Below are 72,089 nucleotides of genomic sequence, written 5' to 3'. Positions count from 1 at the left end.
GAACCACTTACTCTTACACTTCCCGGTAGCAATTACAACCTAGACCAGTCTTCTCAATCAACTCACCAACACCCTAACCCCCCACCCCCCCCCCCCCACCCCCCCCCCCACCCACCCACCCATCATCCCAAATACAATATCACCTCAAACAACCATCTCCCAAATCCTACAACAACAAGTCCCTCCCGTAGTCCCCTCTTTTTGTTATTTGTTTTGGTCACTCTGGTTGACTAGAAACGAATTTGTCTACCGTCAGAAACAAGCAACATCAAATGACATTTTATTTTCAACCCTAAAGCAACAACATGAGTACATATGGGCTCAAAATTCATTCCCCCTACTCTTCCAGGCGACTTACCGAATTTCGCTCCATTAAGAGGGAACAGAACGACGACAACAATATTGGTAGGCTGGTCCTATCCCGGTCCGGATTGGATAAAAATCAACACAGACGGAGCTGCCTGAGGACACCCCGGATTGGTGGGGGCAGGCTTCATCTGCAGAGACTCGGAAGCAAAAGTCATAATGGCTCTTGCACAACCTTTAGGAATTACTACTGCTTTAATAGCAGAAACCTGGTCGCTGCTCCTGTCCACAAGAATCGCGACAGATAGACGATGAATGAAAGTACTTTTCGAGACAGATTCTGAAACTCTTCTGCACTTTGTCACCTTCACTACAGCACCACCTTGGTATTTAAAGAGAATGATAAAGGAAATAAAGCACCATTTTAATCAGATACCACATAAAGCCATCCAGCACAACTACAGAGAAGGAAACCAAGCGGAGGATAGCCTTACTAATCACACAGCGAATGGAAGCCAATCGGGGAATCTTGGAACCAAAATTTGGGAATAACAATTCCAATTTTCATTAGTCAAATTGTACTCGGCGACTCCATGGGTACTAAATACCCTCTTGTAATTTCCTCCTAATTTTATTATTAAATACATGCTTCAATTTGAAAAAAAGAAAAAACAACGACATGCTGGATTTTGTCCCCAATTCAGGTGTATATACTTATTAATTATTTGGCTGTGTTTTCAGTGAAACTGCACCACTTTCCGCATATATCTTGATATCTGTTTTCATGATATCTTGCAGATCCCAATTTCATTCTTGGGATTCCTCCACAGGTACCATACATTTCTTAGTTCTCATTCTTGGGATGGTTATTATGGTCTAAGTTCTTATCATCAAAACATTAGTTATCGATATCTTTTTGGTTAGATAACATGTTTCGATTGCGACAGCTACGTTCGTCATGTTGTTTTCTTCATCCATGTCCCTCGTTGAATACTAACTTCTTAAACGTTTTCCAGTCCCTTATGGTGAGGAATTATCACAAATCTCAAATCAAAAGACTCAGTTAATTTTTTCATTTTGAATCTCTCTTTTATTTATTGATTTTTTTTTTTATTTACAGCTCTCTATTTCTTTGCCGTGACAACTGTATCTGCCTTAGCAGGACAACATGCTGTGAGAAAAATCATCTCAATATTAGGAAGAGCTTCTTTGATTATCTTCTGTTGGGAATATATTTTTAAAATATTTTATTCCAATATATATATTTTTTATTTACAAATTTAGTCTTTATTAAAAGTAATTAATTTTTTCTATAATTAATTTGACCGTTTCATATTTCTGCTTTTAATGGTGTTAACAACACACCATTATAACTTTAAGGGTTTCATATTGTGGAGTTAATGGTGTTAACTACACCATAATTATATTTGATTAAATTATGTTAAAACCTTTTAATATAAAAAAAGAGATTTTGGTTGGAAAAACAAATTGAGAGAGTTGAGTTCTTCTTTATGTTATTTGTTTTCAAAGGACATATTTTTGTGAAAGAAAACAATCTGTGAGCATCATTTGTTTTCTATGAGAGATTCTGAGCAAGAATGAAGTGTAGTAGTATCACATTCCTCACGGTGTAAGAGTGATTGTGAAAAAGATATTGATCTCGGCTGTTTTATCTTGGGGACGACGTGACAATGAAAAACTGTTTGCACAATCTTGCGCAGAGCTGCAAAACATCTTAACGAAAACGACCTAATCCGCGACTCAATCATAACAATTGTTTTGTGTTTGATTTTTATTTGTTGTGCAGGCATAATTCAGCAATTGTTCAAACATCTTCGTTCTGTCCATCACAATCTTTGTCAGTGCAATCTTTCTAGATGAGAATTAATGCAAAAGTCTTAAAAAATAATTCCGATATATTTGCTCATTATTTGTTTCATGTATTGATTTTATTTCAGGTGGGGATGGTGTAGCCAATTTGACTAGAAAAATTGAGCATAAACAATTCTTGGGTTTCGAGAAATTGTGCCAATGACAATATCTCTTTCTCTACCATCTTCAATCTTTTACATTTTGTCTTACTCTCTGGTCTGGTCTGGTCTGTAAGAATTATGACACTGACAAGTATGAGATTAAGTGGTAAGTATGAAAGCTCCAACAACTTTTTCTTCGCTAATTAGTAAAAGATACGCAAAATGGGTCATTTGTCCAAAAAAATTTAAATCATGGTTCAAATGGACGAGTAAAAATTAGTATGGGTGAAATGGACAAAAAAAAATAGCAAAGATGAAACTGGATTCATCGCGGCTTAAGTTTAAAAAATAGTAAGGATGAAACTGGATGCATCTTGATATAAATTAAAAATAAGAAAAAATATTTGAAAATGGGTAGGATGAAACTAGTTACATCCTGGCTATTTTTATATCTTTGTCCATTTGAACAGTATCTTTTTAATTTTTGTCCATTTAAACAATATCAAAATGTACAAATCTTTTTCACCCATAAATTATTGATTTTGATCTTTTTAACCAATTTTGTGTAAAAGATATACGTCAGTCTTCAAATTACCTGAGCATGTCCTTGGTACAAATAATTTCACTCATTTTCTCTATAATTAGTGAAACCACAATTGCGATGCACGTATGTTTGCATTGGACTCATTTAATGACACAAAATACGAAAACAACGAAATTTTTTACTCCCTTCGTCCTAGTTTACTTGTCTAAATGGAGCATTTTTTTTTGTCATAATTTAGTTGTTAAGTTTCATATTTTCCCCATTTTATCCTAATTTACCCCTATGTTGGAATCAGGTCATGGTATTGAGAATTGTGTAATTCTATTTCCCATACACATCTTAAATTCTCTTTTCTCTATATATCCTTTATTCCCATACACAATTTTTTTTTTGTTTTGAATTCTTAATTACTACAACAAAAAACTAGATGTATCTTAAATACTATTTTTGGGTAATTTTGGAAAAAAAATATTTCTCTCTCTACTTTCCTTGCAAAAACCATTTTAAGCAAGTAAACTACGACGGAGGGAGTACATAAAATAAAAATTTAATACTCTTATTTATACTGATTAAGTAGATAATTCAAAGACTTTTTCAAATTTATAAATCTTATGAAATTCGATGTGTATTTTATAAGATATTAAATTCTTAATTTCTTTTATCTATTTTTAAAACATGCCACTTTTATAAATATGTAAATTATTATTCAGTTTACGTTTTTACCTTCAAAAATATTAATTCATAGTGGTATCATATATTAACGGGTATGTTTGTAATATCATGGTTAGACTAGTTTATCTTTTTGTGACCAAGCAAAAATGCAATTATATATATATCTATATTATAAAAAGAAGTGGTGTGTGTAGCCTTACAAATCCGACCATCGATTTTGTCATTCCATGATGGAGATTGATCGGTTATATGTCCTATATAGACGTCCGTCCTATCCCTTGGCTTCCTAATAAAAATATGATTCTAAAGATTATTTAACGGCATCGGATCTTTGGATTTCTTAATTTGACTGTAGCGTCGGATTTCCTAACTTGACTAAGTTTCTGTTAAAATAGGCTAACACTAAGTAGATGTATTTATAGAACAAAAGAGCATCATTCTTTAACGGTTTCACCAACAGATGGTCTTCTATCTATAGTTCTTCCCCTCCATTAACGACTTCTAATTCTTAACTTTGTCTCTTTATATCATAATAATACTGAGTTATTAATACTAAGTTATTATTATGGATGATTTAAAGGATGGATACGGTGAAATAAAAGAAAACAAAGCTGATGATTTAAAAAAAAATGGTCTAAAGAGGAAAGGAGAAGAAAGGAAACCTAATAGAGGAAGAGGAGTGAATTGGGTAAGAGGTTTTATGTTTAATGCAACCAAATATCTCCTTACTAATACATCTTCACGGAAAACATATGGCTAAGGGTCTGTTTGGCTTATGTTTGGTGGATGACCCTCCATGAAGATTATTCGTATACACCAGATATACTCTGGTCCATCGAACGTTCAATCATCCAATAAGCATAATGATTTGTACCATAACTTTCTCAAGAAAATTTAAGTTAGCCTCAACTAATCTAAAAGCTATTTTTAAAAAACAAATAAAATAAAAAACATGGTAAAGATTTATGTGCGAGATTTAAGTGTCACAATCCCGACCAACAAAACATTAGGGATGTTTAAGGGCCACGGTCGGGGCTGTAAGTCCCGGCTAATTTGACCTGACCAACAAAATACAATAGTATTCTCAAGGGACCACGACCCCGGCTAATTTGACCCGATCAACAAAGTACTATGGTATCCTCAAGGGACCACGGCAGGGGCTGTAAGCCCCGACTAATTTGACACAACCATAAATACTAGGGATGCAAGTCCGAACTAACTTATAAGCTCGATGTTTGACCGTTATAATCTAATTAGTTTTGCGAATGACTAAAAAAGATTTTGGTAGAATACGGACCAGCCGACCAAACAACAAAACGAAAACGATAAAGGTTGAGCCCGGCCGTAGACCGGGGTGATACCTAGTATTAGGGGTGTAAATTCGGGCAGGCCGGACCGCCCGACCCAAAAACTAAGACAGGCCGGGCAGGCCAGGCTTAATATTAGTGAGCCCATAAACAAATTCAGACCGGACAGGCCGGGCACAAGTAGATAATTTGCTACCCAAAGACCGCCCAAAGCCCGCTTTTTATACGGGCAGGCCAGATCGGGCCGGACAGGCCACTATTTTGATTTTTTATTTTAAGTTTAAATTTTCAAATGAACGGTATTAAATACAATATCCTTTCCTTTCCAACATCGCATATCGTAAGTGATAGTATTATTTTATATTTAAATTACACTGACAAATTTTTAATGTTAGCCTACAATAAATAATTAATTAGAGTACAATAAACTTTCTAATAAGAAAATATATTACCATTAATGTTTTGAAAAAGTTAATTATAAGTAAAAACAATTATATATTTTATTTTTCTTGACATAAAATCGACAATTATAAAATTGTAACTTTTAAGTCTTTTTAAGAGGATATTAAATGATTAATGGCACATAGAAGGCTTTCAGGCCGGATACCAGGCCGGGCATCATAATTAATCTCAAAACCCGAGACCGCCCAATAAATTAATCCAGGCCAGGCCGGGTGGTCCATGACGGGCCATAACAGGCTTTGGACTACTTCGGGTACATGCGGGCTCGGGCGGATACAGGCGGGCCGAGTATTTTCGGGTATTATTTACACCCCTACCTAGTATATATATATATACTAGGGAATCACCCGTACCGTAACGGCACGGGCTATTTCACATCTTCCTAAGCTAGGGTATTATAAATTCTCTAAATGTATGAATAGGGATCTTTCAGTCATATGGCAGGAACATGCACGGGCTCGATTGTCCTAAGCTGGGGCATCTCGATAGGCTAATAATGTTGGTTCCCAAGGTTTACACCTTCTTTGGCCAGCGGATGGAGATCTTCATTTGAGTCGCACCAAATTCCTTCAGTCCTTAAATTGTAGCAAAGTAATAATGTTAATTCATTACGTTGCAATGCATGCCCTACTTGATTTTGGATCATGACTGTACTGTGTAGTCTTTAGATTGCAAGTATATTAGTACAACTTTATCACACTACACATAAGGTAGGCTTTTCCTTTCATGGCAACTAAGTGTACCTAACCGTTATGGAATTGATTGGGAATGCTTGTAAACCGGCATACCCCGTCAGTAAACAAACTCCAATTTGATCTATTAGTACTGTGAGATGTAACAATTACCAATAAGAACAAATTTGCTGACAGTAAGTATCCTCTTCCAACCCCAAATATTATGGATCCAACAGGCTCAACAATATCCAAACAAAAAAAACTAAACTGCTCATGTAACACTCGTTGTTTTTGCAATTAAAATCCAAAAAGGAAACCTAACAAAGAGGGCCTAAAAATATGGCATGCACTTATTCAGAGAAAATCAACTAAGAAGGAATAAAAAATGAGAAACCTGACAATCAAGCAGCTTGGAACCAATCTACAAATCATAAGAGAACCTGACAATTCTCATATACATCACCAAAACACGAAAAATTCAAACAACCCAAACAACAATATATGTAAGCTTTAACTGTTGACCAATCTACAAATCATAAGACAGCTTCAAATTACCTAAACAGTTGGACTAAAAAACAACAAAACAGATTACAACAATGATAGGTGATGTCATTCAATGCATCAGATTTAGGTTTTATCCAAATGCAGAGCTTTTTATTTGCTTTGTGCTCTCCTGATAACATCATGGGTTTAATGTTCGCCATCCTGCATAGATTTTTGACACTGAGACGACTCATAGTGGACTGCGGGTAATTCATCCTTGCTATGCTGTATATTTACACAATTTTATTCATATTGAAGCTGATAACCAATTTCGACCCCGGAAATAGTTAGTAATGCATTGCTTCATGTTTTCCTGAATTCATAAGAAAGGGCCCGATTAATTGTGTACCTATTTTTTGCTAATTTAGAACTGGGAGAATTTATTATACTTACAGTGCATAACAGTGACATGGTGAGTGTATCACAACATGTGATCTTACATCTCTCCACTAAAATTCACAAAGAGAGGTTTCTTAATTTGTATACATGCTTGCTTTGTACATAAGTTAATGTAGTACATGTGACTTTCAATAACCTTTAGAGAGGTTCTTAATTTGCAGTCCACAGAGATTTTGGAAGAAGTACTCAGTTGTGGATTCATTATGAATGGACCCCAGTTAGATGCTCTGCAAGCGTTAAGTCATTCGGAAGATCTACAAAATCATGTTTACTGAGATGCTAAAATTTATCACTCACTGCTGGGTCTCCATTGTTCTTTTGATCTCATAGAAATTTTATCTGCCACAAAGTCATGTGGTAAAACCTAGTGTTATCATTTGGCATACTGCAAAAAGATAGATAACGAAACTTACTTATGAAGTTAGATCCAAAACTTCTTAATATTCGCTCCACTTCAGCCTTCAGGTTATTCAAATGGCACCATTTATGAACAACATCACCGAGATTAGGTTTGATATAACACGAAAATGCAAGAGCCTCTTCCTATGGCTTGAACATTGTCTGCTAGGAAAAAAAAATATGGGTCAAAACTCTAGGATTCCAAATTCATCTAACCCTTAAAAGTGCATGAGACACCAAGAAACCAAAAACACGAATGGTAAATCTAAAACCATATAAGTTCAATTCGTCTTCCGAGGAAGAAGACCCAATCATTTCATATGGAAGGCAACACTAAAGAAACTCATTACTAAGATCCAATGTCCTGTGTGCAGAAGTTTACCTGGCGACTTCTTATATTTTCCGGCCTTTCAATCGCCCCATTCCGAGATAGTTACATTCTTTTCTAAAGCCAAAAATAATGTTTACGCAGTAACATTAGTCGTATCTATCACCGCAAAATAACAATCCAATCCTGCGAGTGAAAACTGTCAGCAAAGTATTTCTTCCACCTAAATTAGTGATAACACCAAAAGAATTATACAATTAAGAAAAATAAATAACAAAGGAATTACATCCTCCTGCATATAATTAGGAAATACGGGATTGACAAAAGAGTAGTTTCGCAATACCAAAGGTTAATTACTATGGCGTGAATCCCTCATCCCAACTTCTCAAGTTCCTTACAGCTTATCGAGCACATCTTTCCCCTCAGTGATTCCGTTAAGGCACATACAAACACAAAAAATGAAGGAAAAAAAAGAAGAAGAAGATAAACAAACGCGGCTAAATAATTGAACTAACTGAATTCCGCCGGAAAAGTATCTAGCACTTAATTATCACCCTACTAATATTAGTGATCATCATTCAAATACCTGTAAAGTAGACCTTCGAAACATCATCAGTGGATTTTTTTGGTTGGGTATGGCCTGCAAGGAAAATCATACATCATTAGCAAAAAATTACCAAAGCATTTCATTATTCAAATCCTGACCTGCATATTGGGAGCAAGCCATAAAAACTCTATATATCTTGACCAAATGCCCTATACTTTACTAACAACCTTGATAAATCAGGCTGAACTTCCAAAACCTGTTAACTATCAATCAACATCAGATTTTTGGTGGACTTGCTTATGCACGCAAACCATGGGAACAAAAAAACTACTGAAACTACCACGCAGCGCAAAGGGTCATATCTCAAGCCATTGTTGTACTTCTATGTTCATTTCCAGGTTGTACATTGTACAGATAAATCACATTTAATTCTAACTTTGTCCTTTTGCAATAATGAATAATCCAACATAACTTGATTATAGAATGAGATAACGCCAGATAAGACACCATATACTCTGAAGTGGTGTATGCACATAGTTGGATTGGACACTATAGAACCCACAACAGTGTTTTTTACATATATTGTTTTGTTTTTTGTACAGATAAAGAAAGTTTGTCCTGCCAGCAACACAAATATAAGAAACAGGTTTGATGATGATCAGTAAGCAATAATATATTCAGTACTTGTTTTATAAATGAAAAAAAGAAAAAATAATGAAACCCATGCATACAGAATGATGATTTTTGGGAGATTTGTGGCAGATGTACTAAATAAAACATAATCTAAAGATATCCAGCAAGCATTTTTTGAGACCTGTCATAGTGAAGACTTTATGGAACTATTCAACCACTCCAAGTTTGAATCCCTGATTTCACTCGTACATTTTTGCATATTTGTATGACCTTGTGTCTTGCAAAGCACCAAACTAATTCAAACAAAGGAGCAGCAGACACAATGCAGACCTAAAGAATGATTTTTTAAGAAATCGAAGTTGAGCAGAGAGATGCATGATTGACCAAATTAGGAAACTTCTAAGTTGATAGCAAGACACAAGACTGAAAATTATATTTGGCAAACTAGTCCCAATTCTGTAGAGCTTTCTAAGATGAAACTCTGAAGTAATAACATTCTCAGTGGACTTAAGACTCTATGCTTGCAATATTCTCATATGAACAGAAACCCCGAACCAATAAATTTATCAGAAATGTAATTCAAACACAGGAGTAGCAGACCCAACGCAGACCTAACTAATTTTATTTTTTTTAAATCTGGAAAAATAACACTCCGCCGTTACTTTTTAATAGGTCAGTTTTTTTTTTTTGAGAAAATTAAGAAAATTAAGAGAACTGATTATTGAAAGTGATCCTCTAGACACTTGTCAATAAAAGAAGTGAAGTGAAATGGTCTTCATGACACTTGTCAGTCAAAGAAATAAGTGAAATGGTCCACATAACACTTGTCATCAAATGAAGTTAAAAGAAAAGTGGTCCCAACATTTGACTTTTCCAATTAGGAAACTGGCCTATTTTTTAAAAATATTTATTTATAGAAACTGGCCTATTAAGTAAGGGAGGACTTAAAACATATATTTTGGAGGAATGACTTCCACACAACTTGTGGAGATGAAACACTTCTATTTATATTAGAGATAAGTACATTGAGATAACAAGATATTCTAAATACAGATAATTATCCCATGTTATTAGTCGGATCTTATTGTTGCTGACCAGACTTGGTTGTTGAGTCTTCAGATTTGTTACTTGACTGAGTTGATTGAGAGATTCCAGGGTACACCACACTACCTTCCTTAACACCCCCCTTCAAGTTGTACTGGAGTTTACGGATGTGCAACTTGTCTCTTATAAAGTGAAACCTTGTTGCAGACAAAAACTTTGTTAAAAATATCTGCTAGTTGATCTTTTGAACTTATGAAACGAACTTGTAACTGCCCCCCTCAAACTGTTGTATGAGAAAATTGGTGTTTCTCTTCAAATTCATAATGTGAGATAATCAAAATACCTCTTTAAATGGTTGTGTGAGATAGTCGAAATACCTATTCAATTGGTAGTATTATCTGTGTTGATTAACGGACATAGGTGGTTTTGATCTGTGTTGGTTAACAAACATAGGTGTTTTTGATATGTGTTGGTGAACAGACATAAGTTGTTGATCTGTGTTGGTTAACAAATATAAGTTGTATAGGTAATGATAATGTTGTTTAACTGATTTTAAAAGAGGGTGTTGATGGGAATAGGGGATTTGAGTGTTTGGAGTGGTTGTGATGGTGGTGGTCTACTGTTGGTTGTGGTAGAGGCGGCTGTTACAGCGGAAAGCGAGGGGATCGAACCCTCCTGATACCAACTTAGAACATATATTTTGGAGGAATGACTTCCACACAACTTGTGGAGATGAAACACTTCTATTTATATTAGAGATAAGTACATTGAGATAACAAGATATTCTAAATACAGATAATTATCCCATGTTATTAGTCGGATCTTATTGTTGCTGACCAGACTTGGTTGTTGAGTCTTCAGATTTGTTACTTGACTGAGTTGATTGAGAGATTCCAGGGTACACCACACTACCTTCCTTAACAGGAGGGAGTATTAAGAAGGGGGAACCCAAAATCACTACACAATATTCTCACATGATAAGAATCGTAAAGCTAAGCATTTTTTGGCTGAACGAAACTAAAAATAATCACCGGATAGAAAGCGAATGTAAAACGAAATTAGAAGCTAGGAAAGAAGACTTACTTGTTCGATTGGAACTAATGCTGATTTCGATTGGGATTAGCCATTTTATAGAGAGGATCCAATTAATGCTAGGATGAGGTTTTTTTTTTTTGGAGTAGCAGACAAAATTGAATATGAATCGACCATGCCTATACCGTTATGGAAGAGAGAACAGATAGGCATTAGGGTTTATGAATATGGAAGTTAAGATGAGATTTCAATATGAACCTGAAAGAAATTCCAACGTAAAGCATTTAGTTGGGCGTTACTTTCAATGAAAACCTTTGTTACGATTCGATTTTAAACAGGATGAATGCATATATCGTGGGACTGGAGTGACGGGAAGCCATTGGATCAACCAAATCCAGCACGTTTTTCTAGGAGGGGAGGGTAGATCACAGCCACCAGTTGGAAAATCCAATGTATCCTGGCCGTTGGGTGACTCACCAGACCCTCCTGTTGAATAAGCATTGATATATATTAGATAAATCTATCGTTGGTTCTTATTGAATGACTAGGAAAAATAAACTTATGCGTTAGAACTGCAATAGTTCTGTGTTTTTTCGCTTAGAAGGAAAAGGAAAACTACAAAGTTGAAATATCAGCTTGCAAGCAAGCAGCAATACTAGATGGAAGTTTGGAAGAAAACCACCACATGTTGGAGTGGTTGGATAAAGCGTATTTATCCAGGGCATGGCCACTATGTTCCCATCCCTTTTGTTAAAAACTATCTTGACTTCAGCTAGCTTCTTCAACATTGCTCTAATTTGAAGAATCAAATGATTCAGTCTCCAAGGTTTATAGACCTTCTCTTTTGTTAGCATTCTGACCACTTGTTCAGCAAATTTGGTTGCCAACAACACAGCTCTTGTTTCTGCTTCAACAGGACTCAAAACATCCCGAGACATAGTGCCACACCATGTAAAATTAACATCAGAGTTTCTAGACACCACTACCCATCCACCTTTATAATTATCAAAGGAAGCATCCATATTGAGATTTTTCCAATTAGTATAAGGTTGAATCCATCTATTAGTCGACTTCTTCGATTGTATGACTAGCGCATGATGTTCTTCCCCTGGTAGTAAAGGAACAGAATAATTAAACCAGTATATAGCTTCTCTGATTATGTTCTGAATAGACTGGTCTTTGTTATTAAACACCTTCTCATTCATATTCCTCCATAAAGCCACATTACACAATTACTCATCTTAAAGATGTCATAATTACCCTTATGAGCAAGCCAACCTGCTATAATTTGTTTGCTATTCTTACCGAGGTAATGCTCAGTTCTGCAGCCCAGAGGAGAGCGGAAAAATATAGTAACAACCATAGGAAAATGGAAAAATGTATGCTCAATATCTTCAATAGCTGACTGACGCAGTCTGCACTTTTTGTTAATACCACTAATATGATTCCCGGGAGTTTTGAGTATAGCTAGCCCATTCTTTGATACTCTTCATATAAAGATGTGAATTTTAGAAGCAAGATCTTTTATTTTCCAAAAAAATTTCCATGGGAAAGTGCCACTAGAATCAATAGATGAACTAGGTTGTTTCTCTTTAAGCTTTTTATTAAAAGATTTGCAAGAGAACATATCATTTGGGTGAGGTTTCCAGATTAATTTATCTTCAATAGCTTCACTAGCATTCGGAAGGTAGGTATTCAAAATTTGAGTTGCCGAATCGGGTTGAAACAACTGGTTGACGAGATTTGTATTCCATCTGGTGGGTTCTTGAAGAATGAGGTCTGAGACTTTGTTAATATTCTCCCTGGTGATGTTCTCCTTTAGCTCAGGTCTGCAGTTGCTATGGTTGTTGAGCCAGGGATCTTTAGTGATCTGAATACGTTTTCTGTTACCCACATTCCATATGCATCCCTCCTTTAAGTCCTTTTTACAATCCATAATATCTTAATTTCCAAGTTGACGAGCTTCTTGAGTTTGCAGCGGCTTCCTAGAAAGACTTGTCTCTAAAGTACTTAGCTTTCATGATTGGACCCCACACACAGTTCTCATCTTCAAGAATTTTCCAACCCAGTTTAGCAAATAAGAAAGACCAACTCACGTCCCCACTAATTACTTCAACAATTGGAACATGATATGGCTGATAAGGTAACATACATCTGTTAGATTGCCTACCAAAGGATGATTAAAGTTATGCTTTTCCCATCCAAACAAGTGGGTAAATAAGATAACAAATCAGAATGGAAATTAATTTAGACATGTGTTTGTTTCTTGTCCTTCGGCAGTATCTCTCTTCTTTTCTTTCTTGGCTTTCTTTGGAAAATCATAAAAATTAAGTTTAACTGGAAATCATAGAGCTTAGACGTGTTTGTTATAATATTTCTCTTAAGACTTCAGTGTTTCGACGTACGGTAACTGTAAAATTTCAGCAGAAAATTAAGGTATTTAAAAGATAAGAAAGATTTCTACTTGAATATTTCAGCCGCAAAAAATGTCGGTACTGAGCAGTTATGTATGGAAAATCATAAAAGATTGAAGAAAGGTTCTAAATAGGAATTTCTTAAAAAATACTCCCTACGTCTCAAATTAATTGAGCTATTTGGTTTTAAGTTTTGTTCCATAAATAATTGAGCTATTTCACTAATCAAGGGGATATCTCTAAAACTATCCTTTTAATTGATTATTGTTACTATAAGAAATATGTACAATTTGATAGTCATGTTTATATTCGTTACGTAGATGTTTTAAAATGCTTTTCAACATGTCAGTTTACAAGTGACCTGCATCAGTTATTAAAGTCTGTGAAAGAATAATTAGGAACTTTTTATGGACCGGTGATGGAGATATTAGAAAATTTAAAACAATATCTTGGAAGAGAGTGTGTACACCTTATGAAGAAGGAGGTCTTGGCATTAAAAGATTGGAAGTGATAAATAAATCGTTATTAATGAAGATGGTGTGGAGAATCATGACTACATATGAGGAATGGGCACTATTCTTTTTAGCCAAATTCAAAAACAAAAATGGTCAATGGTCTGAAAACTGGAAGCAATCTTCTGTTTGGAAAGGATTGAAATGGGCATGGAATGCACTGAAAGAAGATGTAAGATGGTGTGTGGCAGATGGAACAAAAATTTCCATCTGGTTTGATACATGGTGTGGTGAAAATCCCTTAATTGAAATAATTGGTTATTTTGAATATGTTAGTGATAGACACATTTTGTGTCTAATTTGTTCTCAATACTATATATTGTTGGCACTCGATTTTGTACTAATTTTGGTATTTTATGTGTTTGTAGGCATTTTTGGAGAAATACATTTGTGTGGAAAAAGTTGCTTAAAAAGTGCTATTTGGACCCCTAGAGAAAAGTATTAAAGGCACCCTCATATGGATAAGGGAACCCCAGGCTGTTAAAGGCGCCCGTGTTTTGGATCAAGGCACATCTTCTTCTTCATTTCAAATTGCAAATTTGGCGGTAGATAGTGCAGACGTAGACAGAATTAGGGTTTAAGTTTTAATCGTGTTCTAGGGAGATTCAAGGGCTGAAACTCATTGGGTTTGTCTATTTCGATCCAATAGAGCTTGTAATGGTCGTCGTTTGTACCCGAATTAGCTAGAACGGTGGATTTAAGGGTTGAATATATTCCCGGGTTTTCTTCCTGCTGAAACTCTGTTAAGATTTTGGTCACGTTGGAATGAGACTCGGGCATTGGATTTGGTTTCTTTGGGACTGTTTGGACCAAACAGGGATGGTATGGTCGATGTTTTCGGTTAGAATTGGTTGCATCGTGGTATTGAAGAAAACAGAGCTACACGTTCGTGGGAGAGTTTTTCACGGGATTTGCTATGAATTGTGTGTGCTGCTGGGACTCTAATTCGTGTACTGAACGTGTATGGAGGACTCTTAGTTGCAATAGACGCGTGAAGGAAGTAAAGAAGCATATAAAACCATAATTTTGGAAATAATATATTCCCGAGTAATGGCTTTGCTGTGAGAGAATTTGGAGACATTACTACGAGATATTTTGGTCATGTGGAGTATATATAGGGTGATGGGTACTCAAAGAGGGGGGATGAAGAGTAAGGGGTGAGAACAGAGTGTAGGAATTAGAGTTGGAGAGAGTTGTTGTTGCTGCCATGAGAGAAGAACACGAAGAACAATAGACTGCAAAAAGCAGTCGTTTTCTAGTGTCGAAAAAACCGTTACGTTTTCTTCCAGATAAGACTGTTGTTTTGCGACAGTTTTGAGCTATAGTTTTCTTGTAACAGCTACTTTGTAACAACTCATTTGTAACAGTATGTTTTGTAACAATTATAACTGTTACAAACACACTGCTTTATATTTTTTCTTCAATAAAACACCTTTTTGAGCGATGGAAAATTATTTTGAGTGTGTTTTGAGTATGAGGAGCTAGACCCTATCGCTGGGACGACGGAGGAAGCAACTTTTCATGATTGTGGTAAATGAATTAATTCTTTTATTGACTTTTTGCATAGATTTAATTGCTTTATGATTTCTACTAATTATTTGTTATTTTGTTAGATGCCGCATGCTTAGTTCTAAATACTTTAGATGCGTCATGCTTTTAACTTACAAATAATATTTTACGAAATCTATTTTTGGCAAAGAACTAGAGTCACAACTTCTTTTATTTGAGCTATATTGTCTAGAGTTAATGACTGAACCATAACAATATGAAAAATAGTGGAATCCCGCGTCTCAGCATCTCTTCATGTTGTGACAAATTGTGTATATATATTTTTTCCTTATTTTCATTATTAAGTCTTAAAACAAATTCTCAACAAATTTGAGTGAACGAATCATCTTACTACAACATCATTGAAAAATATCGTCAAATTTTGGCGCCGCCGACGCGCATTTGTTTATAGATTTGTTTTTAGGTTTCATTTTTATTATTTTTTTGTTCTTTTTTACGCCTTTTGGTATTTCTTGTTTGTTTTCAGATTTGGAGCCAAGCTAAAGAAAGAGAAGAAAGTGTTGAAAACAAAGCTAAGCCAAAGAAGGAAAGAAAAGGAGAATTCAAGAGGAGTGAAGAAGAAGATTTTTGTATATAAAGATTTTTTATTTTATTTTTTTAGAAACTGTAAATAGGTTTTTATTTTTGTAATTTTTATTTTATTTTTGGTCATTGGACATTTTTATTTTTTTTAAAAAACCCTACGGAAGGGTAATTTTAAATAAACTGTTTGCAGAGAAGGACGGTGATTACGATATCACCTCGGCCCCTCGGATTCGTACACAACATTGGAGTTGTGGCCCGAGTCGACTTCAACGGTTCATCCCCCGTCTGGAACGGGAGGTAAGAATTCTAAACACCCGCGAATCTCCTGTCAGCAGGTTTACTGGATGATTTTGTATGCATATATGTTGAGGAATCGAATACGGCTGTTTTAATTTCCTAGTAAAGGGAAAGGCCTGTCCATACAAGATAAGGGTTCGGATTTCATCATCGTTCTCTTCTTGCCCGCCTTAGGAAAACGAAACAAAAAGCGAACCTAAGCCTAAAATTTTGACTAGAACGAGACCGATAGGGTAACGAGCTTAATAGGAAAGTCATTCGAGAAATATTTGTTACTCTTTTAAGCATACTTCGAAGTTCATGATGGTTTCTGTGAGTTGAATGCGTGACTGCGCCGCCTTGTAATAGCGGTGAGGCCTTGGGTATCAAAGCTCCACTGAGCTTCCCTCGCCCCTATTCAACTTGCTTTGACTCGGATTGATTCCAGAGGGGTTTGCTTAAATTGTAACGAATTCCCTTTCGAAGGATTAGAAGCTGGTCTAGAAACAATCTAAGTGGAGCCATCATGCTTTTTGTTTGCTAGATAAAATAGGCTTGTTGTGGTCGAGTCAGCCTTCTTTGTGTTTGTTTAGAATTCCCTGCAGTTAGGATGTCGAACTGGTATTATAATAGCCAATACAATGAGTATCCGACTGAGCAGCTTGGACATTATCCTTTTTATGACCATAGTGTGAATAGTGATTGGGAACGCGAAATTTTGAAGGTTACGGGTCATACCATTGTGAGCCCATTTACTATCCACATGCGCACTGGTCATACGAGCAAGAAGACTATAGCACCAGTTCCTCGTCTTTGGAGGATGCAATGAAACTATTGAAAAGTAGTCCTTTTTATGATCCTTCTGATAATTCCTCTTTACTAGATTCAACACGTAAATTAGATGAGTCAAAACGTAAGTTAGCAGAAATGAATAACTTAGTTTTTGACGAAAGATAACTTTCTATAGAGGAATCCCTCAAGTTGATGGCTGAGACGAACGAAAGACTTGCTCGAAATAATCTTACTTTCCAATATAGTGTTTCCAATAATACCCTTAAAAATGAGGATAGTTATTTGCATAATCAAGATGACGAGGTTAGAATTGGTAACACTACTTGTTTTGATGAGGTTCGATCATTTTCATGTTATTATAATGATGATTATGATGAGGATAGTATCGATGGAGAACATGATATATGTAGGCATAGTGATCAGGAATTTGATACACCAATTGAGCTTTATAATGATAGTACTGTTTCTAGTACAAATCCAAATAATTTTACTAATTATTCACCTATTCAAAAGGACGAGGATTTGACTAGAGATACCCCCGTTTTAGATGATGTAGTATTTCCTGTCTACGAAGCCGATGATAGTTTTGAGGAACGAGTTTATTCGGAGAATATTGTTTTAGAGTCTAGAAATTTAGAAACATTAGACTTAGAAAAATAAAATGAACTCGTAGAAATGAGTGAGGATGAACCCGACTTAGAAGAATCAATTGACCATTTTCAGGAATCCGATGGCCTAGAAATTAGGGAAGTTGTGACTAGTCTTTCTAGAGACACAGAAAACTCTAAGTTTGGGGGTGATTATCAGTCTCCGTGTGCTTTAACTCTTAGAAAGTTCCCTCGTGTAGGACTTGACATTTGTGCCTCAACCATCTTACAAGATTATCTTCGTACTTTTTCCTGAACCTAATGATGTCCAGAGAGAAGCTCAGTTGTTAGAAACCCATCCTCTGGTTGATGTGGTTAACCCAGGCTATGATACCAAGATTGACTTTGTTTTCCCACCAAATACTTTTCTTCCAATTGTGGGAACATTTGATTTTAAGATGTGTCGGTTATTAAGTTTTGAGACTAAACCTAATTACTTTAGGAGAATAGGGTCGACACATTTGATTAAGGAAGACCAACTCTTTCATTGTGGTAAGTTTTGTGAGTCAAGTCTAATTGAATTTAAGGATCCGCAGTTGTTCAGGTTATTGTTATGTGTTTCTAAGTTCCTACTTGAGTATTTCCAGACTCTACAACCTGATCTTAAGAATCCTTCTTTTGAGGAAGTCCTGCCTATGAAAACATTTTATTTAGACCCTTTTATAGAGCCTGAACCTGATCCACAACTAGAGATAGTTGTCTTAAACAAAAAGTTAAATAAGGGTATGTTCGGTATCTTCTTGGTCTGTTGCAGTTTCCTCTTCTTGTGGTTAGCACTTTTTGATCCAGATGACCCACAATTATTCCGGCTACTTCTATATGATTCTATGAGGTGACTAATTCCTTCCGATGTCTGGCTGAAGACTTTAGACTTAGCACTTCTTGGGAGGTAACCCAATCTCATGCAACACGGTAATATCTTTCCTTAACTCTTTTGCTTCAAATGGTAACAGTTTCTCCTTGTTCATATGCTTTTAATTTTATCTTTAGAACATTGAGGACAATGTTAGATTTAAGTTTGGGGGTATGGGAGAAAATTTTTAGTTGCACTTTTGAAACTTCTAGCGTCACATGGTATCCGGTTAGCTAAGTTTACATACTGTTTCTCACCGAAAAGATAGAAATTGGAATGCTAGGGATAACAACTTATTGAGACATTAGAGAAAAAGACATTGAGATCTTTGAAATTTAGGAGAGAACTTGTTCCTTTTAGAGGGTAACCGTGATGGACCTAACCATCCATGATGGAAAGGCAAGTAGGTCAGAAAATGCCAGAAAGACAAAGCAACCTCACAATGTAATCATAGTTACTGGATTACGACTCTCTCTCAGTAGAATCTTATCAACAAGCGGAGCGACATCAAAATATATGAAGAAAGTTGAAGACGTTTTAGGTTTAGAAGGAACAATAGAAAAGAATAATTCAAAAATCAAAGTTGATGTTATAAGAGAAAATGATATAAGTTGTTAGAATCCATGATACCAAGACATCACAAGTTGCGGAGATCCAAGTTTTGAAAGTCCTTCTCTCATGGCCATGTAAATTGTTGTCTTGTAATTTTTGTTTCCAAAAAAAAAATGAAAAAAAAATGAAAAATGAAAAAAAAAAAGTCATCGTTACGTTTTGTTCAATAAGGCCATAGGGAAGAAGAAATTTATAAGTCAAGCAAGAAATCGAAGAGAAGAGTTAATTGTCAAGGTTCTATGAGGTTCGAGAGTTTATCATCAACAGTTGAAGACCGAAGAAGGCGTTGTTTCTACGGAGCACTGTGAGAGAGTCGAAGAAAGATGCATTTTGGTTGCTTTGTTAGTCTGCTTTCAATCTGGCACAAGATCTTTCTAGCACTGGTTTAACTCATCACACGTAATTAGTCCAGCTGTGTAGAAGATGTCCCTCTCATTGTTATCTCTCTCCTAATCTTATCCAGCTGTAAAGCGGATGCATCTTACAATGTTTATCTAGTTGTGTAGCGAATATCTCTTTATCTAACAGTGTTGCGGATGTGTCTCCCCTTTTCATTAGTCAGCTTTAGAGCTGGCACCTTTAATTTCTCTGGCATTTTAGTTACTTGGAGATAGGTTGAGAATATGTTTGTCCTCATAGATCTTTGGATACTTGTGACCAATTATAAGTCATGGTTTTGTAGGTACACCTCTGGTAAACCCTCCCGAGATTAACTCGGTTTTATTTTTTATTAGTTTTGCTCGAGGACTAGCAAATAATAAGTTTTGATAGACACATTTTGTGTCTAATTTGTTCTCAATACTATATATTGTTGGCACTCGATTTTGTACTAATTTTGGTATTTTATGTGTTTGTAGGCATTTTTGGATAAATACATTTGTGTGGAAAAAGTTGCTCAAAAAGTGTTATTTGGACCCCCGGAGAAAAGTATTAAAGGCACCCTCATTTTGGATAAGGGTACCCCAGGCTGTTAAAGGCGCCCGTGTTTTGGATCAGCGCACATCTTCTTCTTCATTTCAAATTGCAAATTTGGCGGGAGATAGTGCAGACACAGACATAATTAGGGTTGAAGTTTTGATCGTGTTCTAGGGAGATTCAAGGGATGAAACTCATTGGGTTTGTCTATTTTGATCCAATAGAACTGGTAATGGTCGTCTTTTGTACCAGAATTAGCTAGAACGGTATTTTTAAGGGTTGAATATTTCTCGGGTTTTCTTCCTGCGGAAACTCTGTTAAGATTTTGGTCACGTTGGAATGAGACTCGGGCACTGTATTTGGTTTCTTTGGGACTGTTTGGACCAAACAGGGATGGTATGGTCGATATTTTCGGTTAGAATTGGCTGCGTCGTGGGATTGAAGCAAACAGAGCTACACGTTCGTGGGATATTTTTTCACGGGATTTGCTATGAATTGTGTGCGCTGCTGGGACTCTAATTCGTGTACTGAACGTGTATGGAGGACTCTTAGTTGCAATATACGCGTGAAGGAAGTAAAGAAGGATATAAAACCATAATTTTGGAAATAATATATTCCCGAGTAATGGCTTTGCTGTGAGAGAATTTGGAGACATTACTGCGAGATATTTTGATCATGTGGAGTATATATAGGGTGATGGGGACTCAAAGAGGGGGGATGAAGAGTAAGGGGTGAGAACAGAGTGTAGATATTAGAGTTAGAGAGAGTTGATGTTGCTGCCATGAGAGAAGAACACGAAGAATAATAGACTGCAAAAAGCAGTCGTTTTCTAGTGTCGAAAAAACCGTTACGTTTTCTTCCAGATAAGACTGTTGTTTTGCGACAGTTTTGAGCTATATTTTTCTTGTAACAGCTACTTTGTAACAACTCATTTGTAACAGTAGGTTTTGTAACAATTATAATTGTTACAAACACACTGCTTTATATCTTTTCTTCAATAAAACACCTTTTTGAGCGTGTTTTGAGTACGAGGAGCTAGACCCCATCGCTGGGACGACGGATGAAGCAACTTTTCATGATTGTGGTAAATGAATTAATTCTTTTATTGACTTTTTGCATAGATTTAATTGCTTTATGATTTCTATTAATTATTTGTTATTTTGTTAGATGCCGCATGCTTAGTTCTAAATACTTTAGGTGCGCCATGCTTTTAACTTACAAATAATATTTTACGAAATCTATTTTTGGCAAAGAATTAGAGTCACAACTTCTTTTGTTTGAGCTATATTGTCTAGAGTTAATGACTGAACCATAACAATATGAAAAGTAGTGGAATCCCGCGTCTCAGCATCTCTTCATCTTGTGACAAATTGTTTATATATATTTTTTCCTTATTTTCTTTATTAAGTCTTAAAACAAATTCTCAACAAATCTGAGTGAACAAATCATCTTACTACAACATCATTTTAAAATATCATCAGTTAGAGACAACATGAGAATGTAAGTTCAGGATTTAATAAAGGATGGTAATTGGTGTGTTCCATTGGAATTACAACAATACATTCACACAGCTAATCTGCCAGCAATAAATGGTGGAAGTGATCAGATAGTATGGATTGGTGGAAGTAAGAATAAGTTCTCAACAGCGGATGCAGTTGAGAAAATAAGAGAAAAAGAAGTTATTCTGCAATGGCCAAAATACATTTGGAAAATTTTTCTTCATCCCAGCATTGCTAGCAATATCTGGAAGCTGCGGCAAAAAGTGTATGTTGATGATGAGATAATGAGAAATAGAGGATGTGAAATGGTATCAATTTGTTGTATTTGTGCTGCTGCACAGGATAGTATGAATCATACACTTTGGAAATGTCAGTTCAGTTCTGCTATATGGAGTTGGCTTAATTCTGTATTTGGTTTTGCAAATACAACATCATTTGAAGAGGTGTGTAAAGAAGCTAAAACTAAAAGTTCAATGATAAAACAAATATGGATGACAGCAGCCTGTGCAACCATGAAAGAATTGTGCTTTCAGAGAAATGCCAAATTATTTGAAGAGAAAACTTCCAATCTCAACGGGTTCAAATGCAGAATTATGCAACTAGTGTATGAAGGTGGGTACAAAATGAATGGAGTCAGATGGAAGAATGCATATGACAGTCAAATAGTGATTTTTTTCAAAATAAGTACAGGGGCTTGAATTTCTCATCTTCAAAAGATGGTAGTTCTCTTTGAAAATATTGAACTGTACTTGTCAGTTCATTAATCTTTCTTTTTTAGTTTCTTCTTATATTGTAAGTGTCAGTTCATTGTCTGTTTTTAGTTTCATTTATTGAGTCAGTCCTGTTCATTCAGTTGGCTTTTGCACTGTACGTGTTTTTAGTTTCATTTATTGTAAATGTGATTCGTTAAAAAAAAAATGATTTTCAACGATATATAAAGTTTACATGAAATGATATAGTTTAAGAAATAAATCATTTTTAAGTTTTACTAGTTATTAACATTATCCAAAAAGATATACTTGCAAAAAAATACTTAAATATCTTTATTAATTGGGATTAATTTAATCATGTTGAAAACGGAAATGCTATTCTCCACCCGTTCACCTCCCTACTGTCCTCCCAGATGACGTGGTTTTAGTACGTGGCAGTTCAAATCAGCCAAATCATAAAACACGTAGGTTTGACTTTTTATTTCTTTCTGTTCTTCTTTTTTCCATTTTCAGCTGAGAAAGAATGATGTTAACAATCTATCAGTAAGTTAACTAAAAGGAACCAATCATGATTGTTTGTTGGGTTCTTAATGTTAATCTAGAACAAGTATTTCAACATTCAATCATCTCATTATCAGTACTTAGCTAAATCAAGGAATTCGATCATGATTATTGGTAAAGAAAAAAGATTGAAGATCTTAGATCCACACAGTTTTTTTCATATTGAATTTGAAAAAAAGACACCATGATTTTAATCACATCATTACCATCATGGTCTATATCGTCTATCTTAAAACTCACAGACCACTACCATTACCGTCACATGTAATACAATGATATATCTACTGAATTAATCCCAATACAACCAACTCAAACTTAAACATCAGAATCAAATTATTGGTGCAATCACCCAGCACCCATTGTTTGAATAGCAGTATCATTATGAGCTGAAGAACCAAAATGGAATTCGGAATCTAATTCAGATCTTGATCATAAATCTTCACCACCATCTGAACTTGTATCATACTTGTGGTAATGTTACCTTGTTTATATCATTCAAATAGCAGATATATGATTTAAAATTTCAATTTACAGCAAAATCAGCGTGTATGATTTTCTATCACAAAGGATTGGAGATTTCCTGTTCGTTTTACCCAAGAGAAAAAATAACAAAAGATGAGAGAGAAAAGGGGGAAAAAAGTGAAAGAGATAGAACAAATCCACGTCATTACTATATGTGACGGGTGTTTTTTTTTATGGTGATAGTTTTGAACGCCACATGAGATGACAGGGAACGAGGGAGGAGAATAGCACTTCCTTGTTGATGAAATGTGTAAATGTAGATTTAATCACAAACTATTAATCTTAACCTTAGATTTTGTGTTTTGGGTACTCTTATATATCATTTTAATAATGAGTTTGTGGAAGAAAAAGGAATCAAACATGAGTTCTTTAGATATTTTCATTTCTTAAACCTTTAAAAGTGAAACGATGAGTCCCCCATGGCCATGAGTAAGAAGGGTATTAAGACCCACAAAAATAAAAGATTTTTACAATGCGCGGAGTCAAAGTAAGCCTAGTACTTTTCATGCTTCAATAGTATACTCGACAATCACCATATTGTAGCGATAAAAGAACAAGTCGTTGTGGTATAAGTTATCCAAGGCTACTGCATACCTTTCAAAATCAATTAAACAAAAGGTACGCGTACCTATGAATGGTTGGCTGAAAAAAAAAAGCATTTTCCATTTTCGGTAGATTAATTTAGATTCACTTTAGAGTGAAATTCGTCACATTATCTCTGTTTCGTCATCATCATTCTCATCCCCGGCATAATGATGATACTTCAGGGTTTCTAATTCTCTCTTTAGAAATTCATTTTCGTGCTCTTTATCCGAGTTAAGGGAAACTAAGCTCTTTAAATAAGTCTCCAAGTATACCGGTCTATATGATTTCAAAACATCTTCATCGAACTTCAGAACTCTACCCCTTTCGTCCTTCATGTCATACAAAATCAAAGCATTTTTACCACTTTTTTTAACAGCAACATACTTCTTGTGTTAAGGCATACAATACGTGTGTGTTGCCTAACACACGTATATCTTGTTAAGGAAGTTTTTTGTATTTTAGGAAACTATTCTAGGTTTGGAAGTCTTTTGTATTTTAGGAAATTGTTCTAGTTTTGGAATTCATCCTATCTCGGAGTTCAAGGAAGAGTTAGTATATATATATATGTATCTTGTAAAGATCAATTGTACACACAAGTTATATCAATAGAACGTCTTCTATTCAAGTTCGTGTTCTCCTCTTATAGTTGTGTTCTCTCCCAAACAATACGTGTTCTAGCTTGGTATCAGCTCATTGATCATATGTCTTCCGCTGCATCTACTTCTTCCTCTGTCCTTTCAACCATACTCAATTCCTCTCAATCAATGATGGCTTCCTCTATCTTTTCTCAACCTCATCACATCATCACTGTCAAACTTGATGACACCAATTACTCCCTCTGGCGTGCTCAGTTTCTCCCATATCTTCAAGGTTATGAACTCGATAGTTTTGTCACAGGTGACAATCCTTGTCCGTCTTTAACTCTTCCCAATAATGATACACCCAATACGGCATATGCTCCTTGGCTAAAGCAAGACTGTATTCTTCTTGGATGGATTTTTTCCTCGCTAACTCCTGCTGTTCTTCGACAAGTTCATCGTCTCCAAATTTCTCATGTTGTTTGGTCCTCTCTTGAATCTCTCTTTTCTTCAAAATCAGATGCTCATATCCATCACTTGCAATGTGAACTTCGGTCTTTACGCAAAGGATCTCTTTCTATGCGAGATTATATTGATCGAGCTCGAAATATCGTTGACAACCTTGCAGCTGCCGATACTGTTGTCACTGAGTCTGAATTACGTCACTGCATTCTTGCCGGCCTAGATACTGCATATGATGCCATTGTTACCTCTCTTACAACTTCCATGGGAGCCATGAAACTAGAGGATTTTATCACCTATCTTCTCACGTATGAACTTCGTATTGAGAACCAAGCAAAGTCACTGCATTCTCACCCTGTAGTTAACGTTGCAGCATCCGGCCCAACTCGTTCAGCTGCTTCCAGCTTCTCTCGTCCAGCTGCTTCCAATTTTTCACGTCCTCCTACTCGGTCAAATCCATCTTCGGCCCAGAAATTCTCCTCCCTGTCAAGCCCAGCTCGTCCAGCTGCTTCCAACACTTCGAATCATTCCTCTCTTCTCGGCCCAGCACATCCTTACAACTCACGCACAGATGTGCGTCTTCCCTGTCAACTATGTGGTCGCAAGAATCATGAAGCTAATGACTGTTGGAATCGTTTCGATCGCTCGTTTCGTCCTCCTCGACGTCAGCCACCTACCTCTGCTCCTCGTGCTTTTGCTGCTCAAACTGGTTTGTTATCTACACCTCCGTGGACTCCTGATAGTGGTGCTACAGATCATATAACCAATGATCTTTCTCGTCTCCAATTTTCTAATGAATATACTGGTCCGGATCAAATTCAAATGGGTAATGGCTCTTCTATTCCAATCTCTAATGTTGGATCCTCTGTTTTGGGAACTCCCAACCGTAAGTTGTGGCTTCGTAATGTTCTTCATGCACCAAAAATTTCTCATAATCTTCTGTCTATTTCTCGGTTTACTACTGACAATAATGTCTTATTTGAATTTCATCCAACTTTTTGTCTTGTGAAGGATCGATGTACCGGGAAGGTTCTTCTTCGTGGCAGTAGGAGGGGCGGTCTCTATCAACTTGATAATTCGTTTCAATCTTCTAAAGCCTACATAGGAGAGCGTGCTACCTTACAAGATTGGCACTATAGATTAGGACATCCAATGATACGCACAATGCGTAAGGTTGTTTCCCAGTTTTCTCTTCCGGTTTCTAGTCAGACTTTTAAGTTTTGCTCCTCTTGCCATGAACATCGGAGTCATCAACTCCCTTTTCCTTCTAGTAAAACTACTTATTTGCATCCATTATATTTAATTGTCTCTGATGTTTGGGGACCTTCTCATATTCTATCTAATGAAGGATATAAATACTATGTCATCTTTATTGATGCCTTTAGTCGCTTTACTTGGATGTTTCTTATGTCTCAGAAATATGATGTCTTTTCAATATTTTTTTTGTTTCAAAAGCATGTTGAAAATCTCTTCAATCGAAAAATCAAAATCTTCCAATCTGACAACGCACTGGAGTATCGAAAACTTACTCCGCATCTTCAACAACTGGGTATTTTTCATCGATTTTCATGTCCACATACTTCTGAACAAAATGGTTTAGTCGAACGACTTCATCGTCATATTCGTGAAACTGGTCTTACAATCCTAAACATGGCTTCTGTACCATCCTCATATTGGTACGACTCTTTTTACACCGCTTGTTTTCTAATGAATGGTGTTCCATCTACTTCCATTCATAACTCCTCTCCGTAAGAACTTCTTTTTGGTCTTTCACCAGATTACACTTTACTTCGGGTGTTTGGTTTCTTGTGCTATCCATACTTACGTCCATATAGATCTCATAAAATGGAGCCTCTTTCTTCTCCCTGTGTTTTTATTGGTTATAGTCCTTCTCAAAAAGGCTATAAGTGTCTTCATATTCCTACAGGTCGGATTTATGTTAGTCGTCATGTTTTTTTGATGAGACCACTTTTCCTTTTGCCGCCGCAGCACAACCTTCTCCTGCATCGACGACTTCACAGGTACCTTTTTCTACTCCCTTTTCTTCTCCCGTAAATCTTTCTCTGCCTTCTCTTCTGTCTACTTCTTCCGTGCCGTCTTCTTCCCAAAAGCAATCATCAACTGTCAGTAATCATCAACCGTCAGCAATCATTAATCGCCAGCAGTTCTCCGTCGTCAGCAATCATCAGCCACCTCCAGCAATCATTAGCCGACAGTAATGATGATCCTCGGCCGCCACAGCCGCCAGCACCAATGATTAGCCAACAAAACCAATCATCAGCTGTCAGGAATAATGTTTCTGAGCCGTCACAACCGCCGACAGTTCCCATTATTATGTCCGATTCAGCCGCCACATCCGCCACTGATTTTTCTTCCCCAGTTCTTCGCCTGCAGTCTCCTTCTTCTGTCTCTGACACTCATCCAATGGTGACAAGGTCTAAAGATGGTGTTTTTAAACCAAATTCCAAATATGCATTGGTATGTGTTTCTCTTCTCGAACCTACTTGTATTTCACAGGCTCATAAAGATCCCCGGTGGTGTATGTCTTTCGATGATGAGATTAATGCGCTACTTCGGAATGGTACGTGGTCGTTAGTACCATATAATTCTTCTATCAACGTTATTGGATGTAAATGGGTGTTTCGTATTAAACGCAATCCAGATGGTACGATTGCACGTCGAAAATCACGATTAGTTTCAAAAGGCTATAATCAGCAAGAGGGTATTGACTATCTGAAACATTTAGTCCGGTTGTTAAACCATGTACTATTCGTCTTATTCTTACATTGGCTTTGTCTTCCAATTGTCCAATTCATCAACTTGATGTGCAAAATGCCTTTTTACATGGAGAACTTCAAGAAGAGGTGTATATGAAATAGCCACCGGGCTACGTAGATTCTCGTTTTCCTACGGATGTCTGCAAGTTGCATCGTTCTCTTTATGGTCTCAAACAAGCTCCCCGTGCGTGGTATCACAGGCTTAGTACCTTTTTGTTTCAAATTGGTTTTGTCACTTCGAAGTGTGACCCGTCCTTATTTCTCTATAACGGCTCTCTTGGTACTATATGTGGATGATATTATTGTTACAGGTTCTAACTCTACAAGTATTAAGTCTATCATTGATCGTCTATAACAAGAATTCGCAATCAAAGATCTTGGCTTCTTGTCCTACTTTCTTGGCATTGAAGCAGTTCGTACATCCTCTGGTTTGTTTCTCTCTCAACAAAGGTATGCTCATGATCTCCTTATTCGTGCGAAAATGGATGGTGTTGAGCCTATTCACACTCCACTTAGTACTTCTGGAGACATGTCTTCTGATCACAGTACCTTGTTGATTGATGCTACTGAATATCGTAGTATTGTTGGAGCTTTACAATATTTGACTTTTGCTCGTCCGGATCTAGCATATGCTGTTAATAAGGTTTGTCAATTTATGCATGCACCCACTGAGTTTCACTGGGGCTTAGTAAAGCGTATACTTCGTTATCTTAAAGAAACATCTACGTTTGGTATTCTTCTTCGGTCGTCTTCTTCTCTACAGTTATCCTTTAGCGCATATACTGATTCCGATTGGGCTGGTTCTCTTGAAGATCGGCGTTCAACCAGTGGTTATTGTGTAATCTTGGGTGGTAATCTTATATCTTGGAGTGCTCGTAAACAGAAAACCGTGTCACGTTCTAATACTGAAGCAGAATATAGAGGTCTTTCTATTTCTATTGCTGAAATTATGTGGATTCAATCACTTCTATCCGAACTTCATGTTTCTACTCAATCACCTCCAATTCTATGGTGTGATAATCTTGGTGCCACATATCTTACTGTTAATCCTATATTTCATGCAAGGACGAAACACATTGAGATTGGTTACCATTTTGTGCGTGATCAGGTTGCTTTGAAACTTCTTGATGTTCGGTTTATATCTTCTAAAGATCAAATTGCCGACATTTTTACAAAAGGTTTGTCTAAAGATCGATTTTCTCTATTAAGGTTCAAGCTAACGGTTCAAGATCACCCGTTACACTTGCGGGAGGGTGTTAAGGCATACAATACGTGTGTGTTTCCTAACACACGTATATCTTGTTAAGGAAGTCTTTTGTATTTTTAGGAAACTATCCTAGGTTTGGAAGTCTTTTGTATTTTAGGAAATTGTTCTAGTTTTGGAATTCATCCTATCTTGGAGTTCAAGGAAGAGTTAGTATATATATATGTATCTTGTCTTGGAGTTCAAGGAAGAGTTAGTATATATATATGTATCTTGTAAAGATCAATTGTACACACAAGTTATATCAATAGAACGTCTTCTATTCAAGTTCGTGTTCTCCTCTTATAGTTGTGTTGTCTCCCAAACAATACATGTTCTAGCTTCTTGCCGTACTGAATCTCTAACAAACTGATCATTTTTCAGACACTTTATCCCGAAGCATTGAAATGATTTAACATCAAAGAATTTCGATGGAGAAATGTTATGCATTTTTACCAAGATTCCCTCACTCCATAATCCTTCATCATCCATACTTCAAAACCATCCGTTTTAGTACTGCCAAGCATACCAAGACAACCACCCAACACATCCACATATTTATCATCAACGTCCAGATTTTATGGTTGTGGGATTTCTCCGAAACCCCCTTTTCAACACAGAAAGCAATTAATACTCGTCTTTTTTTTATCTAAAATTGGTTTTTGCAAACCAATGAAAAGCTCCGTTATAAAACACTCCTGGTCTTGCATAAGAACAAAACTCATAGGGGATATACAGTTTTTGTGTTTTCCATTGATGTGATCTCAATGAATATACTTGGACTATTGATCCAGGGGTTGTAAAAGAACTCGTAATATCGACAAACTTGTAGTCATTCTTGTTTAAATCATAACCAGAGTCATGTGCAAAACCATCCTCGGATGTTGATTTTGGTATCACTTTATATTCTTCGTGTTAAATAGTACCACATCGCTTAGGGCATCATGCCACATAAAATATGATATAACGTTGGTCGCAGCATGCATCATGCCACATAAAATATGATATAACGTTGGTCGACTTACTACAATTATGATGCTTGCCTCAACGGGTATGCGTCATGCGTGTGTCATTAATTTCTTCCTGAAGATTTTTTTCCTTGGATGTTCATGTTGGGGTTGGAAATTTTGAAAATGTCAATATGTGAAGGCAATACGACTCCAGAAAAAACACCAATCGTTAGTTTGACTTTATCTTTTTCTGATACCAACTAAATGCATGCCGGCCGTCCCATAGAGACCAAAGTCTCACAGTTATACATTTAGGGAGATGTCTACTTGATGTCTTGGTCCTCGTTAGGAGCTTCGTGCAACAACTGCTTGAGAAGGACAGCGACATGCATCCTCTTGAATCATGACTTAACTTTAGGGTTGACAGGTGATGCCGTGAAGAAGTAAGCACGGATGTTGCACAACAAACAAACTTTGCAAAGATTATAATAATAAGAGAGCAAGTTTCGTGTTGTCTCATACTTGATTATTTTATTATTTTCTAATTAGTTTGTTTAAATGGAGAGTTACGGTTCGGGTTCAGAAACTAAGAAAAATTTCAGAATCGTTGTTCGCTCATTCAGAAATACAGCAGGGAAAAGGAAAAAAAAAACGAAGAAGAAGATTTAAAGTTTTACTTATAATGTCTACTACATTCGGATCATCAGTCAGATGGCATGTATTAAGTAGCAGTAGTGGTCTGGTAGTGTGCGTGTTATGCACATTTCTGCTCTCAGGATTTATGTTCGCATCAGCTGAGCCAAGTACGGAACTTGATATTACTTCGAATGAGGTGGAAAATGTTTATGTTTTACACGTTCGAAATATGTTACAGAAAGGAATATATGTTTACCGGCATGTTTGGCCTGTAAGTTTGCAGTTAACGAAATTGAATACTACAAGTTATTGCTAATTTGAATTGTTATAAATGATTTGAGTGTATTACAGGAAATGAAATTTGGCTGGAAAATCGTAGTTGGTACCATTATTGGATTCATTGGAGCAGCATGTGGGAGCGTAGGAGGAGTAGGAGGTGGTGGAATTTACGTTCCCATGCTTACTTTGATCATTGGATTTGACGCAAAGACTTCGGTACCAATATCGAAATGTATGATAACTGGGGCAGCTTTGTCAACAGTATATTACAACTTGAAGAGAAGACACCCAACACTTGATATGCCAGTCATTGACTACAACTTAACTCTACTCATTCAACCTATGCTCATGCTTGGTATTAGTATTGGTGTCATTCTTAGTGAAGTCTTTAATGACTGGATGGTGACTGTTCTCCTTATTGTTCTTTTCTTAGGTACTGACTTAAGATTGTCCAACCTCATATTATAATTGTACATATGTATGTTTCTCTCTAACTAAAACCCTAATTTAAATTAGTTACTTTCATGCAGCCACATCAACTATGTCGTTTTTCAAGGGTGTGGAAACTTGGAAAAAGGAATCCAGATTAAAGAAGGTAAATCTTATTCTACTCGATGCACTACTTACCTCACCATTGCAAAATTTTACAAGTTTTTCATTGCTTTCACTGGATTCAGGAGGTTAACTGCTTGGAGTCAAATGGTGAGGAAGATGTCTTAGAAGATAATCCTCTGGCAATTGAACCAAGTAATGGTACCAGTACTCAAAAACAGAAACGAGAAATGGTAGACCATATACTTAAATTAATTATTAACCTATCTAAATACATGAGTGTCTTTTGTCTGGGTCAGAATTTTCATTTGTGTTTTATTTCTAATTGAATGTAACCAGGTACCGATTCTTGAGAATGTCTACTGGAAAGAACTTGCTATTCTTGTCTCAGTTTGGGTTGCATATCTTGTTCTTCAGATTTTTAAGGTTTGCAAGACTCTCTACACTAGCTAACAATTTTTTATCATCCCATGAGCTATAACAAACGGAAAAACTTGGTTTTCATGATTTTCGCCAGCAGAACAAAATGGTTACCTGCTCAACAACGTACTGGATTTTGTCCTCAATTCAGGTACATATACTTATTTGCCTGTCTTTCAGTGGAAGTGTACCACTTTTGGCATATGAAAAACATGTAACTTTGTATCTTTCTGTTTTGATACCTGTTTTCATGATGTCTTGCAGATCCCAATTTCGGTGGGAGTGACAGCTTATACGTCAGTCGGACTGTACAAGGGAAAGAAAGTGATTGCATCTCCAGGAGAAAAAGGCACAAATTGGAAGGTTCACCAGCTGATTTTTTATTCTGCAGTTGGTGTTTTTGCAGGAGTGGTAGGTGGATTATTAGGTATGGGTGGTGGCTTCATTTTAGGTCCCCTTTTCCTACAGGTTGGGATTCCTCCACAGGTACAATAATACAATATGTACCTTCTTCTTTGGATATCTATTATGGTCTCCACTTCAGTTCTTGTCATCAAAAGATTAATTGTCAATATTTTTATGACAACATAACAGGTTTCAACCGCAACAGCTACATTCGCCATGTTGTTTTCATCGTCCATGTCCGTCGTTGAATACTATCTTCTTAAACGTTTTCCAGTCCCTTATGGTGAGGAATTATCTAAAAAAATTCTCATATAAAAAGACTCAGTTTAATTTTTCATTTTTAAATCTCTTTTTTTTTTACTGATTTTTTTTTTTTTTGGCTGTTAATTTCTTTTTACAGCTCTCTATTTTTTTGCTGTGGCAACTTTATCTGCCTTAGCAGGACAACATGTTGTGAGAAAAATCATCTCAATATTAGGAAGAGTTTCTCTCATTATCTTCATTTTATCCATCACAATCTTTGTCAGTGCAATCTTTCTAGGTAAGAATTAATGCAAATTTTTTACGAAATAGTTCTGATATATTTACTCATTTACTCTGTTTTGATGTATTGACTAATCTTTACGTTTATCTTTCAGGTGGGGATGGTGTAGCCAACATGACTAGAAAAATTGAGCATAAACAGTACTTGGGTTTCGAGAAATTGTGCCAATGATAATACCTCTTTCTCTACCATCTTTAATCTTTACATTTTGTTTTCCTGTCTGGGCTGGTCTGTAAGAATTATTACACTGACAAGTTTGAGATTAAGTTGTAAGTATGAACGCTCCAACACCTTTTCTATGACCCTAACGTTTTTTTTTTCTTTTTTTTTGTGATACCCTAGACTAGTGGTCCCTAAACTACGTCCAAACTCCTTATTAAATTGGAGTTGATTTTGGCAATTACAGGGTTGGAACCCCTACCTCCGCAGTGGGAGAGAGCATGCGAACCGTCAGACCGCTTGATGGTTCTCATGATCCCATGCGTTAGTCTTCCAATTACCCAAGGCATGTCGCTTGGTACAGATAATTTCATTCACTTTCTTTGGACTCATCCAATGCCACAAAATATAAAAACAATGAAAAAATTGGTGTAAAATAAAAATTTAATACTCTCATTTTGTACATGTTACGTAGATAATTCAAAGAGCTTTTTAAATATATAAATCTAATAAAATTTGATGTGTACTTACAAAGATATAAAGTTCTTAATTCATTTGATCTATTTTATTCAATGTACGTTTTTACCATCAAATATTCTATAGTTGTTATTTATATTAAAGGTCATGTTTGTAATATCAGGTTAGACTATTTTGACTTTTTATGACCAAGCAAAAGTACTCTTTTTCTTTATATTAGTTAGATTTATTATTGGTTCTTAATAATTGAATCTAATTTCTTGGTTATGATTTTAGTTTTGTCTATCGGTCTTGATTCATTGAAGGTATTTGAAGTTTCTACTTATAGAATAGAAGAAGAAAAAGTAAGTGAGTTTCTTTCAAACATTTACTAAAACAAAAATAATAGTTGTCTTTTTTCTTCTTTTTTTTTTAATTCTTTTTGTAACGGTTCACGGACTTGAGCCCAATTACATGACTAGAAGCCATTTTTGGTCATGTAATTGATGTTTTCTAATCTAGGCAAGATAGAACCACGACTTTTGTGACAATAACCTTTATCCTTGGAAAGGTTCTCATGTTATAGTGAATGAGCTTACGAATTCAACGAGCCAAGAGTCACTCAATTCTGAGTTATAACGATGAAGTTATGAGTGATTTATTAAAGTAGTGACAATTATTAGTGTTGCTGTAATTGTTACAGTTCGTTAGTAGGAAACAATCCATGAACTGTTTGTAACGGTTCACGAACTTGAGCCCAATTACGTGACTAGAAGCCACTTTTGGTCATGTAATTGATGTTTTCTTATCTAAGCAAGATAGTTATTACTCCAAACATATTTGATTACCATATTAAAGTGTTTGTGATTCCTTCCTAAGTTAAAATGTGATTTATTCACATAAATACAATATTTGTTAATTAATTATTTATTTAATTATTTTGGCAAGAGTTGTAATTAACTTAGGAAAGACTCCCAAAATTAGGAGAGTCTTAAAAAAAGGAAAATAGCTTTGTGTAACTTCCAAGTTATTGTTCATGAGTGCTACACGTTTTTATCCCCTTTGGAAAATTGGTGTAAGCTTCATAAGGTTGTTTTCCATGTTTTATGTTCTTCGTGAACAAGAATGAGATAAAAGTCTTTGTATTGGGGATCACAAAGCCGAGTTGGATCTAATCTCCGTGATTGATTATAAAACTTGTAATCTAGGTTTTTCACCTCTTGTCTATTCTAAGGTTTTCTCTTCTGATATAAAACCATTCAAGAGTTGTTGATCATAAACCCTAGGTTTTGATAGATTTCAGTTTTTGATCGTATACCAACACTTGTTAGTCGAAATCGGAAGCTAGAAAGAAAAACTTCGATTAAGGTATCTCGTAAAAATCCTTAAAAAGTCTTAAACAAGATATATCTAGATTTATTCTAGTTGTTCTTGTTGTAGAGTCATTAGGTTTCTCTTCCTATTTTTGAAGAGTATAATAAAATTTAATCTACAAGTTTGTTTTGATATTACTTTTACCTAGTAATTGTTTTTCTCAAAACAAACACAAGATTTCCAAAACCTTGATTCACATCTAAAGGGTAATCAAACTGGTGTTTTGTGCAAACAAAAGATTGAATCGTATCAATCGTGTTGTTGTATCTTCTAAAGAGGGCGTTTGGGTTTTGCTAGAAGATTTACGAGAAGAATTCCTAAAGACAATCGGTGTTGGGCTAGGAGTTCTATAAGTGCTTGAATACAGCTGAAGCAGGTATTACATCTAGTCCGAATAGGTAGTAGGAAATTTGTGTAACAGCTTTTAATGAGTGTGTGTTTATTCTGGACTAGGTCCCAGGGTTTTTCCGCATTTGCGGTTTCCTCGTTAACAAAATTTCTGGTGTCTGTGTTATTTTTTTTCCGCATTATATTGGTTTATATAATTGAAATATCACAGGATGTGCGTAAGTTCAATCAATTGTGAATCCGAACTTTGGGTTGTTGATTAAATTGGTTGACACTTGGATATTGGTTTTTGATACCGTCCAAGTTATTTCTTATATTTAATCGGGTTCACAAATTTCTATTTGTTTGATTGCGGATTGAATTGAGAAATTGAGATATAACTCTTTGATATACTTTTCTCAAGATTGAGTCTGACTGTCTAGTTGATTCTCTTGAAAGTATATTGGAGTTAGTTCATACAGATTGCCAAACGATTGGGTGTGGTTGTTAAACCCCCGCTTTTTCAGTAATAGATATGTATTTTATTGTATTGAAGAAGGAAAACTGATAATGCATCATTGATTCATACCGCATTGGATTTTCAGAGATTTGAAATCCATATAGTTCAAACTCTGTTAATGATATCAGTGTACTATTAAAGGGATAATTTTCCTCGTTTTGTAGAGGAAAATTAGTATTTTTCATTCAGAAAACAAAAACAATCTTCCATGTATAGAAATCCCCTCCAACTATGGATATCAACATCATGGATATACCAATAAGTTAAATTTGATAATCTAAAAGTGAAAACCTAACTCATTAATCTTACCTTTTTTGAGATCAGTAGATAATAACAGCTAACACACTTCCTCCATGGAATCGGGTTGAAGAGACAATGAATAACAAAAATTTAGATTTTATCAGAATCAACTCAACCATGATGAAGATGTACTTCAAAAGGACGAGAATAAAAGACGAGAGAGAAGATAATTATATTATGAAAATTTATGTTTAAATGGAAAATCTTTTATTAAAATATAAAATGCCAAAACTGGTTTTGCAACCGAAAACACCTCCAAAAGGGAGGGTCAGAATGTGCACCCAGGTCTTAGAGGGGTGCACAAATTTGGACTCCTTTTTTTTTTCTCGGCAAAGAAGAAGAATATATTAAAAGAACGAAATAATACAAAATCCTCTAGCCATGAAGGCTAGAAAGAAAGACTAAAACCCAACCGGTAAGGAAAGAACCCAAAAAAGAAATACAACCCAAACACTTTAACTTAGTGGGGATTTAGAAAGAAATTAGATCATCCCATAATTAAATTAATTGTATTAATACCCTTAAAACATTATAGGCCTTAAGACCAGTTAAAGGCGTCTATTTTTATATCTGTAATAACCTCATGAAGCTTGAAAGTATTTCCGGAAAAGGAATTTGCATTGCGAGCTTTCCAAAAACCCCAGGGGATGGCTGCCGGAACTCTTTTCCAAAGTTGTTTCCCTTGAGTCGATAGAGGAGAGTTCTTTCATCCCACTATAACCTCCTTTACAGTACGAAGCATTGAACTTCCACCACCAACGAAATTAGTGAAGTAGTTCCATACACTAAGAGTTGAATTACATTGTAGAAGGAGGTGGTCTTCAGTTTCTTCAGTAAGACCACAAACATAAATTTGGTGAATCTAAAGAAGTGTTCCTATGGTGCAGACTACTTATGGTTGGAAACCTATTCAAAAAAGCTTGCCATAAAAAGAACCCAACACGATGTGGCCATGCTCTGACCAAACCTTAGAACTACGGAAAGGAATGATAGGATCAATACCTCGAGAGTAAATGTTATTAGCCGTTTTAACTGAAAAGATACCCTTCTTGTCACCGAGCCAAATAAGCTGATCATCCATGTCAAGGACGAGCACAATGGATTCCAACAAAGGTATTGCAACAAAAAGTTCCACAATTTATGTATCATACAAACGTCTTTTGTGGTTAAGACCCAAATTCCATTTAAAACCATCAACTTCCTTTTGAAAAGCAACTATCAGAGAGATTCTTTTAGAACTAGACAAGCTATAAAGACTTGGACAAAAGGAAGAGAGAGGGCCCTGGATACACCACTTATCTTCCCAAAGTCTAACTCTATCCCCCTACCGATCTTGAATTGACAATGCTTAAAAAGATCTTCTGCAGTTGAATCAATGTTCCTCGAAAGACTAACTCCATACTTGCCCGTAGGCTGATTAGTTCTCCAACCAAGATCAACAATGTCATGCTTGTCCTTAACAACCCAAGACCATAGAGCTTTTGATTCAGTGCGAAGACTCCACTACCATTCTTGAAGAAGAGAACATTTCAAATTCTTTAAACTTCTAATACCCAACCCTCCCACCTTTAAAGATTTACAAATATTTTCCAACTTACCCAACGATGATTCTTAGAAGTAACAGATTCATCTCATAAAAAATCTCTAATTACCTTTTCGATAGCTTTTGTCACTTTAGTGGAGCCATAAAAAGAGATAAGTAGTAAATCAGGATGATTTGAAGAACACTTTTAATTAGGGAAAGCTTACCAGCTCATGAAAGAGTTTTGCGCTTCCATGAAGCCAATCTTGCCTTACAAATTCCCACAATCCTATCACGTTTAGACACGGAGTTTGATTCTTCTCCCAAAGGCTTGCCGAGATACTGAGTTGGGAAACAATCACAAGAACATCCTATAATTTCTTGTTTTGAAAAATTCTTCATATAGTAGATATAGATATATTTGTTTTGAAAAAATTTACCAGAACATCCCATAATTTCTTGTTTGAAAAATTCTTCATATAGTAGATATAGATATATTTGTTTTGAAAAAATTTACCTTCGGTTTCAGGATTAAGAAGGTGTTTAGATACCATTTTCGATTTTCATATTGATTTGGTAATTCCATTCAGATTGACTTCTAAAATAATAAGTTAACCTTCTGCGAAGCAAATTGTTTTTACTTCTAACTTCTGGAGTTAGAATTTTTATTCTGGAAAAGCAGAAGCACCTCTTACCTCTATCCAAAGTCCAAACACTCTTTGAGCATACACACAGGTGTAGTCCATGCCAAAGCCCTCCCCGGCCCAGGTGTTTAAAATAAATTTTCACTACAAAGCCTAGTTAGCAATTCGCTGAATCATTCGCGAATCATTCGCGAATTTTTACGAATCGGTCGTTACCGAATCAAACGGCCGTCCAATTGAAATACCTACCTAAGTAGGTGAACTTTTTGAGCTTTCCGAACTATACGCGGCTTTAACGAATCGAACTGGAATCGGCCGTACAGATTCGGCCCATTAACTCTGAGCAACAACTCTCTGGGCTTATTTTCCGATCAAGTTTTAAGGCCCAAATGCTCAGACTTCTCTTTTTCCGTGTTTTGCAAAAAATATGTTCACAGGAAGAGTCGACCCATAGACGTATAACTCCTTAACTTATGGTCCATTCCAATGAGCCAACGATTATTTGATTTCCTAAAGTTACATATACTTGATATATATACTTACAATTAACACACAAATCACGCTCCCACCATAATTTCCTAATATTCAATGTTCGCATCAAGCCAAATTTTGTATCCCGAATTCATATCTCTAAAACGAATTATACACGTACGTATGCCGTTCCGATTTACTGCCGACTCACGAACCGTTGACCGGATTTTTGACCGAACTTGATCTTTATGAATCCGAATAATACATGTACGTTTGCCGTTCCGTACGTATGCCGAACTACGAATTGCTAACTAGGCTACAAAGTGAACCTTCACCGTAAATTTCCCAACCAGAAAAACACCCGAAATTCCCTCCCCTAAGGATTTTTCTTGGGTTTTCAATTTCACTTCTTTATGAGTAAAATGGAAGGATCTACACTGAGATTAATAATAGAAAAAGGTCCAAAACAAGGAGAAACCACAGATTGCAAAGCAGGATCATCATCATCCTCAGATTGGAAGAGTTATGAGAGGTAATACTTTGGCAATTAGAGATACTGGTATTTCATCAAATCATTTATTAATTGAATTTAAGAATAGTATTTGGGTTATTTCTGATTTAGATTCATCTGTGGGACTCTTTTGAATGACAAACATATGATGCCCTTAACTGATTATGATTACTTCTTTTAAAGTTCAAATTATTCAAGAAATTAGGGTTTTAACAAAACCCCCAACTAGAAATAGTAGTAAAAATGTTCAAGTAATTGATATGAAAGAAAAAGAAGTAGAAGTGAGGAAGAAGCCTAGGCGAAATGCTGCTCTGAAGAATCATAGGGATTCTACTGTTGCAGCTGTTTCTTTTGTTGAAGCTGCCTCTGGCATTGTGGAGAGTAGGCCGAAGCGAGGGAGCCCTAAGAAAGCTGAAGAGATAATAGAGAGTAGGACGAAGCGAGGAAGACCTAAGAAAATAGAGTATGATGAATCTAAAGAGATAGTGAAAGTTCCCCAAGTACACCAGAACCAAAAGTTCTCCGAATATCAGAATTAGAGAAAGAGATTGGTGCAGTGGAACCAGAAAACGCGACTCTTGCAAGTACTTCTGATGGTGGTGTACAAGAATATTTGGTTCAAGAAAATAAAGTTGATTTTGAGAAGATGACGCTTGGGGAGTGGTTTGATTACATGGAAATTTATTTTCCGAAACAATTGCGTAAAACTACTGAAGAAATTGTTTCGAGTAAGAGAGAAAGATCTTGACAGTTCAGCGAATTCATGTCAGAACAGCTACAGCTGCAACAAAAACACTAAAAGATGGAAAAGGTGAACATTTCATTGTTTAGGATTAACTCTATATTAGGTGTAGTTTTACTTATTAACTGATCTACTCTGGCTTCCCAATATGCATTTCGTTATGACTTTCTATGTTATGTTTCCATGTTTGAGAAAATGGCGATATTCCCTAGTAGCAACATTTCCACTTATCTCAACTTTTGGCAAGACTAGTTATGGTGCATACACAACTTTAGGCGCTCTCTTACAAATTTGCTGGTTGACTAGGGCAACACGATAGATTTTGTCTAACTGACTTGCACGTTTAATCACCAGGAGTAGGTCTCAGAGCCAGTGCTTAACTGGAAATAGTTTTTCTCATGAGGCTGATTACATTCGCTAATAAGGAATACTTGATGCTCCAACCTTTTTTGCATATACTCCCTCCGTCCCTAATTAGACGACCTATACCATAAATAAGTGGAGTGATAGATTAGTATTATTATAAGAAATATGTAAAATTTGATAGTCATATTTATATTCATTAAATAGGTGTTTTAAAATGCTTTCGGATGATATAAAATTTACGAAAATCCGTTGTATAGTTTGAGAGATAAATCATTTCTAAATTTACTAGTAAATTTTAACTAGGTCATCTAATTAGGGACGGAGGTAGTATATATGATAAGTATGCATGCGGATAATACTCTGCTGGGTGATCTATTCTAAATAACCTACCCTGACCTATTTGGACCATTCACATGGTATGGTCACTCGTTTGGGCTTTAATGCTTTTTGTTTTATGTTGTGCATGGAATAAAATCATGTTTTTGGGCTCCCCTATGAAACCAAGGGGTAGGAGTATCACAAGAAATTAATTTTAGATGCAAGTCATTTAACAGTCTTTTATGGAGTAGGAGTGTCACTATTACTTCGTTTTTGACCCATCACTTCTTGTTAAATATCAATTTCTCATCTTTGTATGGTACTGATCGAACAAAATGTTTTTTAGAGACAAAACCAAAGAGGGAAAACAGAAGGTATAGTTGAGATGTTCGAGGAAACTGAAAGAAGAAGATTGGTAACACCGTCGGAAGCTAATGAAACTTGAACTTCATAACTTATACTATATTTTACTGTCAAGCAAGATTTCCGTCTTAATTCTTACCGTTTTTCCTAATTTGTTTTTTTTTTTGCCCCCTTAAAAAGATACAAAAGAAGGTAAATGGAGGGCTTACAACTGACTACTCCCTAAGCAAATTCGTTTGGCATATGGCGGTGTGTTTTGCTCACATCTCTCCTTATTTATGTGTTGAAGAAGGACCAGAACACATAGAATACCGGTTCTTATTTATGTGTTTGGCATATGGTCAGTCTTACTCTCTCTCTCCCCCTCTCTGCTTCTCTGTCACTCTATATATTTCTAGATGCATGACTAACTTCTTGTAACTTTACATGTATGTATATAGCGACGCTGCCGACTCTGCCGCAAAAGGAGGCCGCTTTCTTCTCCCGAAAATGCAAGTTCCACCATGTGGGCCCAGCAAGCAGCATAATTTTGTTCCGAGGCTGCATTTCATTTCAGCAACAGTAACATCTGGTTTAAAGCATCCATCCGGCGGGAATCCCCTCCATCATTAGTATGGTGGAGGTGTTATCTGTATTTGAACGAAGGGCTCACCTGAAGAGGATTTTAACGAGAGGATTTTTTTAGGGAATAATCAATGACAACCGCAGAATAACGAATCTTGAGATATTATGATGAATAATAAGTAGACCAAACACAAGCAACCATAATAATACGAGAAAGATAAATCAACTCACAAGACACAAGATTTATAGTGGTTCGACCAATACATACAACTTGTATATATTGTCTACTTCCACTTTGAGCCGAACCAACTCAAATCCACTATGAAGAAAAAACGATTACAACGTCGTGTGAACCCAGCAAATCCTTGGTTACACCGCAACAATTACCCGAGACGATAACCTTGTCTCTTGTTCCTCACCAATATGCTATCACAACGAAACCCTAGCTTTAGACCTAAAAGTTATACAAGAAATCTCTCACCGATCTCTTAATCGTTTTCTACACAATGCACAAATTCTACAAGGCCTAAATACTTATTTATATAGGTTACAAACTTGGCCACCAAGAATTCTAACCGGTTTAGGAAACCCCTTCCCTAAATAACCATGGCTAACTTTAGGAAATAATTAATTAGTCTTCATTAACTAACAATCTCCCACATTGAAGACTTATTGATTGTTTTCCATTCTTCAACTTTGGATTGACGGTGCTAAAACATCTTCCTTGTTAGTGCGGATCCCCTCCCAGATCCTCATTCTGAGTGACCAACTAAAGCCTTGCAGAGTTTTAGATTGTCTGATGTAACTCCATTGGTAAACATATCCGCCGGATTCTTCGAACCAAGAATCTTCTCGAGCTTCAACTCTCCTTCTTCTAAGAGATCTCGAATGAAATGATAACGGATATCTATATGCTTCGTCCTAGCATGATAGGCTGAGTTCTTGGCTAAATGTATATCACTTTGATTGTCACTAAACAGAACATTATCTCCTTGTTCCTTGCCCAACTCAGATAATAATCCTTGTAACCAAATCATCTCCTTGCTCGCTTCCGTCACCGCTACGTACTCCGCTTCCGTAGTAGACAATATCACCAACTTCTGTAACCTTGAGTTCCAACTCACTGCAGCTGACCCCATAGTATAAACATAACCGGTCATACTTCGCCTTTTATCTACATCACCTGCGAAGTCTGCATCCACATAACCCCTCAAGATAGAACCACCTTTTCCATAGCACAATGGTATGTTTGTGTTACCTCTCAAATACCTGAGAATCCACTTCACAGCTTCCCAATGTTGTTTTCCTGGGTTGCTTGCATATCTACTCACTACTCCCGCTGCATGTGCAATATCCGGTCTCGTGTATACCATAGCATACATTAGACTCCCAATCACCGAAGAATATGGTACGTTAGACATGTACTCCTTTTCATCATCTGTCTTCGCACACTGCATACTTGAAAGACGAATTTGACTTCCAAGTGGAGAACTAACTGGTTTAACATTCTCCATATTGAACCTTTTCAACACTCGTTCAATATATTCAGCCTGACTAAGCATAAGTACACCCTTAGCTTTGTCTCTTATGATCCTCATACCAAGAATCTGCTTTTCTTTACCAAGATCTTTCATAGCAAACTCACTTGCTAATTGTTTCTTCAAATTCTCAACTTCTTGTAGAGATGTTCCGGCAACCAACATATCATCCACATACAATAGTAATATGATGTAGTCAGAACCATTTCTTTTGAAGTAACAACATGATCTGCATTACACCGTGAGTAACCACTTCTATGCATGAAGTTATCAAACTTCTTATACCACTGTCTCGGGGCTTGTTTTAAACCATACAAACTCTTCTTTAGCTTGCACACCATCTCTTCCTTGCCTTTTACTACGAATCCTTCTGGTTGCTTCATGTAAATTTCTTCATCTAGGTCACCATGAAGAAAAGTTGTCTTTACATCCAACTGTTCAAGGTACAGATCTTCAGAAGCCACTAGACTTAACACTACTCGAACAGTAGTCATCTTCACAACTGGAGAAAATATCTCGTTGTAATCAACACCAGGTTTTTGCTGGAAACCTTTCACAACCAACCTCGCCTTGTAGCGAATTTCTCCATTTGCTTCAGATTTCATCCGATAAACCCACTTGTTATGCAACGCCTTCTTACCTCTTGGTAATTTTACTAACACCCAATTGCCATTCTCATCAAGTGAATTTATCTCATCCTCCATAGCAAGTTTTCACTTGCCTGAATCATCAGCCTAATATCTTCAGGTTCGCCTCCATCCGTAAGTAATAGATAATTCAAAGCATACCTTGGGTTTGGTTTAGGAGTTCTTGACGATCTTCGTACTTCTTGTGAAACTGTAGGAATAACTCGCACTGCAGTAGAAGTCTCTTCAACTTGTACTTTTCTGCCATCAGCAACATTCATGCTCTTCTTGTTCCGCACTTCTTCCAGAAACATCATCAATATCGATATACAACTCCTTATCGACGTTGCTTGACCTGACATCTTCAACTTGTGTTGTATTCCTATCCTTGTACAACTCATTCTCATTAAAAGTGACATCTCTACTTCTAATAACTTTGTGACCCTCATAGTCCCAAAGGTTATACCCAAAAGCGTCAATTCCATAACCAAGGAATATACACTTCTTTGCTTGAGCACCTATCTTAGACCTCTCACCGGGACTAAGATGAACATAACGAACACAACCAACAAAAACTTTCAAATAGGAAAGATTTACCTTTTTGCCAGTCCAAACCTCCTCTGATATCTTCATATCTAATGGACTACTAGGTGTCATGTTAATTAGATAAGCAGCCGTCTCTGTTGCATGTGCCCGGACACTAGTCCAGAAATGGTTGTTAATCACACTTTTAAATGATATATTAGTTGCGTGATTAGGATATCACAAATAATATCTGTCATATAACATGAAAATAGTTGGGCCCGCCATTTAACGTATAAAAAACGTTATTCTTAAATGTCTTAATTTTCTAGGTGTGTGATTTAACGATGAATTATTAAATCACATAATAAATCCGACAAATATTTTAAGTTTTTATACGCCCAACACTAGTTTTCTATCTTGCACCCACAAATTTATGTAAGTCTGAAAATGGTTAGTCACCGGCTAACTAGCCGTAAGTCTTTCACATAGTGGCTACAATGGTCTTATTCTCGCACCTTCTTTTCCTGCTCGGCTGGAGATGAGTACACCCATCCCACACCTCGTCCTTATCACCCGACGCTTCATTTGGCTCTGACTTTTTTAGGTTCTCTTTTATCCGAAACATTAAACACCCTAGACGTTTCTCTCAGAAAACTACAAACTGCAGAAAGATCTTTCCACCAACCAAGATCTGGCCTAATTCGAATGGAGAATAAGGGATTCTTCCCAATTTCAAAACTACTTTATCTTTTTTGTCCTTCACTTCACCAGAAATTTCTTGACATCATTCGATCTGAGAAGAGCATAGACAAACCCTAGTCATCTACTAAATCCCTGTAAACCAAATCAATAACCCTCCATCACCGCATCTCTCAATCTCTCTGATCAAACAACAAAAATAACGCCGAAGAAGTAGCAGAAGAAGAAGTAGATGAAGACGGAGAAATCATGAAGGTCTCGTTTTTCATTCTTCTGCTTAGGGTTGCTTTCTGATTTCAATTTTTCTTACAATCCTTAAAAGAATTCTGAAACATCTCTATTTTGCTTCATTTTTTAGGGTTTTCAGCAACAAAAGATGATGACTACAAGTATGGAGATGGAGATCTTGTGAAATAGTGAGATGGTAAGAACAATTATCAGTCTTCTATTTAGGTTATAATTGAGGTTCTAGAACTTGTTATCTCAATTGTATTTGATTTTGACAATCTGGGTCAATTTAATTTCAACAAAAATTAAGGGTAGTGGGTTTGTCTGTTATATTTGTTTACAGAAGTTTTGGTGACAATTTCCTAAGTCATGGCATAACCTGTAACCTGTTTTGCAACACCTTAGCGGTTCGACTCACAGTAACGAATTGTGAGCTTTTCTGGCAAGGTAATTGCTGATAAAATCTGTTGTATATCCTTGATTTAATTTGAAATTTGTTGCATGTGTAAGTGTATTAGTATTATACGGATCATATAGGCATCAAGTTTCTAGTGTTTGATTCTTATTGTATTGTAGGATGTATATACACGCACCAATGTGGATGCATTGGCTATAGAAGAGCTGACTGCTGAGTAATTGCAATTCAAAGAACATTTTACCACTAATAGTTCTGCCAGATGTTTGTATTTGCTAAATTTTCCTTTAAAATTGTAATTTTGTGGTGCATGACCAATAAGAACCTCATGCTTGAGCTGGACTTTGAGCCATTCAATGGTTTGTTTTCTTGCATCTCACTTCCGAAATCTATTGGTAATGGTGCGGACGATGCCATTGGTTTCCATGTGGCGACTAATTTCAGGATAGTTTGTATTCTAGTTCCACGACAAGTCATTTGAAGTCGTGCAACATTTTAAATTTTGTCCACATGTTTAATTGTAGGTAATGCGATGGTGATGGAGCTGAAAAGAAGTTTAAATTTGTCATTACTTATATATATATTTCTTATTTTTATTTCCTTTTGTCTAATCACTTGCCAGTGCGTTGATGGAAACTAATTTATAAATGACCTACAGAAGAGGTTCGCTATAACTCCTACTAAAGAAATGAACCGTGGAGGCATTTTCAAGAATCTTCCAAGGCTTTTGGAGTTCTTCAAAGACCCATCTTTTGCTGTCTTTATGCCCTTCACATCCTCCAGTTCATGGATGACTTGTACTTGGTGAAGGAAATGTGAGTTGTCTTACCAGCACATATCCTCGATTTATTTAGTCTTAATATAAACTGCTTTTTGTTGTGTAAGGTTTTAATATAAAGCAAATGTTACTATGTTGCTGACCGTGTCTATGCTTTATGCTTGAGCAGGGATCGATAATGTTTATATAATGACTGTGATTGGAGTACTTGGAAATCTCCAAATTGGATGAAGAAATGCCCAGTGGCGGTGTCTTTTGGTTTTGGAGGAGAAATTGTTTCATGTAAACATAGTCAGTTAGCTACCGATCCACCTACAGGAAGTTCCGAGGTATGGTATGACTTATTTGTTGCTTTGTTCAGCTTCTTTGGGTATATATAGTTTAATTTTTTCCTTCTCCAGGTTTACATGCATACTGATTTCAGTTTGGTGAGCCAATCCACTGAATACGAAGCTACCATTCAAGGTCGGAAAATGATTTTATCATTTCTCTTCTTTGGTATTATTTGGAAAGGCTTGAATTTTCAGCAAAGGCTTTGCAATTGCCTATGCTTGCCTCAGTTTAGTTCTAATTACAGTTGATTTGAATTATTATATTAACTAGATAGTGGTTACATAAAGTAGCGGCTTTAATTGCCATAATTCTACTAGGCAAATTACACAAAAGTTGGAAGTATTTTTCTTACTGGAACAACTGAATTCTCCTATGTGCCTATTCCCACGAAGGAAGAGTATAAGTTTGTCTCCCTTTCTAGCTCATACCTAGATTGTTTCCACATCTTCATTGTCTCTCCCAAAAAATGTTTCCTCCTGTTTTGGTTATGTACCTTTGCTGCTGTAACATTTTATAGCTTTGATGTTTGTTGATAGTGTTTCTAAACTAACTTGGCGTCTTCTTACACAGGATACTGGATTACTTGACCTTCCCTTACGTACTGCTTTTCGAGGAACTAAAGGGAGCTGTTGCAAGTGCTTGTGGTGATTTTACTAGGGCTTTTTAATAAAGTAACCACCTTTTTGAACCATATTTAAGAAACTGGCCGTTTTTTTGAATCTTTATATAAACTGGCCGATATTGACATTTTCCATCCCGTTTTTTTCAAAAAACGGATTTAGGTAGTTAACTGGCTACGTGGCAGTTAACCTGCTAGGTAAAAGACGACTTAACCCTCGTCTGAGTTCGTAACCAAACCAGTATCGAGTCAACTCGGTGACTCATTGCAACGGTCGGATTTGTAACGGTTGGATTTGTAACGGTCAGATTCAACTTCATTCATATAAATTAGGCCCTGCAGAGAAGAACCATAGTATTTGTCATACTCAACAGATCAAAAAAATAAAAATAAATAAGACATGAGCCATGAGCCAAAATGAAGTAAACTCTCCAGGCAGCAGTAGCAGCAGCAAGGTAAGATTAAGATTAAAACAACCCCTAATTTCATGTTCTATCTGTGCACAGGGAATTCATGATCCAAAGGTATGTCCTTGGATTTATTCCAGGTGCAAATATATACCATGTAATGGTATAAGGCAACTATTGTGTTCAAAAGCAAAAGAAACAAACGAAAAAATGTTTTTGAAGTGTTCAATTCCAACCTGTCAGTACTTTGAATGGTTTGACGATGCCATCGATCCTGTCAAATGCAAGATGGTGAAATTACCAGTAGAGAATGGTTGTTACGCTTGCGGAGAATCTGGTCATTGCTTCAAAAACTGCCCACTGCAAAATCAAACCTGCAACAAAGATCACTGCAAATCAAAGATGGAGATGAAATTTTGCAAGAATGAACACAACAAGAACATAGCATACCTCACTTGTACAGATTGTGACGGTTTTAAATGGGTCTCAGATGAAGTCTTCATTGCTGCAAAAAACAGAATTATGCATTCAAGTTTACAACTTAATGCTATATGTAAGGAACTCAACAATCTGAAAATGTAACCTGCAAATGTACTAATAAACAACCATCCACTTTTGATTCAGCATTAATTCAAGTCTACAAAAGAAAAAAATATTGTCTTCTTAAACACAAAAAATCAGAAAACGGATCTCAAATCATTTCTTCTTAGCCTTTCCATTTCCCCTTCCCTTTCCTTGTTTTATATTCTGAGATACAGATCCAATGCCAAAGAAGTTCTGATAAAGGTTATTTATTGTAGAGGGTGGAGTAGAAGATGGTGCTATAGATGGCAGACTCATAGGTGTTGTGGAAGCTGGAGTAGAAGATGGTGTTTCCAAAGGCTGACTGCCAGGCCCTGTAAAACATTCACCAACAAATGATGCCGTTCTCTTCTTCTTGTTTGACTTAGCTGCACCCCTAACTCCGGTGGTCTGACTTGGCTCTATGTTGCTGAAGGTGAAGCTTTGTGCATCACATTCAGTCCTTTGCCTCTTTGCAGTTGGATTAGATCCCACTTCACCACCAGCACATGTTCTTTTGTTGTGGTTAGTAACATTTCCACATTTCCCACACCTCCTTTTTGTCTTCTCAACACGAGGTTCATCATAACTTCTTACCCTTTTACTCTTGGGTCTTCCTGGTTTCCTACTGTGAGGAGGGTTCAAGATCTTCTTGTTCATGTTTGGCTGCAAGAACAAATGCACTTATATCAATGTAGTTGAGAATATAAATAGGGCATATAGTTACAAATTTAAGAAGAAAAAGTACCTGGACCCATTCACTTTTATCATCTAGTGGTGCAAAAGTTGGTGCATATGTGGCCTTATAGTTCTCCACTGAATAGTAATCACTGCAGTACCTGCTCAAGCAGAGTATGTAAAGGTTAGTGCTAGATACATTTAAGGCCTAGAAATTTCATAAATAAGTTCTGAGACAAAGCACATATTTAAAAAAAGAGAAATCTTACTTTCTCCATTGTGGCCTTATGCTATGCAATGCACTCACTGCATGCATACAGGGGAACCCCCTCAACTGCCACTGCAAACAAGAGCAAGTCTTGGCAAGTATGTTCACTGTGAACACAGAATTCTTTGGACTAGTCACCATATATAACTCTCCAGCCACACAAGGGTCAACACCATAGTCAGTCACAAATTCCAACATTTTCTTAATCAATGTAACAGCAGTAGGAACCAAATTACCATCTACCCATGATGCAGATTCAGTCCTCCTATTGTACCATGTACCCATGATGCAGATTCTTTCTCTTCTTGTTCTTCTTCATCTGACCCATACTCAATGTCTTCATCACTGTCATATACTGGAGGAGCTTCTGGATTCTCAATTGGGTGACATTCATCTTCTTTGGTGTTTTCCAGCTGAATATTGTCCACATCTTCAACAAACTTAACTTCATTTGTAGCTTTTGACTGACTGCAACCACTTCTACTAGCCTGAGAATGTTTGGACATGGGCACATCCATGAAACTCAGCTTTCTTGATGCACCTTCAACTGATTTATCCACACTATTTAGCCTCGGGGATCTTCTAGGGGTGGTTCCCTTACTAACTGTCTTCTTCTTTGGTGTAGTCTTTGGAGTCCCAAACACTGTGTCTTTCATCCCCATCCACAAACATATACATCCATCCTCATTTACAAAAGAATCCTCCCAAAAATTATCAAAATCATCATTGTTTAACAATGGCAGTGGCAGACATTCTTCCTTAAACCAATATAAATTAAACTTCTCTTTAACATCCATAGACAAACCCTTATACACCATATACTTAAGTGTCATCAAGTCTGTTTCATCTCTATGGCAATCAGGAAATACCAAAGTCTCATTCTTTGGCTCCGCATATACACTGATATTCCTAAATTTGAACTGACTGCAACACAAATGAAACAAAATCAGATATAAACCTATGAAAACCCAATGAAAACCTAATTAAGCAATATTACTTAAAATCAAACACCCAATCACGAAAATTAAACCCCAATTAAACAATAAAAATTTGGTTTCAAATAAACCCTAATTACAAAGGAAAAAAAACATAAACCCTAAAAATCAATCGATCTATTAAATTAATTAACTATCAATACAATTATTTTCATCATATATTAAGTCACGGGTTTCATTAATCTTACCTTGATTCAGACTGTTTCAATCCCGGTTTGTACCTCATCTTCACTGTATCACCACTATCTCTGAATCCCTAAATATGTAGAACTTTTCTTCCAAATACACTCTGGTCTTTCTGTTAACATCTATGTCTTCAGCAAAAACAACTTCAATAACATCAGTTTTCTTTTTCTTTTCAAACAGCTTCAATACCTAACCCTAGTTTCAGAACGAGGGAGAAGAGAACGAGGGAGAAAGAGAAAGTGTGGTGAGAGATTACACCACACGGGTCTTTAAATGGGCAAGGGCACAGTCGTAAATTCTCCTACCGAGTTTGACTTATTCAACGCAGCTGACCGATCTGGTGGGCCCAGGTGTCAACTCTAACAGAAAGGCCAGTTTCTAAAAGAATTTAAAAGCTTGGCCGGTTTATTAATTATATGGTTTGAAGCAGGACACTTTATTAATTTGCCCATTTTACTACGCCACCAGCAATACTGAATGTAACTGTCTCGTTAATGAAATAATGGATCCGATTTGGGTGTTATATGATGTATACGGGATACTTTGGAGATGTTTCACTAGGTCTTATGCTTAGGTGGCCAAAACTTCTGTATGAATGCAGAAGAAAATGCAGATTAAGTGGCAGTTTCAGTAGATTGAATGTTTCAGTTCAGTTTTTTCAGTGTGTTGAGTTGTAAATGCCGGATGAGTTTATCCTTTTTTTTTGGTTGTAGTGTGAACTGAATTCTTATTTTAAATGTAATATATTTCAGATTCAGCTCGTTAAGTTCCAAATTTAGCTTTAGCTGATTCAGTTTTAAATTCGAATTCAGCCAAAACAAAAAAAAAAAGAAATCAGAAATTTCTGGTAAATACAATTTATATCAAATATAAATATTTTAATTAAAAAAATCATAAATATGCTGCAAATTTAAATAATATTAGAACACATGACTTATGACAAAAAGGTATCGTCACTTTAAATAATATACAATTATTGTTATTCTTAATAACAAATTTTATTTGTCATTTTTATTGACAAACAAAATCCGTGATTTTATATAATAGTTTGTATTTGTCATTTATAAAGAGTCACACCAAATAAATAACGGTTCTAATAACAGATGAAAATCGTGGTAAATTATGTTTTATAACAAATTTCATTCGTCATTTATAGCCTTTTCTGGACTAGTGAGAAGGTTTCGGGCAAACCAGACTGCAATCTCATGCACCTTGCACGTGCATTCAACGTCCAATTCATACGTTCTGCGACTCCATTCTCCTATGGTGTCCTTGGAACTGTCCTCTCCAAACGAATTCCATTTGTAGCACATAACTGTAACAATTCTGTTTTGTCATACTCACCACCGTTGTCTGACAGTAGACACTTCAACTTCAGACCAGTTTCTGTTTCAACCAAGGTTTCCACTTCTTAAACACTTCATATACCTCAAACTTATTCTTCATGAAGTAAAGCCACACCTTCCTTGAGTGATCATCAATAAAGGTGACATAATACTGGAACCCGCTGTGAGATGCAACATCAATTGGTCCCCATACATCCGTGTGAACCAAATTAAGTTTTGGACTTCTCAAGTCTCTTCATTCTCTGCTGAAACTAACCCGTTTTTGTTTTACAAGAACACAGTCTTCACAAAAACTCATATCAACAGACTTCACCTTAGGTAGATATCCTCCCGAACATAGAATCTTCATGTTCTTCTCACTCATGTGCCCTAATCTTCTATGCCATAAGTTAGTGTCTTCATCACTACTAGCCACTGCTAAAGTAGTTCCATCTGAAGTCCGGTATAGAGTATTGACTCTAACTCCACGAGCTAATACCATAGCCCCTTTCTTTACTTTCCAATTGTGTTTCGTTAACACAACTTCACAGTCATCATCGCAAAGTTGTCCCACATACACCAAGTTCTTCTTCAAATTTGGAACGTGTCGTACATCCTTCAATTTCCATGTCGAACCATTGACTTTCAAGATCACATCACCCAAACCGATGATGTCGCATGCTTCACCGTCACCCAAGAATACTTGGCCATAATATCTTTCTTTATAAGAGATCATAATACTCTTATCACCCGTTGCATGGAAAGAAGCTAATCCAAGACTCATCTTGCTTGTCCTCAGAGAGTAGTAGAAAACCTTCCGTAATCATCTTCTTGTTATCAACAAGGACCTTCACTGGTTCCGCAGCTGCAACTACGTTGACCTCTTCTTGATTACCTTTGTTTCCACCATTATTAGCACCTTTGTTTTCCGGACAATCGCACTTGTAGTGTCCTACTCAACAACACCTCTAGGCCGGGATTGAGACCTCCCCTAGACTTTCCTCTAGACTTCCATCTAGTCTTGTTGTTGTTCCTATTTGAACTCCTGCCTCTATCTTCATCATGCATACTTAAGGCCGAGCTTGAAGATCTAGAAACATAACCTTGTTTTATTCTTCTCTCCTCTTCAGCGATCAACCTTTGCTGCACATCATCAAGCTTCAACTTCTCGCTCCCTGCAGAATTGCTAATGGTTGTCCTTGCAGTCTCCCAACTCTTTGGTAATGACGACAACAACCGTGAAGCTTGAACTTCATCATCAAAAGTAATACTAACTTTTGAAAGCTGAGAAATAATTGATTTAAACTTCCCAAGATGTGCTGAAATCGCTTCGCCTTCTTACATCTTCAGATTAAATAATTGTTCACACAACATAATCCTCCCCGAGGCTGATGACTTTTGATACAACTTTTCAAGTTTATCCATAAGATCCTTCGTGCTAGTTTCCTCTTGTACGTTATTGTAGACTTCCTCCACTAGACATCTACGGATCACGGCTACACACTTGTGATCAAGGTCTTTCTCATATAGGTAGTCTTCCATCTGAGACTTCCAAAACGCAAAGTTCTTCCTATTAAAAACTTTAACCCTAGCTACCGTATTTTCGTTATTATCATCCATAACTCCCACTCCAATCGTACTACGATAAACCCTAAAGCTCTAACCCGAGCTCTGATACCAGTTGTCAGGATTTTCTTAGGGAATAATCACTGAAAACCGCGGAATAATGGATCTTGAGATATTATGATGAATAATAAGTAAACCAAGCACAACCAACCATAATAATACGAGAAAGATAAATCAACTCACAAGACACAAGATTTATAGTGGTTCGACCAATACATACAACTTGTATATATTGTCTACGTCCACTTTGAGCCGCACCAACTCAAATCCAGTATGAAGAAAAAACGATTACAACGTCGTGTGAATCCCAGCAAACCCTTGGTTACACCGCAACAATTACCCGAGACGATAACCTTGTCTCTTGTTCCTCACCAATATGCTCTCACAACGAAACCCTAGCATTAGACCTAAAAGCTATACAAGAAATCTCTCACCGATCTCTTAATCGTTTTCTACACAATGCACAAATTCTACAAGGCCTAACTACCTATTTATATAGGTTACAAACCTGACCACCAAGAATTCTAACCGGTTTAGGAAACCCCTTCCCTAAATAACCGCGTCTAACTTTAGGAAATAATTAATTAGTCTTCAATAACTAACAGGTCAGCCTGTCTCAATTATATAACATGTATTTGGGCATGCATATATATATGCGTGCTGGTCCAAATTCTTGAAAATGTTTACTGGTCTACTGGAAGGAAGTAGTTGAATCATTTCTTTGCTTCTAGATTCTGTTATTAGTTCCTAACAGTATTCTGTTAGAATTAGGTTCTACTGATGGTTCCTTTGGTTTGTTATAACAATTAATTTTGGGGGTTTTCTGTTTTTATTTTTGCTGTATTAATTTTCATATATATAGCAATAAGCTATTCTTGTAAAATTCATCGAAGTTTCAGTCGACAAACATTTTCTTCTGTGTAAATTTTCTCAGTTTCAGATTGGGTGATTTGCTCATAATTTCAATGATAATGGATGTGTATTCCATGGGGTAGTAGTTTTCAAATTGATTACTCAACCAGAAGGGGAAAGGTAAACATGGTTGAATTCCGGAAAAAACGGGTATCACGTAGAAATAATTCAGTGCTAAAATCAGCACTGATCACATTCCTTTTCTTCGGGTTTTTGTTTGTTTTTTCTTCAGCAGAACCATCTAATTCGAAGCTTGAAACAAGGTCGTCAGCAAGCTCATACTATAAAAGAAATGTCCAAGATTATTATAAGGTTAATGGAACTGACTCTTTTGGGCATGTTGCGAGACAATTACTAGGAAAATCAGAACCATCCACTTATCAACATAAATGGCCGGTATGTGATCCAAATTTATGTTTACATATTGTTTTCCGATCATTTCAGCTGGATGGTTAAAAGATCAATGTTAACGGTAATATAAGAAAGAATCATATTCCTTGGTTACGTACATAGTGCTTGCGACTCCTTAAACTTAATTGGTATAAATGCAGGCGATGAAATTGGGATGGAGAATCATTGTAGGAACGATTGTAGGGTTCTTCGGAGCAGCATTTGGAAGCGTAGGTGGAGTCGGAGGAGGTGGTATTTACGTCCCGATGCTGACGTTAATTATCGGATTTGATCCAAAAACTTCAGTTCCAATATCTAAATGTAAGAACTAATCAGTGCTTATGCTGACATTAATCAAGGGCCATAGAGTTTTTGTTCCTGACACAAGCAATATCTTAAAAAATTCAACGCGGAAACTTGCAAAGAACAAGTGTGGCCGCAAAATCTCACAGCCTTGAATACATACTACTACTTGCAATTTTAGATGCTACAAGCTGTCAAAAGAAATTAAAAAGGAAAAACAGCGAATTTCAGTTATAAGGTAGGGGCAATCGCCCCCAAGGCCTTAGCCACCTTGTTTCTGTCTTTTTACCCACCCACGGGTGACGGGTAGAAAAAGTACTGTATTACGTAAAGCTGCGAAACTTCGCAGTAAAATTTGCCTAAACAAAAGGGTTCTTGCAAACAGCTCCAAATTAATGTCTGCGGCACATTATGGGCTTACAGAGCCATTTATAGTTTAGTGGGCGTCCATAGTATTAATCTTGTTTAAAGTTTTTCTCTTACATTTCCTAAAGATTTCCCGTTTGAAGTAATTTTTTTGATTGATTTATGTAAATGAAAGTGCTAATAGAAGTTAGATATTTTTCGCTAGGTATGATAACAGGAGCAGCTTTGTCAACAGTGTTTTACAACCTAAAAAGGAGACATCCAACACTTGATATGCCGCTCATCGACTATAACTTAACACTTCTCATGCAACCTATGCTCATGCTTGGTATTAGTATCGGTGTCATTCTCAGTGAAATCTTTAATGACTGGATGGTCACTGTTCTTCTTATCCTATTTTTCATAGGTAAGCATTGACAACTAAAAAAAAATCAAATTCTTAGACTTCTCTTCAATAGGCATTACTGATAAAGTTTCTTGCATAAAATGTGCACAGCTATGTCAACAATGTCATTTTGCAAAGGTGTGCAAACATGGAAGCAGGAAACCAAATTAAAGAAGGTAAATTTGTTTATACCAGTATGTGGCTACACGCGCTCGATAAAGGCCGTATACGTTCACAAATTTAGAAGCTAATGAAGCTTGAGGATCATATGTCTATAAAACTTCATACTATATGTTTTGTTTTTGCAAGCATGATTTCATTCTTACTAATTCTTTCCGTTTTTCCTCTTCTTATTTTAGGAGGTTCAGAAGGTAGACGCCGGTGAGTTTAACGGTCACTGAATTCTCCCCTAATGACAGATAGATATAGGGAGGGGTGTGGATAATACTGTGTTTCGCTAAGTTCTCCATTTATGTGTTAAATTGATTCATAATTATTTATTTGGTTAGATACTAGAACTGGAGAAGTACTAGAAGGCAATCCTTTACCAGTCGACGACCCTGGTGATAAAAGCACTGAAAAAGAGATGAAAATGATGGTCAGTCTTACACCTTCTCTCGGATTTTCTGACTCTCGAACTCTCTATATTCATGGCTAACTTCTTTCTTACCATATGCATGCAGGTCCCAATTCTTGAGAACGTCTACTGGAAAGAACTTGGTTTTCTTATTTTTGTTTGGATTGCATTCCTCGTAATACAAATTTTTAAGGTTTGCATGAAATCTTTTGTCTATTCCATATTGCAAACTGTATATGATTCATTTCTTAAAAGTATAAATCTTTCGAACTCATGAACTAATCACATGGAGATTCTTCTTCCATGTTTTGGGACACAGTTTAAGACGGCAACTTGTTCAACATCATACTGGGTTTTGTCTGCGGCACAGGTAATAAAAAGATGTTTCGATGTTCTCTTGTTATAGTTTCGTAGTTATCAAAACTACTTGAGAAAGCAAGTGCAACCCAGCTTGATAGTTCAGATACAAACAAGCTAGTTCTTTATTTATGTATATGTTCTATAGATCCCAGTTTCTGTTGGAGTGACGATGTACGAGGCAATTGGATTGTACAAGGGAAAGAAAGTGATTGCATCTCTGGGAGAAAAAGGTGTGAACTGGAAGGTCTATCAGCTATGTTTCTTTGCTGTAGTTGGGGTAATAGCCGGTACACTTGGTGGGCTGTTAGGTCTAGGTGGTGGCTTCATAATGGGTCCTCTCTTCTTAGAGCTGGGAATTCCTCCACAGGTAAGATTAACTAAACTGATGGCCTATATCAGCAAGCCCGCATCGTGTTTAGCGTTTGAATTCGACTAAAACTTTGCATATAAAATATATGCAGGTTTCTACTGCAACGGCAACTTTTGCCATGTTTTCTTCTTCGTCTATGTCCGTTGTTGAATACTATCTTCTCGAACGTTTTCCTGTCCCTTACGGTGAGTAAACTAACTTTACTTTTCAAGTTTTCAATTTTCTTAGCCGCTAATCATTTGTTTCTTGTACACAGCTCTTTATTTTTTTGCCGTGGCAACTCTAGCTGCACTAGTAGGCCAACATGTGGTGGGAAGGATTATCGCAATTTTAGGAAGAGCTTCTATCATAATCTTCATTCTCGTCTTCACAATGATTATTAGTACAATTTTACTTGGTGAGATTCAATTTATTTGACTGTTCAAAGAATTAATTCTACAATAAAATCTCAATCAATTAAAATGGTTCCAATGAAGGTTTAATCTGTTATCGGTGTATTGTGTAACAGGTGGTATAGGCATCGCAAACATGGCCGGAAAAATTGAGCATAAAGAGTACATGGGTTTTGAGAAGTTGTGCCATTGACAAGTGACCATCTCCTACCGTTAAAAGGAAATTTAATAGATGCAAATCATGCAATCACCATAATCCACGAATTTTTGATTCTCTAAAATCATAATGCAAACTCAGTTTATGGTAGTAAGATAATTACAATGAATACGCACCCCTTCAAGTTTGGCGTTAGCACATTCCAACTTTGTAATTTGATCATTCTTTTCTCGCTGCAAGACTCGGATCTGAAAATGAAGACACATGCATTACAATGACAACTATGGCACACTGGGAATTACACCAACACGAAGTAAAGTAGGCATGACATTACCTTCTTTTGAGCATCAACATACATGTTCTTATACTTGTTAGCTTTTGCCTCTAGCTTAATTTCTGCTGCACTTGATTCTTGAGATGGGAAGCTCTTCCCTGCAGCCTGCTGTCAGAAAATCAGATTAAATGACAAAATACAAACCCATAATCCATAGATGAGAAACAACGGTGTTATTGATGATGACCAAATTGTTTCTGGAACTGGCCAGTTCAACAATTCTTACTTGTTTTTCTTCGGCGAGTTTAGAAGGACGCTTTTCTCCTTGATCTCTTTCTCCTCTACATCAGGACTTCGAGTGCAGCTTTGTTCTGCTTTGTTGTTCATGCCTTCTGTGCCTTCCAAGACATCTACATGATCCAACTCATTTTCCATACCAATACCTTGGGTAGAAGATTTTGCATTATTCAGTCTCTGTGATCTCCTAGTATTACCATCCTTTGGCACAGACTACCAAAGAAACAAAATACAAAAATTTGAGTTAGTTGACGTTTTAGATTCCGATCAAAAAAAAAAAAATCCAATAAAAATCTTCCTATAGTGCAACAATTGTCTTACTCCTTAAAAAAAAGAATCACCCCATTTCCTCCAAAGTCTTTAACTCCTCAAAACCCCCATAAATCAATACCATCACAAGTCACAACAAAAAGCTAGCATTCAACAATGGCATCATCACATATAGCAGAACACTAGGATTAATGCAAATTTAACAAGAACCCGTTCCTATACTGCTTAAACAACCACAGCAAAACCATTACTGTCTTCACAAAAATTCAAAAAAAAAAAAAGAGGAAAACCAAAAAAAAAAATGCACAACACTGTATGATATGAAGGGTTCAAAGGAACCAAAGTAAAATCAGAAGTAAACAAAAATAACCTGATCTTTAAGAAGTGCATCATGATCATTCCCTACTTGAATCTCCTTCGCTACTCCTGGCTTCCTACCCATAATTTTTTCTTCGCCTATGCCTAGTTAAAAAAAATAAAAAAAATATATATATATATACCCTGCTCCCACTAAGTACAGACGCTTTGGTTTATGCCGCCGCGTGTCTGTGCATATTTCAAACTTCACATTTTAACTTTAACTTTTTACCTCTTGTCTTTTCCTCTTCTCGCTAGGAGTCTATGACTTATTTCTTTCACATCCTCCGACCAGTGCCCAGTGAGACGTCGTATCCCCTTTCAATTTACGATTTAGTAATTTTGTAATGCACGAGCTACTGAAACTGGTTAATACTTAATAGTAATAATAACTGCTTGGCTAATCTCATCAGGATTTTGAATTAAATATTTTAAACGAGTGCGTCGGTGTGCCCAACAATGAGTCAATGAGTGTGTCATTGTCATATTTGTTTTGCACCCCGTTTATACCACTTGAATACTATAGATAAAAAAATTCCCATCTTTATTTTCTTACACTCCACGCACACTACCTAAGTGTAATGTCATCAGTGCTCCCATTTCGCAGACTTGAAGAATGTAGCATCAACCAATAAGCAAAGAAGGTGCTATGAACAAAATCGATTTTTTTTTTTGGTATCGGTAAAAAAAAAGAAGAAGATTTATTGATCAAAAAAGGAGAGAATATAAAAGGCTTGTACCACCCTCAAGGAATATAAAAAAGGGGAAAAAGAAGAAAAAACTAAGAAAGTAACAAATTACTTCTTAGCTTTACATTACTCAAAATATAATTTTGGCCTATTTGTCATTTCATTTGTGAAACTAGGGGACTCAAAAATCTTTGAAAATCAAACACCAAGTGAAGATAGTATATTGGTTCTTATGTTGTATGGAAATCTTTGTATTCTCCTTGCTTGTAAAGACTCTGGAGTTTCTTTCCAACCAAATGCATCAAACAATGGCTACTGAGATCATGCTCCAACTCTGTGTTTGTTGATTAGTGTTTATAGAGACAGATTCCAAGAATATAACATAGTGAACAAATCACCACGCACAGTGAACTTCAAATTTAATTTTTCTTGAAAACGATCCCATATCTTCCTTGCAAATTTGACATATTCATTCTCATTACAGAAAACACAATTCTGAACCACTTCAACACCTCTACTTTTCAACATGTCTCTTGTATGCAAACTGTTATGAGCCAGAGTCCATATAAACAATCTAATCTTTGGTGGTATTTTTTGTTTCCAGGAATATTAAACTTATGATCAGAACAAAAAGAGTGTCAGTAAGAGAGTTATAAGTTAGTTGACTTGACAGAAAACTGACCTTTACTAACAAGTGTCTAGAGAATTTCATCATCAACGTCATTGTTGAGAGAGAAAGAACTCAGTTTTTATTTAACTTAGACAGTTCAGGCCTTCTACCATCATTTAACCTTCTTGGTACAACCAAATCCCAAGTGTTATCCTCCTCCTTGAACATCTCAGCAATCTTCTTCGTTTTACTTCTGGCCACAACAAATAAATTTGAAAACTTGGTTGATGAAGGAATTTCAAAAAGCCACGTGTCTATTCAAAAACTGACACTACTGCCAGAGTTTACTTTGAATTTAACATGTTTTTTGAAAATTGAATCACATTTCATTATTCCTTTCCATAAAGATCTGCCATGGGAAATTCTAGGAATCTTAGAAAACCAACCACAAATATTAGCTCCATATTTTTCTTCCATGATATCTCTCCATAAAGCTCCCTAATTTTATGTTGCAAATTCCCATTGCCATTTTGAAAATGCGTGGGTATAACAACCACACCAAACAATTCGTTTGGAAATCTGAGAGGACTTACTCCAATATACTCTTTAGAGAATCAACTAGACAATCAGACTCAATCTAGAGAAAAGTATATACAAGAGTTTATATCTCTAACTCTTAATTCATTTTGCAATCAGCAAATAGAAATTTGAGAGCCTAATTGAATATAAGAGAAGTAACTTGAATGGTACCAAAGACCAATGTTCAAGGATCAGTCAATTTCAATCAACAACCAAAGGTTGGATTTCCTAATTGATCGATACAACGCACAACCTATGATATTTCAATTATATAACAAAATATAATGCGGAAAATAAATAACACAGACACAAGAAATTTGTTACGAGAAAAACCGCAAATGCAAAAAAACCCCGGGACCTAGTCCAGCTTTGAACACCACACTGTATTAAGCCGCTACAGACACTAGCCTACTACCAATGAACTTCGGACTGGACTGTAGTTGAACCCTAATCAATATCACACTGATTCAAGGTACAGTTGCGTTCCTTACGTCTCTGATCCCACCAAGATACTACGCACTTGATTTCCTTAGCTGATCTCACCCACAATCAAGAGTTGCTACGACCCAAAGTCGAAGACTTGATAAACAAATTTGTCTCACACAGAAAAGTCTATTGGAATAGATAAATCTGTCTCCCACATAAATACCTATGAGTTTTGTTCCGTCTTTTGATAAATCAAGGTGAACATGAACCAATTGATAAACCGGTCTTATATTCCCGAAGAACAGCCTAGTATTATCAGTCACCTCACAATAATCTTAATCGACTAGAGAAACAAGATATTGTGGAATCACAAATGATGGGACAAAGGTTTTTGTCATTACTTTTATATCTTTCCTATCGGAGATATAAATCTCAAGTCAATCTTACGATTGTACTCAATCACGATAGAAACAGCAAGATCATATCACGCAACTACAGAGAAAATAGTTGGGTTTGGCTTCACAATCCCAATGAAGTCTTTAAGTCTGAAAAGACGAGGGTACCCAAATATACCTCAATCTAAAGCTTTTCCACCTATAAGTTCTTTTCTCCGAAAGTGATTGTCTATGGACTGAGTCGATACAATACAACTAATCGGTTCACACTTCGTGTGATCGTCTATGGATACGAGATCAAGACAGTACGACAACAAGATAACTTGCGTAATTGACTATGGATACAAGAGCGAGACAATACAACAACGAAGTATGATTACTTGATAATAGGTTCAGACTTAACCAAACACAATAAGATTGCTATCAAGTAAATAAGAATTAACGTTTGTGTATTTTACTTGTACTTATAATAAAAACAATTATAATTTTTCGGAAATAAAAGAGTAAAAGGCACAACAAGATTTTGTTAACGAGGAAACCGCAAATGCAAAAAAAAAAAAACCGGGACCTTGTCCAGAATTGAATACTCTCAGAATTAAGCCGTTATACAAAATCTAAACCAACTTCGTATAGTTGAGACCAAGCAACTAAACCTATAGTTCATCTAGTTCCCTCAGTATCCCTGCGCCTCCAACTTGCAATAAGTCACGCACTTGGAACAATTCCTTTGGTTCGTATTCCAAACAGTAAAGGAACAACAAATCTGTTCAGTGACAACTCTTTTCAAACAGCATGATATGAGTTCGACAAAAGGCTCTTCCGTTTATCCCAATAAACTCCTTTGTCAGGTTCTTAGATCAATCTATTTAACAACTACCAAAGTAATTTTTTAGACTATGCAATCAATATTATTAATCACAAAGAAATGTATTGATGCTGATCTACTTGACTAATCAATCAAGGTTATCACAAAGATAAACCGATTATATTTGGATCCCCGGCCGATCAAGTTTTGTGCACACCAAAGATTATGAACTCAAATAAGAAATCTTCTTTTTCTTCAAATCTTCTTAGATCTTCAATAAACACCTACACACAAACAACTTGAATCTCTTGTGACCAATCACACATTCTGTTAACGAATATCTTTGAGTGAATCTTATATCAGAAGAGAAGATTCTCAAGCATAAACAAACTAGGTGCAATCAAAGTTCAACAAACATTAGTCAATCAAATCAATCGAAAACTAATAATAAACAGCAATTATCTAGTTTCCCACCCACGGTACTCGTAGAGCGGTCATAAGAGATTTCGCCTGATTAGGGTACTTTCCTCTCCGAATAGATGTCTCCACCAGTAACAACACGACTAGGTAGTTTTGCTGGCTCTGAGAATTAGTTTGCTCAAAATGCAAACTTCAATATTTATAGACCAAGGAAGTTTGGACACCAAGAAATTTCCAAAACCGAATGTTCTCAAAGATATGCAATAAATCCAAAAACGGTTTTCATAATTCCTGGAAATGCACTGTCCAAATATTGACCAAAATCTCAGTAGAAAATCTCCAATTAGTAAATGCACATTAGCCAATTTTTATTTTCTAAAGATATGGATTTAATTACTGGAAATTAAAAGCATATAAAAACTAAACCTTAATTAAAATATTCTCAATTTATTTCAATCTGGGATTCTCCTTTAGTTATTAAGGAATATCTTTGAACAATAAAAGATAAGAATTACTGCACATGTTCAAAGTATGTCGACATCTTTACTTTGTGAATCCTTTTTCATATTTACAATCTTGGAACCGATTTTCCACACTTCCAAACGAGTTTAGAATTGGTTCATCTGACTTCCAAGAACTATGTGATTGATTATCCTATCAAATCACCATTAATGGGTTTCACGGTTCTACCAAAACACAAAGCTTCGATTCTACCTCCATGTGGGTACTAGGATCGGTCACACCAGCTTTCCAAAAATTGGTTGACTAGGTACTAGGTTCGGTTACCACAAAATTATGGTATTTTACTTGTGGTCGGTTGCACAAGTCATAGGATCGGTTACCAATTACTAAGACTTGTTGTACCTCTTACAAGGATCGATTTCACATACTTGTGATCGGTTGCACCTCTTAATAGGATCGGTTCCCCAATTTCTAGAGTTGGACATACCAATTACAGTATATCGATCATACCATCTCAGGTGATTACTTAAGGTCGGTTTCACTAATAAAAGTTATACCAACACAAAAGTCAGGCATTGTGAATAGTTTTTACCAAGATACATAAACAAGTTATGAGCGGTTATACTAAACACACATATTGGTAATCCAAATATTTGCAATGAATAAAAATACCAATAAGCCTAGCGATTTCCCTTTCGATTCACAAAACAAGTTTATGAATTGTACTTCCTTTAACGAATGTAAAACATTGTTTCCTAGGAAGAAATATTCACCCATACCCATACATAATCACAATATCATTCATACGATTATGTCGATGTATTATATACGAAGTTCAAAAGATAGACGTTATACTTCGTATTGTAATTCCTTAATACTATGTCTAACTAGAGTATAATCATTCACATCTTTGCAGTTATGTTTTCAATATGTACTACTTGAAAGATACGTTAGGAATGAAACAGTTCAAGTCAAATATTACTAACCTCAAGAAGAAGGATGATATCGTCGATGTAGCTCTTTACTTCTTCACATTCTTCAAGTCTTCATGTAATACTTGTAAGTCTCATATCCTAGTAACTTTCTAGCTAACCTATACGAAGGTGACTCTAGTAAATAATCAAGCGACTCTTTAAATGAGTTTTGATGCACTAAAATATGAAAACCAAACTTGACATACCAATGCTTGGTGGGTTTAACTGAGCTATGCTCTAACAAAGTCGTTAACCTACATGGTCTCGATAGAAACCTAAGGTTAAAGGAGAATCGACTCTAGCTTATGCAACAAGTAACACACAGAAGTGTGGGGATTAGGTTTCCCATTTGCTAAAGTTCTTCTTTATATAGTTTTCAAATCAGGTTTTGCAATCTAAGTTACCTTGGTAACAAAGCATTCAATATTCACCGTTAGATGAAAAATATGATTCAACCAAGCTAATATCTTTCAACTGTTAGATAGAACTTAGTGTGTTACACACAAATGAAATGTACCCTGATTTAGGTTTATGTAACCGTACCTAAACGTGTACACCATGTTGGCTCAACAATAGTTAACCGAAGTTAGCCATATGATAACTATCATATCAACCTTATTCATCTTAACCATAACTAGTTCAAATGACTCAAATGAAACTAGTTAAAGAATTGTTCAATTGCTATATTCTCATAGAATTATACAAGAACACAATTGAAGCAAAATCGGTTTGATTCCCTCGAATCAATTCATGAACATTATAGCCACGGTTTGCAAATATTACATTCCTTATTATATAAATGTTTAACTTCATGTACATAACCGATTTTAGAACTTTAACCTTCAAGTATGCAAACGGGTACGTATACTTGAAATACCCGGACCAAGATTGGTTTTCGCCAGTACACAAACGGGTACGCATACTTCCAATTCCAGCAGAAATATTCGTACATGAACCGTACGCCAGTACGTGAACGGGTGTGCACACTTAGGTTCCCGGATTTCTCAAGCCAACAGGTACGTGTACGGGTACGCATACTATAGTTCCCGGACATGGATTACATATGTGAAAGAGTACACAACATGTCATATCCAATAATGGTTAAGTGTTCTAAACTCTTATTTCAATCATTGAAACTTTCTTAGAGGATGACAATAGTCGTTTTCACACACTATTAGCATCAAAGCAATTTTCAAGATATTAAAATAATCATAACGAAACATTCCAAGTCTACACCAAATGATTGTATCACACAAACCATGTAAGATGTTACTCGGAAATTTTCACATGATTATCTTTTGACTTGCGTCAAGAATATAAGATGAACTTGGTCGACAGGAAAGATTACCAACACATATTCCGATAAATATGTAAGCGAGTTAAACTCGGCTCGAAATCTCAAATGTGTATAATAGAAAACTATATCGTAACACGAATTGTGTCTCAATATAGGAGATAAAGTAGAAATAGACTTTACAATTGATAGATGAGTTTCAATCTCCACATACCTTTTGTTGATGAAGTTCCACAAGCTCTCCTTAGTAGTTCTTCATCTTCAAATGATGAACGCCGTGAAGTCTAAGGCTCAACTACACAATCTTGTCCTAGTCCGAGACATCTATAAGTAGACTAGAAATCAAGACTTATAGTTTTGATCACTAACATTGACAAATATGCTTGAGATAGCAACGCATGCGAGTTCGACCGAGCAGTGCTCTAATAATCTCCCCCTTTGTCAATTTTAGTGATAAAACTATCAACACATATGGATTACAAAATAAATAAAACTTTGTAGCTTCTCATCCAAATGCTTGATCTCCTTGTGATCTTCAACACGACTCGAAATCTTCGGCACTTCCAAGTACTCCATGATTCTAAACGTGTTCAACTCAGCATCATAGTTGTTGAAGATCCGTAGCGATAACAATGAGAAAACAAATGCTCTCAATCATTTTTATATAGTGTCATAGTATCATTACACAACATCAAAGTTTAATTTTATCACAATTTTGACAACAATACTATGGTGATATGTATCACTCCCCCTTAGTCAATACTTCATCTTGACATGAAAACCACTCCCCCTTACATAATGATCTGTAAACCATATGTATTTGTAGTATGAAACTACACATTAATTCTCCCTCTTTTTGTCAATATGAATTGGCAAAGGTACATAAAACTAGTGGGATCCTCATGAAATTTTCATAGAGATACTTCATGACCAAAAGAGAATAACATACCAACTTATTTAGATGCAATCATATAGCCGAAGCTAAATGCATTCATCAAGGAGTTTATAAAGATACAAGATAACTCCTACAATATTACACAGCCGCACTCCCCACCAAGATTTGGCAATTAAGCACAAGTTCAAAAAGAATTCTCCCCCATAAAATGTCATTCCCGAAAGAACAACAAGAGCGACCTTACTTTTACGAGAAAATAAGGATTTCTTTGGACATAATCAAATTACATGAGAACATGAATTTGTATCCAAAAATCACTATTGAATTAATCACAAAAATGATCAATTCAATTGGCCATGCTTTACATAAGAGAACTTACGGAGCAACACAGTATATACACAAAGAAGTGGATCAGGGAAAGACCAATATTGCGGAATAAACAAAGATTCATTTTATTTTTCATCACTATTTGCACAATGGCATATATTAGACTTGATCTTTGTAAACAAAAGTTTATCCTTTCTTCCATCAAAAAAATGACATAAAAGGCTTAAGTTTTGTATTAAAAAGTTCATTCTATATTTTATCAATACTTTCATACCGACATAATAGAGATAACTTTAGAACAAGTATGGGACTGTCAAGGTTCACGGACGTAAACAACATATCCCATAACAATTTACAATATATGAAACCATAAAGATTAATACTGCAAAAAATCATCTTCCAAAAAACTTAGAATTCAAATAAGTAAATCTAGAAACATTGAAGATGAAACGTTGGCAATAGATATGTATACTCACAATGATGGCTATTCCAAACCCTAGTAATCCTTCTTAAAAACACAAGAATGAAATTCTCATAAGAAGTTTCCTAGACATTGTAGAGTTTTCTCAGGGCATCTACATAGAATTCCTTCTCATTATTTAAAAACCATTGATAATGGGATCATTCGATTCCTCCACATCTTCAGAAATTTCAGTTAACTCACTAAGTTCTCTTTTCAGTTCACGTAGAGTGTTATTTGTTAGAGACAACATTTGTTCAAAGTGAGAAATATCTTCTAAAGATGAAATGATTCGAGATTTTAAATCATTTCTTTTTCCGATGAAATCTTTCACCATAACCCTAAAGTTATTATCAGAATGACAAATAGACAATAGGCAGTTGGAGGAAGAACCTGGATTATCAATCGTATCCTTCACCTTTCTTTTCCTTGAGGACAAAATCCCCTCACAAAAATACACATTGACAGCTTCAACAACATCTCTTTTTGAGGTACCTCTTGTTATAGGAGCCATGAGACTGTACCTTTTAGAGACAGAAAAGGTAAAGGATAATATTATTCACAAATGAACATAAATAAACTCTAGGATAACAAAACCCTGAGGAAACTTGAAAAGTCTCCACGGTTCATGATCCATTTTCTATCTCAACAAAAAAATATTTACTTGCTGGAAATAGAGTAAAAGAAATCAACAAACAGTTACAAGACTTGAACAACCTTGAAGTAATCCTTATTTCTCAAGTCCAAAATAAGGATACAGTTCATTACTATAAATTAGATAGTAATGGAGTGAACAAAATGTTCAATTCTTGTGTCACAAGGTGACATCTCAAGGTTTGTTGGATGAATAGACTTACCTCGTCTGACTCTGATTCTTTTAGACTTCTTCTTATGCCCAGGCGTCACGGACTGCTTCTCCGGAGTCAGATTCATCCTTTTCATGTCATTTTGAAGTTTGGAAATTCTTTTGTCGTTTCTCTTGAATTTCCAGCACTTCCTCTGAACATGACTTGCACTTCCACAAAAAGAGCAAAATAGAGAAGAGATTTTGCTTTGTACAGATGACTTATGTTTATCATGACAAGCAAGATCAATTGATCCCGATCTGGATGGAACAAATGAGTTAGTTCTGCTCACAGTCTTACTTTTGAACCCTAAACCTTTTGTGTTTCCAAAAGCCTTTTGACCAAACAACGTTGCTGAAATTTTGTCTGAGCTTCCGGTCAACCTTTGCAGGTCACACTTGAGAGAATTTGATACATGTGTATCTTTCTCTCTCCGGGAACTAGTGATCCTCAAGCCGGATTGAGGATATATTTCTACTTTGGGAAGGAATACTGATTTTTAGGTAGTATTCTTATATAAGGAAATATTCTTAGACAATGTAATATTCCTAGATAAGGAATTATACCTTTAAAAGGAATATTTTCTAGATAAGGTAATATTCCTAGATAAGGAAATATACCTAGACAAGGAATTATTTCTAGAAAAGGAATTATTCATAGATAAAGAAATATACCTATAAAAGGTATTATTCTTAAATAAGGAAATAGATTCCTAAGAGGTTTTGGAATCCTTTAAAGTTATAAATAAAGATGTTTAGCTCATAGCTAATACATCTAGAGTGGAGTTTGTGATACAGACACACCTAGATCTAGATAGTGTGGTTTGTGATACAAAGTTACAAACTAGACTAGAGAGAAGTTTGCGAGGCAATTAATTATTGCAAAAGAAAGCTTAGCAAAATAGTTTAATATTATTTACTGTTTAGAGAGATTGTGAGCGTAATAAATAGAGAATTGTAACAGTTTTCTTTTTCATAATCTAGAGAAGATATTTTCTTCGAATCTGGTTTCTAGTGTGTTCTGTTTTCTAGTTTTCGTCTATTATTATTCTGAATTCCGCCTCTATAATAATAGTCACCAAGGTACATAGATCAATACGTATCACGTTGGTATCAGAGCAAGGTCCATTTCTTTTAGGTAAGATTCCTGTGGTTTATGGTTTCTGCAAGATATCACTACAAGAAACTTGGTGAGGTACTCGAGAAGCAAGAAGACGTTTAAAGAACAAGGGAATCACATATGGAAAAGTCAGTTGATGATCCTAAGAAAAGCAAACCACAAACTACGGAAGAGAAGGTGGTTGTGCTAGAAACAGATATGAAGTCTTATACACCCAAACCGAAGACGAAGAAAAAGACTACGTTTTCATCTGTTGTTTTTGAAGAAGAAGAAGAAGAAGAAGAACCGCTCAAAGAAGATTGCATCATGGAACGAAGAGTGACTAAAAAAATACGAAGAGATATGGAAGCTTTTCAAATTAAACGTCAAGGTCCAGTTTACAGCAAAGAGAGATGGTTCAGCAGGGTGAAAGGAACTGTCGAGTTCCCTAACCACCAAATATAACTTTCATAGGGGTTCAAGTTCTTGAGTGGGGGCGCATGATACATGTGTATATTTTTCTCTATGGGAACTAGTGATTCTCAAGCCGGATTGAGGATAGATTTCTACTTTGGGAAGGATTACTGATTTTTAGGCAGTATTCTTAGATAAGGAAATATTCTTAGACAAGGTAATATTCCTAGATAAGGAATTATACCTAGAAAAGGAATATTTCCTAGATAAGGTAATATTCCTAGATAAGGAAATATACCTAGACAAGGAATTATTTATAGAAAAGGAATGATTCCTAGATAAAGAAATATATCTATAAAAGGTATTATTCTTAGATAAGGAAATAGATTCCTAAGAGGTTTTGGAAGCCTTTAAAGCTATAAATAGAGATGTTTAGCTCATAGCTAAGCCATCTAGAGTGGATTTTGTGATACAGACACACCTAGATTTAGATAGTGTGGTTTGTGATACAAATTAGACTAGAGAGAAGTTTGTGAGGCAATTAATTATTGCAAAAGCAAGCTTAGCAAAATAGTTTAATATTATTTACTGTTTAGAGGGATTGTGAGCGTAAAAAAAAGAGAATTGTAACAGTTTTCTTGTTCATAATCTAGAGAAGATATTTCTTCGAATCTAGTTTCTAGTGTGTTTTGTTTTCTAGTTTTCGTCTATTATTATTCTGAATTCCGCCTCTATAATAATAGTCACCAAGGTACATAGATCAATACGTATCATGTTGGTATCAGAGAAAGGTCCGTTTTTCTTAGGGAAGATTCATGTGGTTTATGGTTTTCGCTAGATATCTCTACAAAAAACTTGGTGAGGTACTCGAGAAGCAAGAAGACGTTTAAAGAACAAGGGAATCACATATGGGAAAGTCAGATGATGATCCTAAGCAAAGCGAACCACAAACTACGGAAGAGAAGGTGGTTGTGCTAGAAACAGACATGAAGTCTTATACACCAAATCCGAAGACGAAGAAAAAGACTACGTTTTCATCTGGTGTTTTTGAAGAAGAAGAAGAAGAAGAACCACTCAAAGAAGATTGCATCATGGAACGAAGAGTGACTAAAAAAATACGAAGAGATATGGAAGCTTTTAAAATTAGACGTCAAAGTCCAATTTCAAGCAAAGAGAGATGGTTCAGCAGGGTGAAAGGAACCCTCGAGTTCCCTAACCACCAAATATAACTTTCACAGGGGTTCAAGTTCTTGAGTGGGGGCGCATGATACATGTGTATCATTCTCTCTCCGGGAACTAGTGATCCTCAAGCCGGATTGAGGATAGATTTCTACTTTGGTAAGGATTACTGATTTTTAGGCAGTATTCTTAGATAAGGAAATATTCTTAGACAAGGTAATATTCCTAGATAAAGAATTATACCTAGAAAAGGAATATTTCCTAGATAAGGTAATATTCCTAGATAAGGAAATATACCTAGACAAGGAATTATTTCTAGAAAAGGAATTATTCCTAGATAAAGAAATATACCTATAAAAGGTATTATTCTTAGATAAGGAAATAGATTCCTAAGAAGTTTTGGAAACCTTTAAAGCTATAAATAGATATGTTTAGCTCATAGCTAAGACATCTAGAGTGGAGTTTGTGATACAGACACACCTAGATCTAGATAGTGTGGTTTGTGATACAAACTAGACTAGAGAGAAGTTTGTGAGGCAATTAATTATTGCAAAAGCAAGCTTAGCAAAACAGTTAAATATTATTTACTGTTTAGAGAGATTGTGAGCGTAACAAAGAGAGAATTGTAATAGTTTGCTAGTTCATAATCTAGAGAAGATATTTTCTTCGAATCTGGTTTCTAGTGTGTTTTGATTTCTAGTTTTCGTCTATTATTATTCTGAATTCCGCCTCTATAATAATAGTCACCAAGGTACAGAGATCAATATGTATCAGTTGGTAATAGAGCAAGGTCTGTTTCTTTTAGGGAAGATTCATGTGGTTTATGGTTTCCGCTAGATCTCTCTACAAAAAACTTGGTGAGGTACTCGAGAAGCAAGAAGACGTTTAAAGAACAAGGGAATAAAATATGGGAAAGTCCGTTTATGATCCTAAGAAAATCGAACCACAAACTACGGAACAGAAGGTGGTTGTGCTAGAAACAGACATGAAGTCTTATACACCCAATCCGAAGACGAAGAAAAAGACAACTTTTTCATCTGGTGTTTTTGAAGAAGAAGAACCGCTCAAAGAAGATTGCATCATGGAACGAAGAGTGACTAAGAAAAGAAAAAGAGATATGGAAGCTTTTCAAATTAGACGTCAAGGTCCAGTTTCCAGCAAAGAGAGATGGTTCAGCAGGGTGAAAGGAACCCTCGAGTTCCCTAACCTCCAAATATAACTTTCACAGGATTTCAAGTTCTTGAGTGGGGGCGCATGATACATGTGTATCTTTCTCTCTCCGGGAACTAGTGATCCTCAAGCCGAATTGAGGATAGATTTCTACTTTGGGAAGTAATACTGATTTTTAGGCAGTATTCTTAGATAAGGAAATATTCTTAGACAAGGTAATATTCCTAGATAAGGAATTATACCTAGAAAAGTATATTTCCTAGATAAGGTAATATTCCTAGATAAGGAAATATACCTAGACAAGGAATTATTCCTAGATAAAGAAATATACCTATAAAAGGTATTATTCTTAGATAAGGAAATAGATTCCTAAGAGGTTTTGGAAACCTTTAAAGCTATAAATAGAGATGTTTAGATCATGGCTAAGATATCTAGAGTGGAGTTTGTGATACAGACACACCTAGATCTAGATAGTGTGGTTTTTGATACAAA

At 36.0% G+C, this 72,089-nt stretch overlaps 3 protein-coding genes, 1 long non-coding RNA gene and 1 pseudogene across 6 annotated transcripts; 4 read left to right on the top strand and 1 right to left on the bottom strand.

Moving 5' to 3' along the window:
* The first annotated feature begins 30,718 nt into the window (after positions 1 to 30,718).
* Positions 30,719 to 32,872, top strand: LOC113315958 (sulfite exporter TauE/SafE family protein 3-like). The gene is made up of 10 exons (XM_026564195.1): positions 30,719 to 30,772; positions 30,853 to 31,213; positions 31,311 to 31,375; positions 31,458 to 31,565; positions 31,672 to 31,758; positions 31,853 to 31,903; positions 32,017 to 32,238; positions 32,347 to 32,440; positions 32,558 to 32,698; positions 32,796 to 32,872. The coding sequence occupies exons 1-10, from the start codon at positions 30,731 to 30,733 to the stop codon at positions 32,870 to 32,872; spliced, it is 1,248 nt and encodes a 415-aa protein (XP_026419980.1). The 5' UTR covers positions 30,719 to 30,730.
* Positions 32,873 to 38,896: 6,024 nt separating this feature from the next.
* On the top strand, positions 38,897 to 39,784 carry LOC113315957 (annotated as a pseudogene).
* A 4,847-nt stretch (positions 39,785 to 44,631) lies between these two features.
* On the top strand, positions 44,632 to 47,445 carry LOC113319247. Of its 3 annotated transcripts, XR_003345267.1 has the most exons (8): positions 44,633 to 44,981; positions 45,085 to 45,150; positions 45,298 to 45,401; positions 46,028 to 46,184; positions 46,317 to 46,476; positions 46,549 to 46,612; positions 47,051 to 47,151; positions 47,263 to 47,445. It is a non-coding gene; the product is annotated as an uncharacterized LOC113319247 (long non-coding RNA). The 3 variants fall into 3 exon arrangements; XR_003345268.1 differs by having other exon boundaries at positions 44,632 to 44,981; positions 45,992 to 46,184; positions 47,051 to 47,445; XR_003345269.1 differs by having other exon boundaries at positions 46,031 to 46,184; positions 47,051 to 47,445.
* Positions 47,446 to 47,741: 296 nt separating this feature from the next.
* Positions 47,742 to 50,307, bottom strand: LOC113315956. Its single transcript, XM_026564194.1, has 6 exons — positions 50,197 to 50,307; positions 49,455 to 49,937; positions 49,015 to 49,326; positions 48,816 to 48,906; positions 47,957 to 48,011; positions 47,742 to 47,880 (listed from the first exon to the last, which is right to left on the bottom strand). Exons 1-5 carry the CDS (start codon positions 50,232 to 50,234, stop codon positions 48,006 to 48,008), a joined length of 930 nt encoding a protein of 309 aa, XP_026419979.1. The 5' UTR covers positions 50,235 to 50,307; the 3' UTR covers positions 47,742 to 47,880; positions 47,957 to 48,005.
* A 4,304-nt stretch (positions 50,308 to 54,611) lies between these two features.
* LOC113315955 (sulfite exporter TauE/SafE family protein 3-like) lies at positions 54,612 to 57,457 on the top strand. Its single transcript, XM_026564193.1, has 11 exons — positions 54,612 to 54,768; positions 55,322 to 55,522; positions 55,613 to 55,677; positions 55,861 to 55,882; positions 56,011 to 56,099; positions 56,185 to 56,271; positions 56,398 to 56,448; positions 56,584 to 56,805; positions 56,900 to 56,993; positions 57,065 to 57,205; positions 57,317 to 57,457. The coding sequence occupies exons 1-11, from the start codon at positions 54,612 to 54,614 to the stop codon at positions 57,391 to 57,393; spliced, it is 1,206 nt and encodes a 401-aa protein (XP_026419978.1). The 3' UTR covers positions 57,394 to 57,457.
* The last annotated feature ends 14,632 nt before the right edge of the window (positions 57,458 to 72,089 follow it).

Source organism: Papaver somniferum, chromosome 10 (assembly GCF_003573695.1).
Source record: "Papaver somniferum cultivar HN1 chromosome 10, ASM357369v1, whole genome shotgun sequence".
Taxonomy (NCBI): Eukaryota; Viridiplantae; Streptophyta; class Magnoliopsida; order Ranunculales; family Papaveraceae; genus Papaver; species Papaver somniferum.
The sequence above is the reverse complement of the archived record's forward strand: the minus strand, read 5'-3'. Positions and strand labels throughout refer to the sequence as shown.

What these genes read in the sequence shown, in the direction of transcription:
- LOC113315958 (XM_026564195.1), top strand. Translation starts at nt 30,731, where the DNA reads ATGTTACAGAAAGGAATATATGTTTACCGGCATGTTTGGCCT. An exon ending in AGGTTGGGATTCCTCCACAG is followed by an intron (nt 32,239 to 32,346) that starts GTACAATAATAC and finishes ACAACATAACAG; the next exon opens with GTTTCAACCGCAACAGCTAC. An exon ending in TGTCAGTGCAATCTTTCTAG is followed by an intron (nt 32,699 to 32,795) that starts GTAAGAATTAAT and finishes TTTATCTTTCAG; the next exon opens with GTGGGGATGGTGTAGCCAAC.
- LOC113315956 (XM_026564194.1), bottom strand. Translation starts at nt 50,234, where the DNA reads ATGAGGTACAAACCGGGATTGAAACAGTCTGAATCAAG. An exon ending in TTGAAACAGTCTGAATCAAG is followed by an intron (nt 49,938 to 50,196) that starts GTAAGATTAATG and finishes TTTGTGTTGCAG; the next exon opens with TCAGTTCAAATTTAGGAATA. An exon ending in AAAGCTACAAATGAAGTTAA is followed by an intron (nt 49,327 to 49,454) that starts GTTTGTTGAAGA and finishes GGTCAGATGAAG; the next exon opens with AAGAACAAGAAGAGAAAGAA.
- LOC113315955 (XM_026564193.1), top strand. Translation starts at nt 54,612, where the DNA reads ATGAAATTGGGATGGAGAATCATTGTAGGAACGATTGTAGGGTTCTTC. An exon ending in TCGTAATACAAATTTTTAAG is followed by an intron (nt 56,272 to 56,397) that starts GTTTGCATGAAA and finishes TTTGGGACACAG; the next exon opens with TTTAAGACGGCAACTTGTTC. An exon ending in ACGTTTTCCTGTCCCTTACG is followed by an intron (nt 56,994 to 57,064) that starts GTGAGTAAACTA and finishes TCTTGTACACAG; the next exon opens with CTCTTTATTTTTTTGCCGTG.